Source organism: Thunnus albacares, chromosome 1, assembly GCF_914725855.1.
Source record: "Thunnus albacares chromosome 1, fThuAlb1.1, whole genome shotgun sequence".
Taxonomy (NCBI): Eukaryota; Metazoa; Chordata; class Actinopteri; order Scombriformes; family Scombridae; genus Thunnus; species Thunnus albacares.
In genome coordinates this window covers 27,638,053-27,710,141 of record NC_058106.1, presented here as the reverse complement: position 1 = coordinate 27,710,141, position 72,089 = coordinate 27,638,053, and the positions used below count along the sequence as shown (strand labels likewise).

The following is a 72,089-nucleotide window of genomic DNA, read 5'->3' as shown; positions in this document are numbered from 1 at the left end:
CAAACAGCTTTCTCCCTCCTGATTATGATCTCGGCCTTATATGTCCTCTATTTCCCCTTCCATTCCAGAGGAAGGCCCTAGCTTGCCGTCTTCCAACGCCGCAGGGCATGGAGCTAGCCGGCGGTGAGTTTCCATCAATTAGTGCACCCCCGCGGCCTCATGGCAGAACCCACCTTTGACTGCAGAGAGATATTGATTAGTTCAGCTGCACTGTCAGGTCTGGAGTGAGCAGGGCCGGGTGATCCAAGGCCTTCACCGGAGACAAGATCATGTTGAGTTTTTGACACATGTAAGCACACACGTATACACACAGGCACATGCATGCAGGCAAGCATGTACACACACACACACACACACGCACACACACACACATTCACACATACTAATGCAGTGAAATGTGCTCTCTCAGATGACTGCAAGGTGAGAGAGAGGGAAGATAAGAGGAGAAGTCCACAAGAGTAGCTTGTCAGGAGAGTGATGGCTGAGAACTGACAAGCGCTTGTTAGTTTTTTTCTCATCCTGGTACTAGAGCTGCTATGAAAACAACGAGCTGGAGAGCCCCTAGACTCACAGAAAGATGGAATATCACAAGTAAAGACTATAGATATTCAGAAAAGCAGTTGAATATAAGGCCAGCATCCCTACAAAAAACAGCAGAAACAACACAGCATGTATTTTATGTTAGCTGTAACTGCTGTTAGAAAACAAAAAGACTCTAAACAATGTATGACAACAAATAAAAGCCAGCAAACACACGTCTCTAATGCAATGAAACAATTTGCACCTGAATAAACGAATAGCGACACAGTGGCAACAACACACAGAAGGAAAGTGCATAAAGACCCAGATTATAAACTAGCAGTGACTAATAGTCATTAAAAGAAAACTACCTGTTTGACAAATGGAGGCTGTATTTTCTGAGGAGTCTTTGCAATGTTGCAATCACTGGCAGGTGCTCACCTTTACAGAAATATATATTTTACTTTTTGGTGAATATCTTTCAGAATACCTCTAGAATACCTGTAGCTTTGTTGTTAAATATTAAGCTGTATTTATTTGACCGATCACATGATTCTTAGTCAACAGCCAAGACAGATCTATACAGTAATGTATAATACTAAAATAATGATAAAATTAGTCCTACAAACAGAACTTAGACTACAAATTCATACGTTGTCTGTTCCTCTCCCTCCTTCTGTCTCCCTCAACCCAACCGGTCAGAGCAGATGTCCGCCCACCTAGAGCCCGGTTCTACTTGAGGTTTCTTCCCGTTAAAGGGAAGTTTTTCCTTGCTGCTGTCGCCAAGTGCTTGCTCATGGGAGAATGTCGGGTGTCTATAAATTAAAGAGTACAGTCTCAAGCTGCTCTATGTGATAAGTGCCCTGAGATAACTTCTGTTGTGATTTGACGCTATGTAAATAAAATTGACTTGACTTGACTTGAACTCTAACAGTGAGAAAACAATAGAGCCAAAATATACAACAGATGTGAAATAGGCACCTAAAGCAAACACAAGTGGTGAATTGTTTCCATGTTATCTCATTGTCGTTCACTTCCACAGAAGCCAACACATTCATATAGAAAAAAACCCATCTAAATATGTGGAAGGTTCTGGCTACAAAAGTGTGTTTTATTGAGAACTCATATAGATCAAAAATACAAGTTTACATTTGTTCCCATTTCCAGAACTGTAATATGATGTCCATGGAGGGAAGAAAAACAGTGAATCTATGTCTCAGAATAAACAATACACTTCACTCTGCACTGCTGACATCATGGAATTGATTGACGACAGCGTCTGTTAACAGATGCAGATGATAGTTCAGTGGGTTCAAATAAAGACTTTCAGAAATCTCTTCTGCCAGTAAGTTGGCTGCCATAAAAGCAAAGCTTCTAGTATTTGCTCGGTCATTTCAAGACCTTTGCTAAGAAAATATTCCAGTCGTTAAGAATGGATGAGGGACCCTTTGTCTGTGAAATACCAGTATTGATCAGTGAGTGTCCGGTAAATATTTATGTAAGCATTTAAAATTGTGTTTAGAAATGAAACGTCTCATATGATGATGATAAAAAACAAAAAGTACAAAGCTGAACAAAATAACACTTATCAAGGCCTGAAGCATGGTATGACGCTGTTACATGACGTTCAGCAAAAAAGTGAATTAAATCAGGAGTAAATGATATGCTGCATCAGCGGTTTGTGTGTCTCAGAGCTTAATCATTGCGAAAACCAAAGGAGATGCACAGCCTTCATATGTAGCCTGCCTGCTGTGTGCCCTATACCACACTGCTCTGTTTGGAGCTAAAGGGGGGAGCACAAGACTTCCTGTCTTCCTCTTTACTTTATCCAAGCAGAACAAAGTTGCTGATGGAGAACTGAACCCCCCCGCAGGTTCTTGCTCTCTGTTGGTTAAAAAGCCATTTCACCTTCTTTTCATCCCCCCTCGCTCTGCTCACATGAGCTGTCATCCTAATATACTGAGATGTTGAACGCCGGAGCTTCACGCATAGAGATTACAGTGGTTTATCTGAGGAGTGTTGTTGTGCTTTATGTTGTTAAAGTATTGCACAACAGATTTAAAGGAAATTTTCCAATACACTAGGAAATCTTTAATGTTCTTCTTCTTTGCAATAAGAATGATTGAATATGCAATAATATACTATTATGCCAATTCACTATCATCATATATAATAATATTGCCAATTCAATGCCAAGTTATCAACTGTGTTTTGTTCCCCAAAGTCATACACAACGTGACCAGGAAAAGAAAAAACACTGTAAATGCTACCTTAGTTAGATCCTCTCCAGATATGTTGTAAGATATATGGTGACATCATTTGCAAATATGGTATTAATTTTCATTGCTACGCTGACGATACACAGCTATATGTACTTGAAAAGCCAAATGACCCTTCCCAACTAAATTTAGAGGCATGTCCATAAGAAAGAAAAAAATGGATGGGTCAAATATGGGCATTTGTATGAGAATTTGAGTGCCACAAAAACCATCAAAAACGTTGATTTTTGATTCTTGTCTAACATTCAAGTCCCACATGAAGGCTATTACCAAGACAGCATTTTTTTCATCTTGGTAATATTGCCATAATCCAACCTATTCTATCATTGTGTGATGCTGAAACCTTAATCTATGCATTTGTATCCTCTAGACCTGAGTGCTTGAGTTGTGCTACCAGAAGCCTTGCTTGTTCAAAATGCTGCAGCTAGAATCTTGACAAAAACTAGAACACTTGACCATATAACACTCATTCTGGCCTCTCATCACTGGTTACCAGTGTAAGCTAGAGCTGTTTTTAACGTTCTTCTTTTAACTTATAAAGCCTTGCATGGCCTTCCATTATCTGTTAAAGAAGAATGTTCAGCTGAAATCTTTAAATCAAGACTGAAAACCTACTAGCACTCACTTTTATTTGCTCGTTGTATGTTTTGTCATATGTATTTTCTTTAATTGTAAAGTGTATTGGGACCATGCTGCATGGTGTTTCTGCACTTTAAATAAAATTGATTGATAATGATTGATATATAAAAATACTCTTCTTGGAATAATAATATGTGTCTGATATGTCTGTTTTCCCACAAAGAAAGGTCAATTACCTCATTAAAATCCTCAAAATTACATCTCCTCCTTCTCCCTCAGTGACAAATCCAGAATCTATGAATATGTAAATATTGTTTGTTTCAAAACTTTAACTGCTGGACACATGATGTCTCCTATTTCACTGTGAAGTCCATTCTCAGTATATGTACAGTAAATTGCATACTGGACCATGGCTGAATTCATAGATCAACCCCCCCCCGCCAACTCACAGAGAAACTTTCCACTTTCTCCGAAGACGGATGTGAAAACAGCCTCCAGTGTGTCAAACTCTGCACATAGTTCATTCTTCACAGTGAAGCTCTAACATCCAACTGACGTAAAGAAAAGAAACAAACAAACAAACACATTTTTTGAGTGGAGGGGGACTTTGAATTATTACTGACCCTGTGTAAACTCTGTGGATGGAGTGTTTTTGAGGTGGAAGTTTGTGATGCTGTTGTATTGGGTTACATACTGAAACTCCTCTGGATATAGTAAACTACAGCCTCAAAATATACCATAAAACAGACTCAACACTAGGGCTCCATTATCCATTAATCTGCTAATTATTAAATTGTTTTTTTTTGTCTGACACTCAAAACCCCCAAAGTGATCAATTTACAATCACATAATACAAAGACAGCCAATACTTGTATTAAGAATCTTTTTTTGTTTTGTTTGAAAAATGACTTACACAACTCAATCAAACAGCAACAAAGCAAATTGATCATCCAAATAGTGATGATTAATTTTCTGTTCATGGACACACAAACAAAGAAAGAAGTAGCCCTAAAAAATACTGAACATTTTAAATAAGCCATTATCTATCGCAGGGCTGTTGCACTGGATTGAAGGTGTTTCTGTTTTTCTGCTTATGGTGTCATTTTGGATCAGTCAGAAAGAGATTTATATTTCTTCCAGGATTTAAATAAACTAAAATAATATACTTTTTCCTTCCTAAATTTTTGTTACTTTTTGTGAGTTTTCATACCACGTCCATCCCCCTGACTGACAATGATACGATCATGTTTGTAAGTTGACACGAATGGGGATCATCTGGGCTATCTGCCTCTGATTTGCAGCATCCGGATGGTGTCATTTCCCTGCCAAAAAATGTATACCCTAGCTCAAATTGATTGTGTCGCCTCATTGCTTCCAAGGCCAACGGGGCAAAGGAATGGTCATAATTGAGAGGAGAATTAGCAAAACCTTAAATATATGGCAGGTGATATATCATTACCCATAGACTTGACCCTCCCTGACCCCTCCCTACTCCCATGAGAGCTCCTGCCCGGGCTGGCGTGCGGTAGACGGAGGGCCTGCTGCCTCTCAAACAGCTAAATCAACAGCGTCTCGCCACAGCTCATGTTGGAGCGTTTTGCTTGAATGGTTTCATGAAAAACTAATCATCTGTTCATCATGGAGATCAAACATACGCAGGGTGCAATGATTAGGAAAAGCAATCTGATAAACCTTGAAGAGTCAGTAGTCCAGATATAATAATTTCGAGATTAAAAATGCCCCCTCCTCCTCCTCCTCCTCCTCCTCAATATCATTCTCATCCCCAGTCCTCCTGTCAGCTCTTACACCTTCCTCAAAGTTCAAGCATGGAAGCAAAATTGTTATCTTGTTTGTAATTGCTGCTCAATTGGCTTCTGTGCAGCCACAGTCTATCTCCATTTCCTGAGCATTTGTCAAAGGGAGATAACCCAGCCTTATCAAGACTAATTTCTATTCTGTATTCCGCTGAAAAGACACAACTCAAAAGACCGAATTTTCCAATTGTTCTTGTTCAATTTCACCCCACCTATCACATTCTTTTATACCAACGCCACATAAAATTTACCTGATGCCTTTAAAACTCTGTCATAAATTATATAGAACAAAGACAAACACTGTTTCCCCGAGGACGACTATTTAAATTTATAATATCGATATGCTGTCTTTAATCTTGCATAGCGCCATTTTCCTGTTTCAAATGAAGAATGCATCCAGTAATTAGAACAGACCCTGTCGACAGGCAGGCCATTCAGTTATCTATTTCCACTTTTGAAGCAAACATGTAAAGTAAGTACAGAGGTCAAAGCAATCTCGCCGCTTCTCTAATAGCCTGCTCCAACAAAAAAAAATAATTAGGATGAGAAAGTTTTACAAAGTGACTGGAGAAAAAGTGGAGTTGTTCCAAGGAAACCATTTAAAGTTGGCCAGTGTCAAGGTTCCCAGGAGATCAGAGGAGAAAAAGATGATTTATTATGTACAGAGACTCTCTCAAGCTTAAAACAATTACCTGCAGATGCCCCTGTGTTACTTAAGCAAATAAAGTGAAAATAAATATTGGCTATGTAATGTTTGATACACCCGCTGAACGTAATAACATTTTGTCGTTTCCACAAAGTGGACTGGAATGAAATTAGAGGTCCCTGTAGCCTGTAATGAAATGTGGTGCCTCCCGACTGTAATGCATTTTGTCATCATGAGGACATATTAATGCTCTTCTCTAACTTTCTCTTGATTGATGTGCGCTTTGGAAATAAAGACAAGCACAAACATTAACATCAAGGGACTCTGGCTGGATAGGCTGTACAATTCAGTTTAAGATTTTTAAGAGATGAAATATATGAACAGCTAAAATGAAATTTGTAAGATTTATACACGCGCTTGATGTTTTCTTATTAGATGGTGAACAACTAAAATGGACTTGGCAACATATATTATTTGTATTCTTTTGAACTTGAATTAACAATAACTTGTTGACTACATTTTTTGACAGCAATAACCAGAGGATTTGTGTCTTTCACTTGTCATCAGGTTGTCAGAGAGTCATATTCTAAAGATTAAAGACAGATTCTCAATGTTACCGCTGTCCAATAATGTGGAAGAGATTATGAGAATTAAGACTTACAATGGAAAAACTGTCAGGTACGGAGCCAGATCTGAATTGTATATTCTTCTTTATTCTTTATTATTCTTATTTATTTCAAGAATCTAGAAAAAAAGGCTTTACAAAACAACTAAAGAGGTTATTTTTGAATACAAGCCTCAGTATTCTTTAGCTTTTATTGCATTAAAATGAATATTTTCTTGTGAATTTTTCTAATTGTTTGTATTTCATATGGTTTATTTTATCAGGTGTTATGATGATATTGTAACTGTTTTATTGTATGTAGTGTAAGTGTAAACATTATTTTGATATGCAGGAAGAGTAGTTGTTGTCAAGGTAACAACTAAATAAACAATAAACTTACAGATTCTAGCTTTGGGTGAGTTATCCTGCTCATACCAAAAGAATCCAGACAATATTAATGACACGATTGTCGGTAGATTTAACATTTATTTTGGCAGTTGTCGCAGATATAATTCACCACAGAGTGATATGGCCTTTAACGTGCGTGGGCGCAGCTGACTGAGGCTGACTCCTCACCAGAGATGGTGCTCAAATGGACCGCTGGACATCCCACTGGGACCAGGAAAGATGAAATACAGTGGGACCACAATAGAGTCCACAACTACAAATCCCCAAGGCTGCAGTATCACTCACACCTTCTATTGCATTACCACTCATTACAAAACCCCACCTTAGGGCAAAACTAGCTAATGCACATTGTAAACTTTGTCCATGGCTATGGATTATTTTATGTAATAGTTTGAATTAGCTCATCCTCTGGTGGTATTAGGCTCATTTATTGCTACTGTGAGGCTTAGAAATCACAAATAAAGCTTAGTGTGTCTAATTTTACTGTCACCCTCTAAAGCTAGATTAGGAGAGAGAGAGAGAGGTCATTATCGGGTGACAGGGAGGCCTTGGTTAATCTGTGAATAATGTCAGGGGTGGGGGGGTGGAGTGATGTGTGAGGGAGGGGTTTTTGGGTGGAGGGTTGCATAGATTGTGTTGTCTGGCAGCTCATCTATATTTTATGCTGCCACTCAGACAAATGAAACAGGAGCCACCCGGAACAAGGGGGGACCCTCTGACACTTCAAAGGGAAGTCCTATGGGTGGTTTCTTATTGAAGCTAGGCCTGTACCAACCCCGACCCACATACATAACCCCCCAACCCATGCTGAGAAGCTGCTGGGGCCTCATTAACCCTTAAACAGGCTTGCGAGGGGTGCGACGTACGGGAGACTAATTACTCCACCAACACTACTGGAAGAAATGCTCCTGCTGCAACACACAAACACACACACACACACACACACACACACACACACACAGTGCCGGTAGTGGTGATGATAACAGTGATAGTGCTGCAGAGTGTACGCCCTAATTGAAAACCCAGATCCCTGTTTTTTTTTTGTCATGATTAGCAGTTTCAGAGCCTTGTTATCTCCCCTCCCCTCTCCATGCCCCATCTTTGCTGTCATACAATAGCGGTATTTCATGATTAGCGAAATCTGACAGTGATAATGAGGAGAATGGAAAGATGAAAGGGGAGGAAAGAGAAGGGACATAGAATGAGAGAAAAAGAGGCAGATATCAAAGAAGGGCCTAATTGAGGTAACACGGCCAGCCAAATCCACAGCCTCATTTGCATAAAACAGTGCAGCTTCATTTGGCCATCTCTAACGACGCTAATGTCTTAACAAATTAATTTTACTAATTAGGCACGCCCAGTGGAGCTCACCAGCAGATTAAGCAGATTAAACAAACAGATGCTGATTACCCCTGGGCGGCAGAGAGGTGTGTTTCTGCGGGTATGTTCGCCATGTTGCCATGTGACTCCTGCAGTGCCACGCTTAGTATTACAGGTCTTATCATGTGACATGTAGCCTATAATACACCAGCAGTTTTTAAGTACGGGGAATAGGTTCAGATGCAAACATACTAGGTGAACTGTCAGGTACTGCACACCTGTCGAAACCTGTCGAGGTTATGCCAGACTCATAGTCAGAAAAAGAAAAGAAAGTGACTCATGTTCACAACTGCAAGCAGCTAAAATTCATACAAAGAATTCATTCAGATTCCTCCCGTGAGGAGATATAAACATGGACATAGGAGCATTTTTACATATAAATATTTGATATGCAATGCAAAGGAGAGACAGAAATAAAACAAGTGTGTGTGTGTGTGTGTGATTGTGTGGGGGGCATTTTGAATGCAATAGTGGTGCAGTTATCTATGCTCTCCTATTAACTGAGCATTATTGGACAGCAAACTAACACACAGCAGTTCCTCTGCTGAACAGATACCAGCAGCAAGGAATGCAAAACATCCAAATCTTTATCAATCTACTAACACAGACTTCACAGACTTTTTTTGATCTGCAAATATAATCAGTCATTCCATATTTTACTGCACCAGCTGTGAGTAGAGATGGGATCCTAAACACCTACTATAGCTCCACGAAAATCCAACCTTATGCCGTCACACACCCTAAATCATTGACATCAATGCATTCCAGGGCTTATTTTGTCATGAAAAGTGTTGCAGCTTTTGCCCTCCATATTTTACTAATGATTTCATATGTCTCCCAGAATGTCTCTTGTCAACCCCCAGATAAGGGTTGTGAACTTGTTACATAAGAGCAGGAGCACAGATGGCGAGGAAATGATCTCTAATGCTGCTAAGATACATTTCTACCTGTATGTACCGTTAATAATTTACATACCAGATTTAATGTAATGTTAGAACTTTTCCTGTTACATATACTTTTGTAAAACAAGAAACTTTGGTACATTTTTGTTATGTTTTCACATTATTGGTTTCCTATAATGTTAACAGCAAATAAACTGTAAGATTAAAGGGACCCACTAATACAGACTGCTTCCAAATTAAATGTTGCAGAAATAAATAGAATAAATTCACTCAGTGTTCACTATAGTACATGCACAAAGCCAAAAACTATGCATATGACTGAAACTCCTGCGCAGGGCCAGACCCAGAGTGTGTTTGCCCTTTTGCCTCTAACTGCCAAAACAACAGACTTTACCTTTACCAGTGTAATTCTACACAGTGGCAGCTTGAGACTTGGAGTGCAAAAAAACATCTCCATCACACATCAAATCGGACTATTTTCTAAGAAATTTGAGCAAAACATGTTCAGCGTGAAGCCTTCTGAGGAGCGATTGTTGTCACTGCTGCCTTCAAGCCGTCAGTCTTCCCTCCAAGTTTTAATCCTTACCCTCATCCCAGTTTCCAGCCCCAGTGTCCCTCCTCCAGTCCCCTGGTGGTGTGTTGTGTGACAGCTGCTGCCCTCTTTGGCGGTGGTGAAATGAATAGATTATGAGCAGTAATTAGGTATACAGCAGAATCAATGTGCTCTGGGGCAAGGCCTGGGGGCGGGGTAGGAGGTGGGTATAGGGTAGAGGGGTGTGTGCGTCTGTGTGTTTGCGAGAGAGACAGACAGGGAGGGAGCTAGAGCGAGAGGGGAAGGAACAGCAGGGGGAATCAGGAAGAAACCATAGGGAGGCAGGTGGAGTGCAGTTTACAAACTGAAAGGAAAGTGTCTTGGCATTGGCCATACCCAGGGTTACTGCTTATTGAGGGCTGGCTAAAGAGGAAGTCTGGTCTATTGGGTCTTATTATCGTAGTTTTTGTCATCATTCTTCTCAGTTATGATGTGAACATTGCGCTCACTAAAGTAATGGCTGAGATCTGGGAATAAAAAAAAAGCAAGAAACACAAGCAGTCATACAAGTTTTAAAGATATTCCCACCCAGGTTATAAAACTTACAAAACAAAAGGTAAAATTATTACCCAAACTTCAGACTTCCTGATTCAACTTCGACTTACCATATGTGCACAAAGTTTTCCGGCACAATGAAGGATTGTAACTGACATTTTGGTTTGGTTTCCTCCTAATAAAGTGGTTTAATAATCAGACTAAATGCTTGCTTTTTTCCGACAAAAGATGATGAGTGATCATCTAATAATCAATTTGGTGAGTATGTTGTTAAAATTGAACATTCTAACCGATACAAACAATAGCTAAAACTATGAAAATAAGACTTTTATATTAGAGGAAGGCAGTGAAAATCACTGATAAAATAAACACTTTGAAGCAGCCAAAGATTTTATTTTTGAGGAAGTTTTTAAATGACAACAAATGAGAAGCAGGATGATGAGGGGAGTGATGCTGAGTCTAGGAGGAGGCTGGAGAGACAGAGAGAGAGAGAGAGAGAGAGCGAGGGATGTGGTGGTGTAGGATGGTGTTATACCCATCCCCAGCCCTGGATATGCCCTCCAGTAATGCATCTTACTCCTTTTTTAGTGGCAGAGTGCTGGATGACCTGCCTGTGATCTCCTCCATAATTAACATATGCTTGTTAGTCAAGGTTGGTTGGAAGCTCTGCGACCCAGAGTACATGCACACACACACACACACACACACACACACAGACGACACACTCAGCGACAAAAAAATGAAGATCCGCTTCTCACACTGCTACTTAGAGAGGAATGAGGCAGACGCTCTGAGTTATATAACACGAAGCACAAGCGGTGCAGCCATACCGACTGGGTTTAACATGAAAATCACTGTGTGTGTGTGTCTGTCACTTTCAGCACAATACGTGTTAATTTTTACAAGCTCTTTCATTTTGTCCGAGTACAAATAATGCTTATCAGTGTCAATGCCTTGGGTAGATCTGATCAAATTTGCTCTGAAAATGACTCCAGACTACTTTAATAGGGTCATGAATATGAAGCGCTGAACGCACACGTGTCGTATTTGTCCAATCTCTCCCAACCTCATTTGGACATAATGAAGACATGGACCCACTTCTGAGTATTCCCTCCATTTCCCAGGGCTCTTGACCTCTCTGCGAGAAGATAAATAGAATCTCCTTAACCTATCAGGATAACAGATGAGAATCAGTGTGTGTCTAAGCTGAATTATGCCCATTTATTCTCCACAAGGAAATACAAAACTGTGATGAAGTGTTTTATCACAATTACTATATGTCTTCTGTACATTATCAACTGTCAGTGGTGGTCATATGCCTTTTGTTCAAACCTTAGATTACATCTTCTTCATTATAAAGGCACAGATGAAGGGGGAAGCAAAATCATGGGTCAGTAAGAGGCAGAAATGGAGACAGAAAGTGTGAACATCAATGGTGTGGTGCTGCAGCCTCAAACACATCTGTACTGTATGCATGTTTATATATGTGTGTATGAGAAGGGGGGAGAATGCTGTCTGGTTATGTGGAGGTGTCTAGCGAGTGTGTGTGTGTCTGTATGTGTGTGTGTGTGTGTGTGTTTGCACTCGCAGCATCTCAATGACATCAAAGCGCTGTGCAAACTGAGCCCCTGGCAGCTCTTTAGAATCCCATCTCCCCTCTGTTTTAAGCGGGCAAGAGAGAAAAGCCCCGAATTAATAAAAGAGGTGTTATTCAAAAGAGGAATAGACTGCTCAAATGTGTGTCATGTTTGTGTGTGTGTGTGTGTGCATGTGTGTCAGAGCGAGGAGAAAGAAATATAAGGAAGAAAAGAGAGGAAAATGGGTGAGAGAAGACGGAAAGATAATAGAGAAAGATAGTAGGAGTGAGGGAGATGGAGAGGGGAGAAAAAAAAAGAGGGCATGGGGAGCAAATAGGGGAGCGAAGCAAAAAAGGGAGGAAGTCGATGTTTCCCCAAAGCTTAGCTCTTTTCACACGACTCTTCATCGCTCATCTCTCCTTGTGATGCTGACACAAAAGGTGAAGCGATTGTTTGTATAATCAAACAAAGCACAGGCCAGAAATCTTGCATTTTATCTGCTTTGTTCTGTGCCAAAGGTTGTACTGCACGCTGTCAGTGACGGTTTTATGCTTTAACAGAGCAGGAATGAAAGAAAAGAAGGTTATCATGAGTAATTTGGGTTTCGACCAGTCAAACACTAACCTGCATGGGAAACAATCATAGTTTCTTGTTATTTTGTTTTATTTTAGCCTCTTAGAATAGGAGTAAAACCCAACAAGTGCATTCCTCTTTCTAGTAGTCATTATCACTAGTTATAATTCATTGTTTGTGTCTCCATTCTGTGATTTTTTCCCTCGTTTCCTTTTTTGAAGGCTGCCAATCATTTGCATAACCTGACAAGAGTTTCCTGAAAAAATGAGCAGAGCGTGTTTGAAAAGCTTCTTCTTCTTCTTCTTCTTCTTCTTCTTCTTCTTCTTCTTCTAACGGCTCTCTGACTTGAGAGGCAGCGAGCGAGAAATCGAAAGCGAGAGAGACAGAGAGAAAGGAGTGCAGAGAGAGAGAGAGAGAAGCCCAGTTCAATTGACGTTGTAAAATAAAATACTTTGTAAAAGGGAAATAAATGCTGCAGTGAGTGGAAGATTCATGCGCTCAAATAAACTGGGGCTTTTGAATTTTTAATTGAAGAGGCCCTAATTATGGCCATCAGACAGCACTTCTAAACACACTCGCTGCACTTTCTCCCCATTGCTCTTTCCCCCAGCCTCTCCAGTTTGGCTGTGGACGAGGCCTCAGTCCGGGTGTATTTTTCCATGCCATTAATATTTGATGAAAATGGGCCAGGCTGCATCAGCTGCTCATCGCCACTAAGAACATGGCCTCCATTATGAGCCCTGTGCTTCCTCTCAGCCGTGTACATTAGCAAGATGACAGAACGCAACAGCGCGCACGGATGGGCGGGAGGTGCGAACACACACGTGCATGCACGGATTCGAGTATTGGTTGTGTGTGTGTGAATATGCACGTGTATATGTGTGTGTGTCTGTGTATGTGTGTGCGAGCGCTGGCTCATCAACCATCCCTGTCGATTGATGCTATTAGATGTTGAGAAACAGTTGGGTGTGAGCTATAATTGAGCTGACACTAATAATGAAAGCAGATACTGTCTGGAAGCCCTTGGCAATATGCTAAAGATATTGATGCCCCTAATAATTCAGGGGCTCGACAGAGTGGAGGAGAAATCTTTTTTTTTTTTTTTTTTCTCCTTCAGATCTTGCCCAGGAAGCAGGGAAATAAGATTTAAAATGGCTCTAAAATGCAGTGAAGCTCCATCTTTTAAAGCTTTTTCTGGTCTGGTGTTCAGTCATTATGTATCACTGACAAACGCTCAAGGAAGTTCAGACAGTGTAGATTACAGCATGATGTAGTTTTGTAGGAAATTGCTTCCTGTTTTATTGAAGTTGCATTGTAGTTAGTAACAAGAACAACATGCCGGTGATATTTGATTTGGCAGGGCAGGTAGTTGCCCTCTCACCGTCTCGCTCTCTGCCTCACCTCCCCCACCTCCAACACACACACACACACACATGCACACACACACACATACACACACACATGTTTTGTTTCCATGTATGACTCACTGGGGAATGTAGGAGGCCTATGTTAGGCATCGTAAGTTTGTGTTGAGCTTTAGTCAAGGACCTCCATAATGACCAACTCAACCTTGTGACTCCTGTCTGAGAGCTATGTCCCTTGGGGTGAAATGAGTGTGTGTGTGTGTGGTTGTGTGTGTGGACAAGGGGGGTTGACCCCATAATCTGAAGATAAGGGAAAAGACACGGTGGATCAGAGGAATATAGAGTCTGAAAAAAGAGAGGGTAAGTAGGTTTCATATATGTCATAATGTCTATGATGTATCTTCTACATGTATGTCGCTGTCATGTCTACATAAATCACAAACAGGAGGCATGTAGATATTTGGTGGCTACATGCAGTTTAAATGATCTAACACACTAACTACACCCGACTGCAACAAATTGAACATTTTCCATGTCACTAACTCAAAAAAATCCACAGCTTGCATTTTTTTTTTTTCTTACAGCTTTTCTCATCAATCAGTTAAATAATTCACAGGGCCAGAATCAGTCACAGTCACGCACTTTGGTCAAAAACCATAAATGCTGCTAAAACATGAAATGACTGATTGGCAAGTTCCATTTGACGGGGCTAAAAAGGGCAACTTTGAGTCGAGGCTCGGCAGTGATGCCAAATGGAAAGAGACTGGGCTAAGTAGAGTAGAAAGCACCTGTCATTTCCAGCTCTCAGTCTGCTTGATTAACATCAAATTTTAATTTTTCTCTCAGAGTTGTGTGCTGAAAGGTTGCTGCACAGTTCTCTTCTCCCTGAGTTTGTAGGTTATAAGGCTAATGCAAACCAGGGAAAGCAATATGAAATGACATGTGTGTGTGTGTGTGTGCGTGTGTGTTTGCGTTATTATATATATAAGACAGAAGAGGATGTAAAAATGTTCCTATATTTAAACTTTACGCCGTACATTCCTATATATTCTAATGCTATTTAAATGAATTGTGCATTTGTGAATACAATATCCATCTGTTACATACTAATAGACCCCGACTTCATTAAAATAAATTCCCACCCTCTCCTGAATTATTGTCTAGTGAGTTAAACTGTATCTCACCATGTAAAAATAAAAACCCCATCTAGGGAAATATAGAACACAATTACTTCAAAGGCTTCCCCAAAAGCACAACACAAAGCTACATGAATGCAGGACCCAAAACAACTCTAAATGGTTGCAGTCCCAACATGGTGGCTGTAATATTTCTTAATTGGATGATGGAAATCACACGGGCCTTTTGTTTAGCTCCATGCACCAGGAACACGCCACACTCCTTCCTCTCTGACTCTCACTCTCGCTCTCTCTGTTCTCATTTGCATATTCATTGAGATATCAATTATTTATCCCTCACCACAATGACTTGCTGGATTACTATGTGCCCCCATACAGTATAACATAGCAAGGATATACATTTTACTGAATAATACATAGAATAAGTGGAATAAATCAATAGATAATAACACCAAATAACAACACCAGAATGTTGTAAAAATACAGAGATATATAGAAATATAAAATTGGAGAAATGGAAAAAAAAGAAAGAGAAGCAGTCATTTGCATTTATCCTTTAGATTTTGTTCTGTCTGTATTCTGTAGTTCATTTGATATGTTTAGTTGCAGGAATTAGTATAAATATATAATTTTGATTAAACCAAAAATAGATTTACTGTTTTATTTTTTCATTATATTTAAATGTTGCCTATAAAAGACATTTGTTTTTGAATAAATGTATTAGATTGAGAGTAGTAAGAACATTAAAAGAAAAAAGTATATTAAATTTCACAGAGGAAGACCTTTTCTGATCACTTTCACCAGATGTAAATATAATGTTTGTTTGCTCATCTGTGCACACACACACACACACACACACTTACACACACCTTTACAACTGAATTACTCCTCTAACTTACACCCCTCGTATCTAATATATGTATGTTTAGATTAGGAGGCATTAGAGCGCATGCAAAGGTAAGAATAGGACACAATATCTGCAAACCTCTCGCACAATAACCCCATTACCTCCTAGACACATTCCCATTTACATGCTGTTGCCCCTGTGAGCTGTTTTCTCGTCACATTATTATTATTGTAGGGAAACAATGAGATGACTAATCAAAATATCATTTCAGCAGCGCGGAGCAACTCTCACTATTACAGCTGCACCTCAACCAACTATGACCTGAGGAAAAAAAAAATGGCCTCACCAGCCAATACTCTTACTCCTTCAAGCCAGCTCCAACACACACACACACACACACACACACATACACACACACACACACACACACACACACATATATACACACCACACACACACACACACACACACACACACACACACGATCGCCGGTTGCCGTACCACAGAATAGATGACCGCACTTACTTTAAATGTCCCGTGAAGGAAAAGTTTTCAGATTTTTTTTTTCTTCTCTCCTCCGCCTCCCCTAGACCAACTCCGCTCTTTAGTGCGTCGGGAAAGAGAGGAGAGAGGAGCTCAGAGAAAAGTGTACCCGCCATAGGCACCCAGCTGTTCACCTCTCTTATCAGATATCTATAGCTAAAAAAAGCAGGTGGCTCCATATCATTTTATACATTTCCCCCCCTGTATGGTCTTCTTTGCACGGATGCAGACTGTGCTCTCTGCATCTGGTTGCACAAGCACAATCAATATGGAAGGAGAGAGCTATTTTATGATTGGAGAAGTTGTTGTGTTTTTGGTGGTGAAATTCATTATTTAGTATCTGAACCTTCAGCAATTCAGTATCATTTATTCATAAAGTCCCTTTTTGCCAGGAGGAAATGGATACAGCTGCAGCAACCGAGAGAGAGAGAGGGAGAGAGAGAGAGAGAGAGAGAGAGAGAGGGAGGAGGAAGAGAGAGAGAGAGAGAGAAGTAAAGAAAGAAAGGGGGGGGGGGGGGGGGAGTGAAGAGAAAGAACATGTGGGGGGTGTACGAGCAGGGGAGGTGGATGGATTGATGATATTGATCAGGCACCTCTTGAAATAAAGGCATTGGGGCTTTATTTTTTCATGCTGCCGTGATTGACAGATAAAGAGAGGAGATGGCTGGGAGGAGGAGCGGGGCCTTGAACATCACATACCGACACTGAGCGATTAAAGGAGCTCTTCTGACAAGCAGAGCGAGGCAGGCTCAAGCACACTACAGAGGCAGAGGGATGGATTGTGAGGAATCACTCGAAATGATGTTTGTTTACTTTGCAGAAAAAAACACAGGAGAAAGAAAGCAGAGAAGGGGGAGAGTTGTTAAGTGGAGGAGCTCTGTGTGTGTGTATGTGTGTGTGTGTGTGTGTGTGTGTGTGTGTGTGTGTGAGACAGCTTGCTTTGTAAATTTGCTCCTCAGAAGCTGCAGCTATGGACCGTACAAATGCTGACTAATGTCGAAGCTGCAGTGAGGTTCTTTGAAATCGAAAAAAAAAATACAACAGCTGCAATAAGGCGCAGCTTTAAAAAAAAATGGCACTGCATTCTGTGAAAATCTACAGTATGCAGTATATTACAGAAATAAGAAGAGATGTATGAAATCATTTACCACGCAATGTTTTTTTCCCATGCTTTTCCTTGACAAGCAAATCTTTCTGCACTCACAGAAAAAAAAGGGGAAAAAAGTGTTTTTTTTTTCATTGTCTGTTTTGTAGTCTGCTCAAAATAAAAGCAATTTGAAAATCGTTTCAGGTCTTGAATTATTTAGATTCAACTTAGTGCAACGCTAGTCGCCAGAAATTGCTGAGATCCATCTCAGTCAGGCAGTAAAGAATGAGGTGCACCTGTAGCTGCCGTGGCCTTTGGCTTTTGAGCTGTCATTGGCTGCCCTGACTTCCTGTTTTGTGTGTGTGTATGTGTGAGTGTTGTATGCTCATGTTTGTGCTTGTGTGTTGCTATGTTTCTGGCATTGTATAATCATCATATAATATAAAAAAAACTGTATTATTTTTTCTCTTCCAGGATTTGAGGCTATAGAGAGATGATGATGTTATTACAACAGCAGACAATGTCATTGGTTTCATTTCTTCTTCTTGGGTTCTCTGTTTCAATTAAGCTGTGCTGCTAATTCTACAGCCAGCAGGTCAAATGTCCTGTTGTAGAATTGGATACTTTTACAAAACATTTATTTATTTATTTATTTATTTATTCACTCACCGTCATAAAACCTCATACGGCGCCTGCCTATACAGTGTGTTCTGCTTTCCAATGTGGCTCAGCTGTGAGTTTTAAAGCACAGAGTGGATAGATGAGGCTGCAGGCTACACAAGAAATGCAGAAACCTTTAGCAGAATGCTTTTAATGTTCTAAATTGCCATAATTCGAAAGGAAAGTAAATTAATATTAGGTTTTTGTTAAGTTTAGGAATAAAGGTGAAGGCAAACATACAGGAAATCAGCACTGCTTCTTGAATGCTGGAAAAAGCATCAGCAAAACTAAATAAATTCTTGGTCAAAGGGTCACATGCAGCTATATAACCACTTAATGCTATTTCCCAAAACCATTTCTAATGGAGTCTGCTCAGTCTGCAAATGTGTGAAATGCTGCCATGTTTGGAAGAAAAGGAATTTGTGAGTATACCTACAGGGTGTTATAAAAACCTGAGAAGAGTTGAATGAATTTATATGCTGTAAGCCGTCACCTTAATACCTGGAAGTCTGTTAGAACCTGAGACTTATTGTATGGCTTTTATTTTTCCTATAATGACTTCACATTTAGAGTCCTGTGACCCAGACTCTGGAAAAATATTAGACAGTAATGGACAAGATGTCTGAGTGAGACTGAGCCACATTCCCATTTCAAGCCATATGAAAAAGTTCTAAACGATTGAAAATAAAAGGTGAATTACATGAAAAAAAAAATCAAATATAAAATGTCAGAAAGAAGGGGGGCAAAGCTGTTAAACAAAGCACAATTTGCAAACCAAATATAAGACAACAATAGCTTACTACCTTTCTGCATATAAAACTGAGACTCTTCAACCATGTCTGTTAATATATATTTATTTCATATGGTCTCAAAAATGACTTATTAGTCTTTTAGGTCTTTTAAACAGGATTAAAACCAGGATAGGTGAAAAAAAACCTTTCCTATTTACTCTCAACAGACACGCCTCAGGGTTTCATTTGGTCTTTGTCCTTGTCTAATAGCGTTGCAACTTGCACCTGACAGGTGAACAGATGATTCAGTTAAAGGACACACCTTCAGGAATTTAAACAGACTTTTTCAAACGTCAAGAATATGGTCAGGAGGATGTTTCCTCTCTTACTTTTTTGGCACGGCATAAAGATGTTTGGGATGCACTTTTACATTTATGTTTGCTAAATTTCAGTCATAATGGAAAATTATAGAAGTGTTACCCAGTGGATGGTTCAACAAAAAGATTCAGGTTTGTTTCCCCCGGAGCTAAATTTGCCATAACTGCATCTAATACATTACATCCAAATTGTTTAACAATAGGGCGTCACTGTCGGTTAGAATTATAGGTAACGCCTTAAAGTGTATTTAACTGATGTATATAAATGTTTTAAAAAGCTGCATATTAAACATGATTCTTGACATCTTAAAAGGTTATCCTTTGCAGAGTGAGTGAGCTTGACTTGATAAATGGTTATTGTTGAACAAGAACAAAATATATATTGATCAAGCACCATAATTAGTAGATTAATACAGCGGTCATGTGATTTTTTTTCCAGGCTGTCTGCATTTTGATGCTCAGGGGAGTCTGCTGCCTTCTCTCTGATGTCATGGATGCAATATAGAAGTAAGTTTAGACAATGCTTATAAGAGGGGGTTGTATTATACCATCTCTTACCTCATGAGGCTGAGATGATTTATTGCATTCAACCTCATGTAAGAGCTCTCTTAGTGTCACATACAGTATTTAAATAAATAATGTAAGGTTGTCCAATAACTGAGCAGCATTGTAGAGAAGCAGGAATCTGGGCACCAGTTTCTCTCGCTTGTAAAATTAGCAAAGAATAGTCCTACATTGTAAAGTTGCTTCTCTTGAACTTCCATAGTGTCCAGAGGTTACAGAGCTGATCACTCCGAGACAGAAAGAAGACAACAATACTATACAGAAAGGGAAAAAAAAAATCTTTTGAAGTTTTTCTTGATCTGAAGACACTTGCATTGGGGCTACTTTCAGTTATGGATTGACTGGCAACTCCGGAGCCAGTCCTGTCAGCTGTCGATCAAACTGTCAAAGCACAAAAGTCTGGCTCCCGAGCCTCCATCAGTGTGCGCGGTTAGCAGCACAGGGCTACCGGGGCCAACCACAGTAAAGCTCTCGCTTCTCCTTCATTACCAGAGGGACATAATATCTCTGCCTGACAAAACCCCTGTGAATTCAAACTCTGTTTTAAATTACATGTATCTGCAACCCAATGTGATACAATTAGGAGTTGATTATGTGTAAATCAGATGATGACAGCCTGACCGTGTAGCTGTCTGGCATATTGTCATTCCCAGGTAGCCAATCCACTGCCTCGGGAAAGTGGTAATTGATTCCCAGGCTCCCCGTGGGAATGCTGCTCCCCTCATCCTGCACAGGGCAGAGTTGCACAAGTATCCCCAACATGAGAGATTTCAACCAGTGTATACATCCACATCGTTATCTCTCCGCGAACTTTGACTCGCAACACTTTGGAGCCCCAAATGAAAGGATTTCATATCCTGTTGCACACTGAGAGAGGAATATAGGAGATGGTGTCATATATCCAGCATGTATATGTATGTGCATTTACCTTTTGGGACATTTATTGATACAAAAAAGTGTTGTGTGTATATTTGTGTGTATTTGTGGCTGGTGCCAAATCACTGACTTCTTTCTGAAGCCTCTTTGAAAAATGTATGAGATGTTGAACTGTGTTTGTGTGCACACATCCTGATGTGTGTGTGTTTGTGTACTTCAAAGCATAAGTGTGCATGTTAACCTTTACTGTTCTGCTTTCTACCTGAGGCCCTGACACTCACTGTCATGTGACTTGTAGCTTATTATTTGCTTATTATGTATGCTATCAAACTGCACTGAATTTCAAATTGTAGATCTACAACATCAAATATTCTCAACTGAGTATTGAAAAGAAAAAACAAAACATAGCAGTGTGCTTTATTAAATGTAATGACCAATAATTTGGGTTAATCTGAAACAATTTCCAAATATTGATATCAGTTAACTCTCCAAATATCTGTAAATTGGGGCTGTTTGACACACAGCTGCACACCACAGCAGGAAAAGAGAAGTTAGCTTAGGAAAGTTGTGTGATTGGAAGTTTTGATACAAATTGTTTAGTGTTTAACATGTCTATAAATTTAAAAACATAAAAAATGTTGGTGATATGATTGAAAAATTTGAAATAGCAGAAAACTTTTTACCCTGTTGCTCAACTATACCTCCACATCACGATGCCTACATAAACTATAACAAACAAAAATAAACAAAAATATAATTTACTGGAACAACATCTGCTCCTGAGAAACTAAGAGGTGCAATATAAACAGAAACAGACCAAGAGAAAGAAGAATAAGTGAGGGATTACACAGAGAAAGGTGTGAATATACACACAATATGACCTGTGAGTCGATCAAAAAAAAAAAAAAAAAAAAAAAAAAAAGCCGTCTTGTGAGAGCACTCCAGTTACCAGTGTGAGAGCTGTGAGTGTGCTTCATTGAGGATTAGGTCTTTCAGAATCACTCGTCCACAGATCTCTGCCAGTATTCCCAGTGAGACTGATTATCCAGGCCTGTCACAGACACAGAGGATAATTACAGGGTCTCCTTTAGGTCACTGCTCTCTCCATGCCCCATGAATGGAAATGCACTGCTGAGCGAGATGCCAAAGATGACTGGGAGGGAACACAGGTTACTCCCTCACGCCGCCATGTACAAAAACCACAGACAGACAAACAATTTTTCTTAGTCTCTGTTTATTGTTTCTATACAGTATTTTTTTTATTTTTATTTTTTTTTTTACATTTTTACACAACAGTTTCCTCACATTTCTCTTTTTCACTCCTAATCTTCTGTATCAGATCCTCTACTCTCTCTCTCTCTGATGTGCTCTCACTCTGTTAAACTGCATACCCCTTTCTCTCTTTCAGGTGCTCTGCTTCTCCATATTGCTCCCATTTCTCTTATTCATCCTCCACTTTGTTTCATGTCTACTGTGTCAGCAGCTCTACCTCTCCCCCTAGTGGCACATATATAAACTACATGGCAGAAAAACTCAATAAAAGCATCCAACTCATCTTCCATGCAGTCCACAGAGGTAATTGCCATTCCAGTTGGTGGGCGATTGAGACATACTAAACATAGGGGAGGGGAGAAATGAGCTAGGGATAGAAAACTCTACAAGGACAAAGTGACGCTGGAAGAAATCCTAGACCTCCACTTGTCCCAGAGCCCCTACAGGAACATAACACCAAAGCCCCTTTTCTTTCTAAAATAAAACTGCCTGCAGACTGAATCCTCTTAGAGGACTCATCACAATAACACCACACATGTGTGTGCTGGTGAGAAAAGGACTAAACAAATAAACTTTTCAGCCCATCCTTGCTAGATTCTGTTGATTGTGTGAAGCGTTAAAAAAAAAAAAAAACAGAGCTTGATTTTTGTGATTGTATTCTTGAGATAGATTTTTTACCTCTAATTTTTAAGTTTTTAATTATTATGGCTAAATATGACGACTAAAAGGATTGTATCATTCAGTCAACACACTGAAAGAAATGAAAGCAGTGACATCAGTGTTGTTTTGTTCAGCATTGCACAGATAGTGGCTCTCATAAATAAATGATAAGGCTCAGACTGTGGCAGGTTGGGTCATGGGGTGTGCTCGTTCATAGGATAGATTTGACCCAATACGTCTAGTCGTCTGAGAGAAATCTATGAAGACTGGTAGCAAATGGAAACAAGAGAAACAGAGACAAGTGTGAGAAAGAGGGGGAGTCGGAGGGACAGAAAGAAAGATGATAAAAGTACAGTAAAGGAGAAGGCACTCCAGTGCATCATAGTTGTGCCATTTAGTTAAAAGAAAAAGCTCAATTTTGTCCTCTGTGACACCTTCAGAGACTTTCGCAGTATTTAGGATCACTTCAGAGCCAACCTTGTGCACCATTCAGGACCCCTCCCTCCCTTTGCCCTCTCACTCTGTGTGTGGCTGCTTAATTATTGATGCTTATGTATTGCTGATTTTGGTCTTTGTGTTGTCCCCGGTGAATGCTCTTGTAAGGCGGATGGAGGTATTTATCTAACTCAGAAAGTAGTGCTCTATTCCTCATCCTGTCCACACACACCGCCGGGCCATCCCAATGGATATGACCTCAGCACTGCCGCACCGAGAGGACACTCTCACACACGCTGTAGTATATGTTTTCATTTACCACTGAAATTATATACAGGACAGTCCTGAGGGCTATTGCCTCAGTCTACGGTTATTCATGAGCCAGCACTGTAAGAAAGTGGCAATAAAATAGGCTGTAATGGTGGTGATCCATTATAAAATTATAGAGTGTTCACTAATCTGTCAAATCAGATGTTTTTGCTCTTTTTCCTCCCATGCACTTTTAAAATGTTTGACACTCTTACAAAGTCATATTTGAAGTTTCCTAATTGACGAGTGATTTAAATTTCATTTATTCCTCATTAAGAGTCTTCACAGATGTTGTGTACAACACATCTTAGGTAAAGTAATGTTTACTGTATGTTAGGTTGTATGATATATGATACATAATGTTCAATTAAGTACAATGAAGGCACATAATCGCTTGGATTTCTGCTCTTGTGTTCTAAGAAAGTGCAATGGTGCTCTCTTGTGGTGAAAAGGCATCATTGCTGTTTTGTAATTTCTATTCCAGTGTATTTAAATTGTACTCATAGATATTTCACTATTTTACAGAAATACTTGAATAGTACAATTGTTTCACATATCTATAATTCAACATCATTAGTGATTTTTTCCCCCCAATCATATCAGACCAGTAGTATCGACATGCATTATGAATCAAGATTCTGCAAGCTCAAACAGTCTTAGTAGAGTTGCTTTGAGGAAAAATACTTTTATCCCGCAGTCTTTGATTCTCAAATAGAAGATAAGACTCATAGGTCTTCTACTGCCAGTCTCAGAGCTGTTCAATAGATCTTATCAAACAGATCTGGTTACACAAGCTGTAGCTCTAGGGTGGTGGAGGACCTCCAAAAACAATATTAGCAGTATTGACATCTTTAATGTGTGGCAAAGGTCTAATCCCACAGGCCACCGCACTAATGGGGAAATATTGAGTGTTGCCAGAACAGAGGGTTTCTTCTAATCTGTCCATTATGTGCTTTGGACAACCACTTTCACCAGAGATGAATGTACGGAGATGGATGGTGGATAATGTGATCAATTTTGATACAATAAAAGGGGTGATAACTCAAAGTCAGTCACACTCTCCGATGATTAGCTCGTGCCTTTCTGAAAGAATACTATTAAACTAAGATCTCTGAGCCATTTCCTCTCCGTCTCTCTTTCTATGGTTTGCTGAGTGATCAGTCAATGCAACCCTTTTGAGCTTTCCCTATTTCATCCCTGACTTATTGCACCCTTAAAAACCTTTTCTGTGTCACTAAGTTTCAAACTTTTTCTCTTGAACCTTACTGGCAGTCAACCATTTTCACATTCCTCCAGCCACCAGTCCATTAGGTCGACCTTTTCACGTTGGGTTACCTGAAAGAGAGCAGGATCAGTCATAGGTTGTAGGATAGCAATGACTTGTCTGCACTATTCAAGCATGTACACATACAGTAGCTCTGCATGTTTGACTGGATAAGGGAACTGGCAGGATGTGAGAGATAGCAAGGGAATTGGGGAGCTGAAATTGGGCGATTTAAGAAGGCGCATCCAGTTCTCTGATGCATAACTAAGACAACACTGTGGGTCTGTGGTTTAGCAACACACAATGCTCTTCTTTAGCCCTGGGCTCTATCAGACCGTCCTATCTCCCTTCCACATCCAGCTATGCTGGGTCCACGCATCAGCTGTGCCAGCCAGCGGATGGCACTGTAGCTTGTGATAACACATTGCATTGTCTGTGAGTTTGGAGCATATTTGGCAACAGTCTTGTGCTGCAACTCCAACTGAAGCTGGCGTTGGGTGGGGAGAGGTGGGTGGAGGATATGGGAAAAGGATAACTGTGGAGTTCAAATTAAAATGGCATTTAGAAGCTGTTTGTACAGCTTTACACTAAAGATTTAATAAAATCACATTGCTTTGTGCTCAGTGCTAAGTTTGAAAATCATATTTTATATTTCCTGTGGGAAGGTGTAACAAAGTGGGTGAGACCACACCATTTGTCCCAATTAAACTTTGCTATATTCCTTGCCATGCTTGTCATTTGTTAAGCTAGTATAATATCCCTATTTGTAGCATTGCTTTTGCACACTATACTGGGCTGTTTGTGTTGAGCATTGTTTTGTTACATTTACATCTGCTTTTCTGGTTTAATCAAGACAGACAAGTATTTAAGTTCAGCTATTATTAACTGGTTTAGTCTTGAGGTATATATTAACTTGATTTGTTACTTACCATACTCATCATGCTTTCTAGGAGATAAAGAGGAGATGCACTCAACCACTTCCTGCTTTTATGCTCTTGCTGACATCACTAATGGTGTCATGGGTTGGACCAAGTATGGGGGGATTTATTATATTTAGCTACATTTTTTCTTTACTGTTTGTGTGATTTACACTCAGTCTTTTGGCTTATGGGGAGGAGTATTGTTTAGATGTAAACAATGTTAACTGATACAAGTAACATTGTCATTTACCTGTTATAGGTGGGGAACACTGAAACATCCCTGAGAGAAATATGGTTCTGCCTAACAGATTGGAGGGTCTATTTAAGGGGAGAGTTGTTGCTTTGAGGAGAGATCAGAAAAGGAAGAAGGAAGGGTGTCTGCGTAGCTGAGTACATATGAACATGACTAAGATTGAGTTAAACTGAATTAAGGTGTGATTGATTTGTTTGCTTATCCATTTCATATTTTTAGTGACACTTGGTTTCATGGGTCTGAATTAGTGATGGGGGAAACAAAGCTTTCTGAAACACTGAATCAGTATGAAGCAATTACATTGAAAATGGTTCATTTTTTCGAAGCCATAGACTGTATATGTTTGAAGTATTTGATAAAGTCAAAATGGCGACATCTGCTGGGCAGTAAGACGTATCGCTCATATGTCTGAATTAAATCTCTGACTTTGATGAAACAGTCAGAATCTAAGTGGTTTTACTGTCTTTATCGTTATTTTGTTCAATAAAGGCTATAACATTAAAACGGATCACTTTTAAACTGAGTCTACAGCTCTGTTTCAAGATATTGTGGCAGATTGAGAAACACATCCATATTCAAAACCAGTGCAACACCTCCCAGATACGAGTGTGACTTAACGAGGTCTTGTTTGGGGTGGTCATGTGATTTTTTTTTTTTTTTTTTTTGTGTGGTGAAGTGAGGCATTGAAACATCTTGCAGTGATACTTTTGGTTTGAAAGGTTGATACTGTGTCGAGTAGTCTGCTTCAAGAGTAACGTCACTAGTCTGAATAAATCCCTTATTTCTTTTTTTTAAGTCATTCAACACTCTGAGTCTGCTTCCTATCATCGTTCTAGCTACTCTAGCTTTCTCACAGACAGTTTGTGTAAAAACCTCTCGGTCTCTTTTTCTGACTGTATTGTCAACCTGACCCCTTTAACTTCTGACAGACCTGATATCAACTGTAAAAATTAAAACTTTTGAACACCTAAAGCCTTATTTAAACTCAACACAAAATCTCATTTTAGAATCCAAGGCTCTCCCCATGTACACTTGAAAAGTGCTTTTAAAAAGCTTGAGGTTTCCTTGTTGAGAGTTCATCAGCTGTGATTCAGCTTGAATTCAGTTAGTTATAATTAATGGTGGCCCATTTCACTCCAGGAAAAAAAATGGCTTATGTGGACAATTGACATCTAACCAGATCATTTGCACAGCGTACAGTACATATTGTTTCCATATCAATGACTACACAAATGCATTTATTTTCCATTAATATTGAACTGTTTTGTGCATTCATGTTTTACTGTTTGGAAGATTGCAGATGATGACTGAAGACATCAGTCATTCGTGGTCTCCAGAGGATGAATCCTGCAACAGGAAGATATAAAATGCAGATACAGTAGCTTGTTTCATAAATTGTTTGTCTTGGTGGCTTTCTTGGTGTCAAGTATGGAAAGCATTAAATGCCACAAATGGTAGATTGTATCTCATTCCTCTTTGTTGAAAATTTGTGGTTTCTGTCAGTCAAAATGACACCCATAGAAAGCTCTTAAACCACTGGTGCAGCCGTATTTATTTTTCTGTTGTCCATATGAATAATTCTTAACTAATATTTGGCAAATATGAAACATTGGTCTCTGACTCATACAGTCCGTAAAGGTACAAGAGACGGAGAGATTTATAAATGAATACAGCATTTTCAGTGACTTTGTGTTCCTGCCCTTCATTGTTACCCACTGTCATAGTATTCTGCTTTTTTCCCTACTGAGCTGCATGCTGAGACCTCTCTACCCCTGCCTGTGACCTTTACAGATTTTGCCCTTTGCTGCTGCTTTGTGTAATCTGACCTTATTAAACTTTATTTTATACCATGTGGTCACAAGTGAGACTCAATTCCTCATCCGAACGCCACGTCAGTGCCATTCTTCAAATACAAAGATGCACAGGCACGGAAGACACTCATTAAAGTAAAACTCAAGCCTAATTAAAGTATAAACACACATAGAGAGACACAATATAAAGAGAGCCTGAGAGAGACACAGAAAAAGAGAGAAGGTGAGAGAGAGAGAGAGAGGAGAGGGGGGAGTGAGTGAGAGGGACGCAGGCTTTTGACAAAATTCCAGTACACAATGACTCATTACTCTACATCTGTGTGTCTGGCAGGATGGCACATCTTTACACCACAGCAGCTGCCCAGTGCAGTCTCGCCAACCTTTGATATGCTTTACCACCCTGCCGGGTGGAGACACCATGCATAATCTCTGTCTCACTCTGTTTGTATCTGAGTCTCTCTCTCACTAGTGATTTCCATTTTTCCACACATCATAAAAACAGAGATGGAGGTAAGTAATAAGGAGTGACAAGTGAATAGTTATCATGGGGAGATGTAAGCATGTGAGTTTTTAGCCATGCTAGCGGCATGGCTACGGGTGGCAACGTCGGTCTGTGCAATACTGTAGCCCAGACTGAAATAATCTTGGCAACATTTGGATAGATCTCTATTAAATTTTGCACAGACATTCATGGTCTCCAGAGAATGAATCCTCATGAGTTTGGCTACCATAATGAAAAAGCAAACAATAGCTTGTACAGTATGACAATATAAATTTGTCAGCTGTCAGAGATTTTGCCATACTGTTTGTACTATGGCAGCTATTCTGATCTCTAGGTGTATTATGCTATTGTGGGCAGTTCTGAAAATATATGAGCAAGACTTCTTTTATACTATTTTTGCATTAATATGATGAAGTACCTGGATTTGTCTAGCATTTAATTTGCTGGATCACCCAAAAATATACATTCTTGTCTGGTTATTTTTCCCACATAGACTCTCAGTTGATTTTCCAGAAAATCTACCATACTGCAATATGATGAAAAATAATTAAAACAGTCATAAACTAACTATCTATCACTAGATCTAGCACTAGATCAATAGCAGTGGGCTATGGTGAACCTCTCTATTCCAGAAAATACGATCTAAAAACATGCATAACCACTTAAGCACATAAAAGTATGAGTTGAGGCGATGAAAAAAAAATGACAGGATGATATTCACACTTTTTCTTAAAGGTCTCCCAGAAAAAGATATATTTAAACTACACATTAAAGAAGCCATTAGATACCCCTCTTCCTCTTTACACGGACGGAAACCCCCACTAGGCTTTCAAGAAGGATCAAGGCAAAATTAACCAACTTCCTTCCTCATTACTTGAAGTAAAAATAGATCTGCCAGTGTTGGATTGGTAATGACAACAGGGCGGGTAACATTTTTTCCCCTTTTATCCAATCATGGTCCTCATGTCCTGGAGGACGGCTGACAGAAAGATGGATGAATCTTTTGAGGGTTTGATGGCTAATCCTATCAAGGATGTAGTCACTGTCTTTAAATGCAATTAAAAATTCCAGCTAAAATGACTTACTGTGTCTTTAAAAATGTTCTGGCCCTGTTAATGAACTGAAACCAGTCTGCAGCACCATTGCATTAATTTCATTTAATCATTTAGATTTATATTCTTGTTTTGGAAATGATTTTATTCAAAGTAGAATTGCAATTTAAAGCATCATTGAAATATCTGTTATAACTAAAACTTTTAAGTGTTGTGGGCCTAAATATTAACCATTTTGATACAGAGATTCCCAAATGTGTATGAGCTTGTTCTCAATCTCTTAGATTAAACAACATGGGTTGCTGTTTAAAAAAATTAAATACTTAACTCATCAGAAAGAAATTAAAACCCGGCCTATGGCACTCCCACCCAGGAGAGTTTTTGAGAAATATCAGAAAAAGCCTTTTATATAACCACTTATGTCAAATTCCCAGCTCATGTAGTTAGTTCTTAGTTTAAATGCTAAATAATCTATAGCAGGTGTATTACAGTTTTACTTAATTATTGTCTCCAATCTGAAATCACTCTCCTGTAAAATTAATGGATTTGAAATGAACCTCCGTTCACGGTGGTGAGCCACATTTAGAGTTGTGTAGGCCATGTGGGATTCAGACTGGAGGCAATGTTGCACTCAGTTCTGCTAAATTTCTACTCAGATGAAAGTGCAAGACTGTGTGGAGTGTGTGTTCTTCTGGTATTAATATCAACTCAATCAAATTTGTAGACAGTCCTGACATAGGAATTAAGGTTTAGAGTCTGCAGAAAAATAAATTGACACATTACACATGTGACTCTTTACTTCTATGACAAAGACTTAACAAAGTCGTTCAACAGCTTTTCAGTGTCAACTAATAGCACAGCGCTGACAAACAGGACTCCTCACAGGAGCAGCACAGTTGCTCTTTCTCAGATGAATGGCATTTGTTTAAAGAAATCCTTCAAATTCTAGCACATTTCCCAATCTGCCATTCCAACAAACAAAGATCTCACCTGGTGCCTGACAATGCAAAATGCAGCGTACTGTTAGTGTCTGGCAGAGGCTGCCAGTCAACTACACAATGGTGTTTCAAAATTACTGTTGCCCCAAAGATCAATGTGGTATTATTTAATTGGTGTTGAAAGACTTCATGTATCACCATTCAGGTGTGTACTGTAGATTAGATGAGTTTTAATTAAGAGAGACAAATGTAAAATTTGTCCAAACTGTCTTATATCCCTTAGCTCTCGGTAATAAAAAGAAATATGGTTTGAAAGACATCTACACATTGAGGAAAAATGCAATGGAGTTTTCAAATATGTTGAAAAGGGTTTAAAGGAAATATTATCCTTGTTTGAAATGAAACTTTACTGATACCCATGGGGAATGCAAGATGTGGCAGCAGCAAAAGTAATAGGATTTAGTTGGAAAAAGAAAACAGATAGGAGCACAGATACAATACAAACAGGTGTAGGAGTCTGTATGAGCATAAGCATAATGTGAGTTTTGGGTACAAATTTTGCAAGATCATGGTTGCTTACTTAAAATGGGGACAAAAACACAACAGTAATATATGCCCATATATTTGAATTAAGGCATCTCAAACTGATAGACAACAAACAACAGTTTCTGGTATCAGGAGGAAATGTTCCCATATGACTATATCTTTCTAGTGTACATTGTGTAGTGCAGTCATTCACTTCACTTCTTATCTCACCATTGTCTGGACCAACTGAGCATGTTGTTTATCTGCAAAACTCTCAAAACTATCAAAGTTAACAAAGCACCAGTGATGTTGGAAGCTTCGGATGTGATCAGTCACATGGTTTTCTTCATTTGACAAAAACGTCTGACAAGACCAATGTGACTGAAACTGTGCACTTCACAGGAGTGAAACAAGCTTCGGAGCCTCATAGTCATTAATATTCATTTGTTGTATTTTGACTTTTGTTTTGTTTGATCTGTTGGCACGGTGTAAATGAATAACCTTTTTCAGTCAATGAACATGTCTCTGAGTCTGCCTCTGAACACCTTCCTAGTCATTTGGCCAGACTTCCCAAACATATTCCAATGTTTCTTGTTTTTGAATATGATACAGTACACAAAAGTTTATCTGAAAGTTTATGATGATTCCCATATGAAGAGTCTTTCTGTTGGAATAAGACATACACACACATATATGTATGTAGAGATATATAGCAGCATAATATGTGCTTAAAACATGTATCATTATGTATTCTGTATAGAGAAACAATGAAAACATCCCTAATAGAGAAACCAAAGACTGAGTGGTAAAAGAAAGTGGTTTGAAAAATTTAATATAATTTACATTCAGAAGAACAAGTGTGCTAAAATGGTTAATGGACTGCACTTTTATAGTGCTTTTCTACCTTAACAGACAAAGCACTTTACAATTTGTGACTCTCATTCACCCATTCACACACACATACTCACACATTGATGGTGACAGAGCTGCCATGCAAGGTGCTAGCCTGACCATCGTGGGGCAACTTCGGGTTCAGTGTCTTGCTCAAGGACACGTTGACACACGGACAGGAAGACCCAGGGATTGAGCTGCCAGATCTGTGGTTAGTGGACGGCCCGCTCTACCTCCTGAGCAACAGCCGTCAAAAGCCATATCATATGAATGGAAGTGTCAGAGCATGTAGACGAGTTTAAAACTAAACTTCATACTCATGTCCACAGATGCTAATAGATAGATACAGATTGGATTTGAGTATTGGCAACTGTCGCCTTCACAAAAGCTCTAAGATAGAGGTATCACACATACAAAGCCGTTATAATGCAAATTGTTAACTGTTCATAGTGCAATATCATAATCAGAGCATGATGCAAAACATAATTTATTCTGTATTGTATGCAGAAATAAGATCTGGATATAATATACACGTATGAATAGTAAATGATTATAAATATATTGATTAGTCCAGAGCCTGGTTAGAACAGACAGCCTGCTTTAACACCCTCCCAGTTTGCACAGACTATAGGGCCATTCAGAAACGAAGCAGTCTGTTGGTGGATGGAACAAATGAGCACCTGGAGAACTTCATGCTGCATCTTGGGGTGCGGAAGCAGATGCCAAGTATCACCATAGAGGACGTGGGAAATGTTATTGAGGATGGAATTTGGTTTATTCTCTCCTCCGGGTCATTCAGATTCAGACTATAGAAACATCTTTTTTTCCTGAGAGTTGGTGGAGATCCTGCCTGCATCCTTCACTTTGCTGTTTTCTACCTTACACACTGCTTTAAAGTGTGTGTCCATTACTGAGAGAAGTGATAGCTTTGAAGAACAGCATCATGACACCTCTTGTACGATGTATTTTATTAGTCCTGTCCAGCCTGTTGATGATATGCTCCCCCCAGGTACTTGTAGAACTGCACCATGTCCAGCTCCTCACCCTGTATTTTGACAGGCATCACTGACATCCCGTTCAGTAATAAGCAGTAAAACCATTGTAAATGACAACCTTCATTCCATGAGGACACATTCTCTCTTGATGATGGGTCACTTCAAAGGTGACAACAGCCCGAGAGAATGAATTGTCACTGGATTGTTTGAGGAACATAAGAGTGACAGCCCATATGTGGTGGCTGTTTCAGTTGCCATCTCAGCCCAAATGAAAACTTTCAGCACACACTTGGCTGTGGATTTCTAAATTGTTTTCCACCACCACATAGCATCAAATATAATAATAGCTGTGGAAAACTGGGGTTACATCTTTGAGGCAGACTTCCAGATATCTGTAATTCAGAGCAAGCTGCATTAAAACTGCTCTGGTGGTTGGTAAAAGCTTGGGTGAATTGGTAATGTTGTTTTTAATATTGCATTGCTTCTATATTTGATATCATTAAAAGCTATGGAAGCTGAGAATGGCCGTGCTTGCAATTATTATCAAGATCACAAGTTAATTATTTCGTTATCACGAGAAAACAAGCTTTATTATCTCGACATCACAAGATAATTAACTTGTGATCTGGAGATAACGGCATTAAAAAAATAATGGCCATTTTTGGCTTCCGTAAAAAGCTAAACTCTACTCTAAATAAACTCTGAATTGTAAATTTATATATATTTTACACCAGCAGTGGCAAACACAAAATTAGATTAAACAAAATTAAACCTCAAACCTAAAGAATTTAAAAAACATAAACTGTATAACTTTGTTATCAAGCAAGTTAGTAAGAGTGCTGGTGTCTTTCAGATGGTTGGTTCAGTTGGTTGATTCAGTTGCCATAAACCTTTGGATATATTCACACTTGGCTTGTTTGGGTTGAGTGAAAGCCACCTTAGTGTTATTTCTCCAATTATGTGGTTTGTTTGTACAGTGAAGGCCGCCATTTGAACTTTATTGTACTGACAAAGCAGGATAGTCAAGAAAATGGTCCAATTAACTAGTTACCTGTCAGTCCATTTGACTTTATGTTTATTCTTACGGGTCATTTAAGGCAATGTGAATCCTAAACAGACCACATAATAAGTGAACTGAAATGTGAAGCAGACGTAATTTTGCCTTTCAACTTAAACTTGCTATAATTACATTTTTGGGCACTTTGGGGCTTTGCAACAAGCTGTAAACGCAACATTGACATGCAGTGTTATCACCTAATAAAACTGATACGATTTTATGTTAGCAAACAATTTCCTACACATCCAGGCATCCAGCAGATACAAGGCAACATTAGCAACATTTGGAGCTGTGTTGCCTGCTGCAGCTTTAAATGACGCTGATGAGAGTAGATCAAACAGTCAAGCTGTCTGCTAGAAAACCAAAACAATTACCCTAAAGTAGCCATAAAGGACCAAGAAGCTGAGGCGAACTGAGAATTTTTTGTGGGTTTGTCACTAGGGAAGAATTGTAATATGGAAATATGCATATTTTTGAGATATTCATTTATTAAGATAAAAGTCAAAATACAAATATATTATCCTTCAACTGTTCATATGTGGCAGGAGATTGAATTGACTGAACACTAAATTTAGAAGTGGTATCTCAAAACAACAAGCATAATGGATAACTATGGTTATGAAAAGACAACATGTTAAGGATGGTAGTACATGAACAACAGGGAGCGCTGATCGCTTGAATAATGAGCAATGACCAACGGCAGTTCATGAATAAAACACAGTGGAATGTGTGTGTGTGTAAGTTATAACGAACTATCATACAGTACAGCACACTACGCTAGACAGCCTCAAAAGACTTCAAACTAGATGCCACTACACGCATACAGATTATGTTTCCATATTGCAGAGCTGACGTGAATGTTGGCTGGTCCATTAATTATCTGTGTTCATAAAAGAAACATGTTTCATTCTAGTAGAAGAATCCTAATTTATTCATTTAATCTTACACACACAGATTTAAATGACAGAGCAGCCACAATAGCCTTTTTTTTTTTTAAATAAAAATGTTTTCATATTTTATGCAGACACTTTTTTATATAATAAATTTGAATTTCTCCAGATCTGTCCTTTCATGTATCTTTGATAGACTTATTATAGAGATATATATTATAACACAATCCAAAACATTTGAAGACTGGATGCAATATTATGATAAGCTAATGCTCAAGTTATGTTACGTACAGTATGTTATTTCTATTATTTAGGACATCTGTATTTCTGCATGTGATAACTGAAACTTTCCAAAACCCAGAATAGTAGCTTCAAAATGAAAATTCAAGTTGAAATAAACAGTAAAGATGCTAAAAAAGTTATTTTAAAAACACAGAGGCTTGTACATGTTTTAATTCATATGATTGCTATAGAATAGTGATTAGTCAAAAATCCATTGGGTAGGCAAAATCACTGGTTCATACTAGATATGCAAAGTGATGCAAATCAGTAGCTCCAGGCTTTAAATGCTGACAGTATCACAGGTTTTCAGATCTCTGGTTGTTGGATTATGGAAACATTCATGCTAACAAATACAGACTGGACTTTAACAGACCCGGGAGATGAAAACAAATGAGATCTCTATGCCAGCTCATTCTGAGTGTAAAGATTTTATTAGTTAACTCATCTAATCTATTAACTAGAATCCACTTCTGTCTATGTAGATGTGACAATGTCGACTTGAAATTGAACTATTTTCTGAATTTTTGTGGAGCTAAAGACCCTTTTTGGCACATCTAACAACCTTCATCATTTAGGTGAGGAGACCTTTGCAGGTTGTTCACACCTTATGTCACATGAGGGTCATTGAGGCCATAAGGTTAAATGATTCAAGGTTAATGCATTTTGTTTTAGTCATTTATAAATTCAGGTCATTCATGTGACTGTAACAACTCACCTGACTGCTATGTGGCTTAAACAACCATCACCATTCATCATCATCATTGTAGCGTAAATGACCCGGAGAGGTTTAAAGCCTCAACAAGTCTCTAAAGAAGACGCTTGGAAGAGTAGTGAAAAATCTTCATTTCTAAAACGGTCCAGAGGAAGGTTTATTTTCAACTTGACAACATGCTAATTCATCATCTCAAAATTGCTTGTTTGAAAGAACGCTAACAATGCAAATAACTCTTTTTGGACTGAACAAAGATTCATCCTCGCTAAATGAGCAACAAATGATTTTCATCCACAAATTTATATGACATTTCTGTCTCTGCATTTCTCTGCATTCATAATCCTTAAGCACACACTAATGAGACATACTAATCATGTAGAATGGATGTAAGGTTGAGGAGAATACTAAACTTCCACTACAAAGTTCCCATCACCCCAGTTTAAAACCCAGTCACAGCTCCTACACAGCCATAATCTACTTGTTGAAAATCTACAACAACATCCTTTTTATTCAATAACTAAGATGATTGACATCCCTTTCCCTCGCTACTGACAACATAAAAGCCAGCCTGCCAGTAAATCGGCCAACACTCCTAATTCCTTGAGAAAAAAACACAACAAACATCCCTCCACATTGCCCTTCTAAATGCCCGCCGTCCATCCCCCGGGATTTAAGCGGCCCTAATAAGAAGCAAACCAAGGCCATGAGCCCCCCGATTATTCTATCCATTAATTAGAATTCTCATTATTTACAGAGTGAAGGGAAAGACTCTGCAGTCACATTCACATCAAAGGCGTCATCCGAAGGCAAAGATGATAATTAGATAGTCTAATCTGTTCTCTGAAGTGTCTGTTCCAAATCAACATTTCTGGAGTGTTTGTTTTCCTTCCCCCTCTGCCTTTGCTTTGCTAAGAGACTGATCAATTAAAAAAGATTCACTGGTGACTCATTTTCATTCTGCCATATGCAGCTCTTTTTCTTTGCTCCATTATAGCTGACGAATGTGATTTTTATGTATTTCTCTCAAATTGTTTTCAGAGAGGAGGCCTGAGAATAAATGAGCCTCAGTTGTGATTTTTTTTTTTTTTCATAAATTGATAAGTGTGCTTCAGATATACACATGCATAAAAGTTGTCCTGTAATTCGTGTGTCTTTTATGCATTGTATCTTTCCCCATCAGTATCAACAGATGGCACTGTTTCCCTGCTAAGTGACTCCAGCGGGCTACATTTGTCACCACTCTCTCTTCCTTTTTTTTTTTTTTTTTTTCTCAGTGTCTCTGCCTCTTTGTCTGTCTCATTCCCCTTTTCCCATTTACTTAAGCAGAATGAGGGCACCGGAGAATCATTAAGTGTAACCGCTACCTGAGATTAGTGAGAGGGGCTCAAATGAAGTGTCACTAATATGAGGATTACAACAGCAAAGCCACCTGAAGTTCTCTCGGATAGCTTCTAAACATGAGACAGAGAATGTGGTGGCGAGAGACGTGGGGAAAACAATATTTACAACACTTTTATCTACTGAAGAGATAACATTTGTTTCCTGTTCGTTTCCATATCTTCTTGTAGACACACATGATGTAATAACATCATATAATCAGTGTTGGGTTACGGTAAGGCGTTACAGTAATGTGATTACTTTTTCAGTAACGAGAACTGTAAGGGATTACAATTAGGAAATTCAGAATTACATTACAGTTATTAATCCCAGTAATGCTCTGTTACTTTGACAATTTGGGGGTAGACTTGTTTTTACATGTGTTGAACATAGAAGGTGCACAAGGCAACTTTGACGGAGCTTGCTCTTTCTTCGGACTTATAGTGACACAACCATACACTTGTTTCGGAGCTGTCCTTAAACTGATAATTTTTGGAAAGAATTTGCCCAGTATATTTGTTGTAACATTTCTGATAAATTTGTATTACTATACAAAGATGCACTGTTTGGTTTTCATGGTGTCTGCAGTGCAGAACAAAAACAGTATTATATTCTAAATCTTTTTGTTAGCAAAATTTCACATTCACAAAAGCAAATTTTGTAACAGAAAACCTTTATTTAATTTTTTTATAAATTAAATGCAACAAATACAAACTATTCATTCATTGATATTTGCTTTATAAGTATTGCAATTGTGTGTGCAGCAGCAAGGACACACAGATAAGTACATCTTTTATAGTGGTGGAAAAGTTTTCAGATGTTCCACCACTGCAGTTTATTGTTGGGAAGCCAGTGAGGGATGATGCCCTGTTTTTTTGTGCAGCCATAAATTTTATTTTTTTTTTGGTTTGAACCCAAAACCAGGGCACCATCCTTTGCTGGGTTCCCACCAGTAAACACTCCCAGTTTTGTTGGTTGGAATGTCTTTTACAATAAATTATAACCTAGCCTGATGCGCCAGATGGTTTGTTACACAGAATCATCTGAAAAGTTGTCCATGGAAACTGTTTGGACAAGGGCAGGCACTTCCAAAAAATACTTGGCAGGTGATTGGATGAACCATCTGTCTATCACTGTTTATCACGTCTTACTTTATGAGGCAGTTGCATTCACGATGCTGATTGGTCCAAACCACCGGTGGTTCGGACACAAGTGCATAACTTGAAGTCTGACAAGATGGATTCTGTCGTGATCTCGCAAATCCAGCTGCCTTGCAAGATAAATTATAACCAGCAAAAAATGTAATAATTTATTTTATTTCATGTGAAAATCTACTATTTTATGTATTCAACATGTTTAATACATTATGTGTTATTACATTATGAGTTTCTACAATTCTGCACCTACAACATGTTTAAATATGATATTTTCCATTGTTTGGGCCATCATTCTGGTTATCAGTAATGATACTGTTTGTTATCAGTAATCATAACATCTTAATCATTGAGTTAATTGCTGTAAAAACTTCAGCATCACTAAAAGGAAGTCCAATACATGAGGAAACACGTCTGAGCAAATTAATCCCCAGTTGGGTGCAGATGCAAGACAAAAAACACCATACAAAGTAAAAAAAACATGTCCTCACACTGAAATTTGCAAACTACCAAAATCTACATTAATACTGACATTGATGAATAAAAATTTGGGGAGCTTGCACATTTCGATGCGTGGAGTACCACTCCTTTTTCTTAGCTAAATTTTTCTGGAAAAGAGCAGAACGCAAATGATAAAATTAAATTACCCAAACTGTCAACATCCAACACTGTTTGTGTGTGTACACTGTCATAATCACTGATAAAAATGATGGCTATGAAAGTAAGACGTATTAAACTGGAATGATCCTTTAAAAGAACTAATATGTTTAGGCCTATGTGCACTATTACAACTGACCCGCAGCGTGTTACGATTATTCCGCATTGGTGTTACAGTAATAACACGGTGCACCATTTAATTTTTACATAATTATATGGTGTCTGTTTACTCAATGATTTAACTTGCACTTTAGGACAAGAGTAGACATGTCCACTGTACTACACGTGAAATATTTTCCCTGTAAGTGACACAGTCTCTGAGTAATTTAGCGGAAATAAAAAAGTTTTAACACTTTTTTGTGCCACTTCTCCCCTACACTGTCTACAATGTGTATCTTCAGTTCTACATGTTTCTCATCTCCAAGGCACAGGGGTTGACCTGTTTTCTTTCTTTTATTTACTTCCCTATTCATGAATCAGCAGGTCTTACAGATGCGTTACCTGTTTGCTATGTGTGCACAGACAGCCATCGCATAGGTATCTAACTAAATCAGTCAGTGACAGTACTTTTCTGAGTACTGGGAAAATAAAGAAACTATGTTCTTATTCTTAAATCACGAGCTCTTGTCCTTGCTGTGCCACGAGAAGGAATGCTTTGTGAGATGATCAATAATTGTAGGCTGCATCAGCTGGAAAGCACTAGAAAGGGAGAGACAGAGACTTGAGGATCTTCAAAAACTAACCGAACACAATGTTTTATTTGCAAAGGATATTAAAAGAGAATTTTTGATGGCTCCACTCACACATCAGGCTACTGAGAGTCTAGATCCTTAGTTACCACAGTCCACATAACAGTGTACCAAGGGCTGGGAACTGCTTTCAAGTAAATAAAGCTTTGCAGGCTCAAGATTTCATCAAAACTGAGAAATATTTCTGAATAATGATCTTCACTGTGGACCGGGAATTGTCTTGTTTTTATTTTTATCACTTTATTTTTGCTGCATTTTGCCTTCATTAGATAGAACACAGAGGAGAGAGACGGGACAAAGAGGGAAAATGTCATTTAACCATGGCTAGATTTTAAAAAAGGATGTTGTGGTTAAGTGGTATGTAGTGGTATGTCCTGTAGCAAGAAGAGCTACTGCTGCGCTCCTCTACTGGGAAATATCATGCTGTGAGATTTATATTGCATGTCTTGAGGTCAGTCCAGATTACAGGTGTATAACCATATGTAGTATATACAACATACATTAAAATGATATCTCATTAGTTCAGTGTTGAGATTGATTTATCTGGTTGAACATTAAATGACTGACAAGGTCCAGGTTGCAGGGTATCTCAGCAGGGATCAAAGTGAACACACACACTGTTTCATAGAGGAGATTTTTTCCATTTGCCTGCACAGCCACCATCATCCAAACAGAATTTAGGGCTGCCCATTTTCTTGCTCTTTTAATACTGTCTTTCCCAATCTTTCCTTGGGTAGAACGTGTTCAAGTGCTCATTGATTGGTTCTATCAAAGGGAATTCTTCACATAAGGGAACATAAATATTGGAAAGGTGTGCAACGAATGGCTGGAAGGAATGTGAACTTTTCCCTGTGTCCAATTAATGTTTTAGCTGACTTCAGCTAGGGGCAGGTTCACACAATCAAGATAACAAGGTGTTCAACTGAAAAAGGGACAGCTGCGTCGCACAGGGGGAAGCAGTCACAGTAACAATAGGCAATGGTAATATGGATCTGCTCTAGTGTATGGCCATGGAGCTGAACAATCAATTAAATGATAGATTTCTATGAATGCGGCATTTATTAGATTTTGTGCAGTAAATTAATATGTCAACAGGGGTATAAAAGAATAGAGATTAATTTTCCAGTGTATGTTTTAACATAAAATATGAAACGGTTCATCAGATCACTTGCAAAAATGAACAGACTGCGATTAGCTTTCACTGCAGTCCACTGTAGAAAACAGAGCACTATATGTCATTAGAACCACAGCTGTGAACATGAACAGCAATAAGACACATTTGCATAAAGTACATAATTTACATAAGCCATTGTACCAGCTACGCATTTGAAGACACATACTGCGCAATCTAAATCTAACCTACTTTTGTTCACTTACCCATAAGTTTGGTGTGTTTTGTTTATTTTAATTTGCAGGCACATTAGAGAGGTTATGACAACATAATATAGCAGTGCCATTATAGAAACTCTAATTGGGCAGTAAAAGACTTCAGCAGTTGGGTTACTTTAGACGTACATCACATAAAATAAGAATTACAAAGTAGGGAAAGTAAAAACAACAACAAAACTCATGGAATGGTGTATAAGTAGCATGCCACTTTTGAGGACATTTTGCGTGTCATGTCTATGCATTTTAAGCTTTTTGTGTGTTATTTAACTCTGCATTTTAAGCTTTTCGTGTTTCATTTACGCCATTGGTTAGATTTAGGCACAAAAACTTGCTTAGGGAAAAATCATCATTTGGGTTAAAATGATCAGTACAATACGGTAAAAATATCCTATGTGATGGTAAAAAAAATCTGGTTTACTTTTTGCCAACTAACTATCTAGCCATCCACCCAACCTGCCCCCTCCTAATAAGAAAATCACCGTAAGAAAAGAAAGTCACATTATATTGATGTCATCTGAAATGTGTCATTTCCTGTTTTTGGCGACTGAATTTACTACCTAAATGGCGTGAAATGACACGCGAAAAGCAAAAAATGTGTAGTCATAACAGAAAGTAATAACAGAAAAATGTAATCCCCACATAGAAGTGCCACTTCAGCATAGTAACCAATGCAATGTTGTTGTTTTTTTTATCTTTTATGGTGGATGACTATGAACTAAACATGAAGTGACACACTACCACCAAGGCTTTGTTACACCTTGTTGCTTGGGAACACGCAAGCGAGAGCACATTTCTGTACTAGCCTCCATACACTGGCTCTCTGTGCATTTTAGGATTGATTTTATGATTTTATTGTTTGCCTACAAATCATTAAATGGGCTAGCTCCAACCTGTCTCTCTGACCTTTTACAACCACATGTCCCATCAAGGTCAATCAGGTCTGCTGACCAGTTGTTTCTGGTTGTTCCCATATCAAGGTTGAAGCACAGGGGAGATTGTGCTTTTGCAGTTGTTGCCCCCAAACCCTGGAACGAGTTGCCTCTGCATGTTAGGCTGGCCCCCACACTGCCTGTTTTTAAATCCTGTCTTAAAATACATCTTTATTTGTTGGCTCTCAGTATGAGAATTTCATTGCTTTGTTTTTTTTGTCTGTTAAACTGTTTTGGTTTTTCTTGTGTTGTTTATGCCTTTTGTCGTTTTGATTGTACAGCACTTTGGTCAACTGTTGTTGTTTTTAAATGTGCTTCATGAATAAATTTGAGTTGAGTTGAGATGAGAACACAGACTTTAGAAAATTAGGCTGTAGTTGCCAAAAATCTGAGTTGGATGGAAGTGGTGCATCATTTTTTCTTGCTTAGACATGTAACTTTTGTTTTTCACCTGAAAGAATGTACTTTTTGCATATTTAAAAGTGATATACTGTTGTTTAGCTTGAAAAGAAATTTGACACTAAAGATCCAAGTTTCCCTTCCTCTATATTTGTGGCGCACCACTAATAAAATATGTGGTATTGCTTCCATAGAATTTAAGAAGCATAAGAAACATGAGCTTTGATAATATAATAATATAATGAAGACTTTAAATGTTAAAATTGTATTAAGTAATTTTATTGTACTTGCAAGAAAAATGACCCTTAGTGCCCAGTGGAGATCCAAACAACAGTAATACACAACAAGCTCCACTTTCTGAGTTGCAAGTGAGTAGAGATATTATATATAGATGCTGTAAAAATACTGTAAGTCACATCCCATAGAAATGCATTTGACTGTAATGCAATTAAGCCAAGCGAGATCGACTCAACTAATTTCATGTTCAGTTACATTTATTGCATTTTCTAATGGTTTTGAGTACTGTCCTTCCTCTTCATATTATCCATTTTTTATTGCACCACATTCTGTAATAACACTGACTTGATACATGCACAAGCACTCAGCACTTCATACATATATGTTCTCATTTTCATGTGCATGTATTGATACATTGCAACGTCAAGTGTGGTAAATTCTACAAACTTATGCATGGAGATAGCCATCTCGGTTTTTATTTTTATCTATATATTTTTTCAAACACAGGCTTTATAAATTAGGTCTCATGAGACACTACCATTGCTCGGACAGGCAAAGACGTACATGCACATGCAAATATACACATGCAGATGAATTGCACATGTAAAATGATTAATCATTAATGAAGCAATTTGAGTGCGTATTTCTGCTCACGTTTGTATGGATCAGTGTTTTGACAAACTCATAACCTTCATGAATCAATATGTAATTGCTTATTGCTGCTTACAGGAAAAACAAACTCAGCGCTCAGATGATTAGATGAAAGTTAATGTTGACACTCTCTGCTTGAGTGTGATGATGTGTCTGTCACGTTTTCTCATATGCCGCAGATGTAACTACGCCCTCAGTTTGAGGATTAAAACTTTGCAAAAGTAAACAAGTCAACGAGCTGAATTAAACAGTGCTCTGGAACACAACTTCACATTTCTCATACTTCCTACAAAGCAAAACAAAAGAAAAAGTTTGACTGGTTCCAGCAGAAGAATCTCTGGTTCCAGCACTGTTACCACATTCGCTTAACTTCCAAATAGTTGTCAAGGAAACCAAATGACTTTAGTTTATAATCCTGAAGCTAGTGTGCCCCAGTGATTCAAACCATGTCACTCTTCAGCAGCATGAATACACACGAGGCAGGAGTGCAGTTAGGCTGCAAAGAGCAAGTCAAATGATCACATTATGGCTGATGCTGGCCACCTGATTCATAACATGTATTCATCTCTGACAAGTAGTAATTTATGGGCTTTTTCAGAACCTAAAAAAGTGAATTTCACCTTTATACTTTTCTACTGCCAGCACTTCTTGTGCTGCCATTAAACAACAACACTAAAAAAGAGGGCTGGCAGTTGTCACTTCTTCAAGCATGTCTGTGTAACGAGGTACAGATCAATGTTCTCATCAAATGGGCGCCACAGTCTTATAAAAGTCTTACTGCTTCTCCCTCTTTCATCCCTCAGTAGGTCACACATGGACGTGCTGTCAACTAAACAGATTTTCAGTGATTTAATATTTACTGCTCCAAACATCAGTCTGAGAATGTGGCTGTAATCCCTCTGTCTGAATATATAGTTGTGGTGGTGTTGACAAAGTAATTCCTTGTTTTAAGATTATCTTACAGTTATCATCCTAGGTTTGAAGGGCGCTTAAGTATATTTGAAAATGGGAACAGTACAACATCTGTGAAAATAAATTTCCCTTGAGTAGTGCTTCTCTGTATCTATTTTCAATGGAACAATCAGGAGATGCTTAGCTTAGAAGTCAATGTTTGACATATTTATCATAAGACAAAGTGAAACAAAGTGTGATCGATGTAATCAGATCACTCACTCAGTGCACCAACATCATATTATATTCCTCAGATGTTCTCCTGCATTTTATGGAAATTGCCAGTGGATAGTCAACCTGATGTGCACCGCCTCTAAAGCTATGATGCTTTACAATGCTACACCGAGAATTTATGTTTGAATGTTCTGAGGAAGTGTAACAAATCTTTGCTTTTCCATGTGTGACAACTTAAGGGGCACAATCATTATCTAAGACATTGCCTTTAACTGACAAAGAATCTTTAGCTGCCCTGCATATAATGGAAATCAGTTTTAGGGATGGTGATGATGGTGGTGGGGTGCTGCCTGATGGAAAATAAATAAATAAATTCCAAGTTCATCATGCAAATTCGTCCTCCCAACCGTGGCACATTCTTCAAACAGACACCTCCTCTGGAGAGAGGGAGACACAGTCTGATAAAGAGACAAATGAGCTCGTGATCTCCATACCAGCCTCTTTCTTTGTGTGCTCTCCTTATGTGAGTACGTGTGTTTGTATGTGTGTGTGTGAGAGAGAGAGAGAGAGAAAGAGAGAGTTTGTGAGTGAGCGACTGACAGAGGGGCGGTGTGGGGGGATGGCTGGGTGGGGGCTTCAATGACCTTTGCAATGATGACAAGCATGTCCAGGAACAAGACTGTGCATGTGGGCTTTATTTATCTCAAGCAGTTGATTACTGATCGCTGCTGTATAGGAAAGAGAACTCATAAATAGTTGTATCCCTTCAAGAAATTCTGCGTCTATCCTGTGTTATTGCAGCAGGGACTGTAATTATACAATTACACAATAATTATACATAATTATATGACGGTATACTGCACAACAGACCAGATTCTGTTATTGTGCCTCTGAAATCATTTGTCACGAGACCAATCTGCCATCTGAAGTCTGACAATTAAAAAAGAAAACTATTAAGGTTGCAACTAATTATTATTTTCATTATCAATTAAGATATTGATTTTATTTGATTAATTGATTAGTCAAGTAGCAAATAAAATGTGAGAAAACAGTGACAAATTACAATTTCAAGATCTATCTATCTATCTATCTATCTATCTATCTATCTATCTATCTATCTATCTATCTATCTATCTATCTATCTATCTATCTATCTATCTATCTATCTATCTCATAAAGATTCTCCCTTTCTCTCTCTGCCCATTAAACTCCAACAATCTTATATCTAACATGTTTCTTCCTCTCCTCTCCTCTCCTCTCCTCTCCTCTCCTCTCCTCTCCTCTCCTCTCCTCTCCTCTCCTCTCCTCTCCTCTCCTCTCTTCTCCTCTCCTCTCCTCTCCTCTCCTCTCCTCTCCTCTCCTCTCCTCTCCTCTCCTCTCCTCTCCTCTCAGCAGATAATGTATTCAGATATTCCAACAAGGTGATAACAAAATTGCCTGACATTTCCAGATTTATTGCTGTATTTTCTTATTATCGCCAAAGAAATATACAGAGATTCTGTCCCATAAATCATATTGAGAGAGCAATGCAGACACTATTGTGTTTAGCCCATTGCTACCATTTTTGGATTAGAAATAAATTGCTGGCTCATTTTCACAAATGGAAACGAAAAACCACTGCTGGAGCCACAGCGTGACTTTCTCAAGAAAGTGTTTATCAATGGATGGATTTCCTGAGCGTTGCTGCTACATGAGGATCAATTCCGATTAGCTCTTACTGGTTTTGACAATGGACTTAGATGGTTCTGCATTTTGTAATATTTGTTTCCTCTCTTCTCTCTCCCTGCATTTGCCTGATTGTTTCGCGCTGGTGTTAGATTAGAATACACACATTTCTTGACATAAAATACACTTTAATGTAATATAAAAGAGGGGGATTTATGTATATGTGTCATGACAACATATGACATACATTTGTGATTTATGGGCCAGCCTTGCAATATATATTTCCATGGCCATACAGTAGATACTCTAAGAGGGACTCCCTGCTCTCTTTCCCTCCTTCTCCCTAGTATACATAATGCATATTATGCAAAAAAACCCAAACATGAATAGAATTTAATATGATAAGTTTTAAATAAACAGTATTCAATATTTATTTTATACTATTTTATAAATAACACTTTTGCTAGTTTTATAATACAGCTGGGTGGCCTGGGTCGTAGTGATACAGATTTATTTTGCACATAATAATGATGATAATGTTGCTCAAGCTGAGACGTTACACACCATACACAAGTTGTCATTTTTGGTTTTAGAAAACAGATTTAGACTCGATCAGGCTGTGACCTTTCCCAGCACTGTTGAGGGCAAAGGATCCGACAAAGGCTTTTTTAATATTTATGGGCTTTTTTGATGCCACACAAGGTCAAAGCAGATGTTCTTCCTACACTTCCTAGATAGTTCTACTCTTTGAATCTGAGAAGATGTTTTTCTGTTTAGAAATCACTTTTTCATGCTCAAAGTCAGCACATCAGTGGGAAGGGTATTGAAAGGATTTTAGGCAGTTTACTTTCAACTCAGGGATAAGAATGTTAGCCCTAAGTTTAGGATGTGCCTGCCTGGTTGCTCTGCTATCCATGGCTTACATCTTATATTACCATTTCTGCAAGGTTAAAAGCTTTTGTGCTCTGTAGACCAGGGGCTTGGTGATAGACTGATGAACAGATCATGCTGGAAATTCATTCTTTTAAAACGTACAAGACACTGAGCACATACAGGTGCAAAAATGATGCTCAAGCATTAATCTTCTGCTTCATACTGAGAATAAAAACACTTCTCTCTGTTGTAAGGACTATAGAGCTTGATATCCCTCATAGTAAAGCCTCACATTAGATCCAAAATATACAGTGTTTTCACTGAAGTAACTAAACAGATGTTAAACAGTTTATTAAATGTTATTGTGGTTGTGCTTGCTTTGTGAGTGATTTACAACTATTATGTTAATGGTAATAGTAATAATATTGTGTTTCTCTGAGGAGGATAAGCCCAAAATGACATGCGGAATAGATGACAGTGCACATTGTGAATTATTTTTTTTACACTGTAACATGCCAACATTAAGTATTCTACAGTAGCATGTTGCATTTGAGAAAAGAGAAATTATATGGGAAACAGAGACAGGAAAATTGCAGAGGACTTACAGATGCATCCATGTTCAAGGTTAAAGTCTGTGCTGCCACTGCTCATAAAGCAGTAAAGCAACAGAGGTCTGTAGTGACAACTATAAAAATGGATTTGGTTTCATCATTTGGAAAGCCACAAAAAGACCTGCTCAGGGCTCAGTGTGTAGACACAATAATGTTACATATAAATAAACACAATAAACATATACAGTAAGGTTGCACATAAAATAAACATCTCCAGGTTGTGAAAAAATATGGGCTGTACTTATAGTATACAGCTATAGTGCCTATTGAACCAAGATATTACCTGCAGTAGCACTTGAATGAGTCCCTTGGCAAACATAAACCAGTAAATTTCATTTCCTTTCATTTCCTTAGATTTAGTTTTAAATGTATTCTTTCAAATAATGTTATGGCTACCTTGCCTTGACCTAATAACATAAAGGCAACATAGCCAAAGGGAACAGTTTTAGACATATATCCAGATTTGCCCACTTCCTACACTATCTATGAGTAAAATTGGAGCCCAAAATTTCTGTCCTCTTATCTAAGCTAAATTTCAATTGCGTGGGAAAGCCTCATACTTTGTAAGGCAATGAAACATTTTATATGACGCTCTGCCTGAATGGAAAATTGAAAAAAAAAGGTTTCATTAATGCAGATGTTGCTGGTGGCAGCAATGTCTTGGCTACAGAGGTAGAAATACAGATTTTGTCAAAACTCAAATTCTTCCCATCTATCTCTTGGGTTTTATCAAGACTGGAGCTTATTCTAGTCAGTGAAAGTGTCATATATGAATAGAATAGAGAACTTTATGGTAACACAACCACAAACTGTAGACAAAGTAAAGTGCTGTGTAAGATGTTTAATGCATTAGTCTCATAATAGCCTTGCTTGGTATTTTTTTTTCACTGCAAACATTTCCCTCATTAAATGAAGTTCTTTCTGTCAAGCTGGCAGCTGGGTAATACCTGATCTTACAAATTGTATCAACCATCTATTCACTTTAGTGTGCAGCAAACAATATCACCTGTCCATCTGCTTCTTACTTCACTCTGATAAGTGTACATTCTCCATATGGCTGCAACGGTGAACCTGCTGAGTTTGTCAACGAGCCAAATTGATCTACTTAACTCTTAAACTCATTGTCTTCTACGCTGAAAAAACACTGGTGGTCTACTTTTTCCCAGGAAGATAAAATTGGACATTTCTTGAATCCCATTTGCAACAGCTAAGGGGATTTAGTGTTCCAGGGTCCATATCAGATTTTGAGAGTGTTTAGTGGTCACAGGTCAATGGTTAACGGCAAGGTGGTGTGGCAAAAAGTTTAATATGAGATATCAATTCAAACAAGGTACAGATGTACTTGTTCCAGTTTTTGAAAAGATGGAGACACCAATTTAGCATGAAGATAACCTGCAGTGAGTTACAGCAAAGTAACAGTTGACATCCAGAGTCCCTGTTGGATGCAGTAGAAATTAAACTGGCAGCAGTGTCATGCAATAAAAATATGTAACTGATGTAAAAAAAAAAAGTGATGGAGAGAAGTGTATCTTTCCAACCATAAAAGGATTAAATGGAAGCATAACTAAAAACAGGTTCTAATCTAACATAGAAAGTATGGGTGTCGTGGTTGGATGTGTGTATTTGCAGTCAGCTCTGACAATCTTGATTAAATTCTAGTGTTTTCATTATTTACCAGAGACCAAAGCGTTTACCAACTCTTAGCCAAAAAAGGTTGTTGAGTCAAATTTATTTTATGCTGCAATTTACCATAACCTAGTTGCTTTAGAGGTGTTAACTTAACTAGAGCAACAAAAACCTTTTCAGGTGACAATATCAAATTTATAATCAAATTCTGGGTGAAAGAAATTCACAGTGTCAAATTTTCAGAGGTTTTTAATCTGCACCATAATAGTCCTGAAAATAACAAACAAACTTGTGACTAAATAAAAGTAGATAATTCTTTAAAAAAATAAAATTTGTTAAATCCGTGATTCACAGTTCAAAGGAAATGATCACACCCGAAACTGAGAAGAGCTTCAACACCAAATGTGTGAGTACAAATTCTTGTTTTTATGAAGCAAACTAGCAAACTAATGATAGTCGCGCAGCATGCATACTGTACCATATACTGTTCCATATGAAGGTCGAGCGTCTCTCTAAGAGAGCAGCCCTGTCTAGAGAGATAAAGTCTAATTATGTTTGATTAATGCTGCCTTGCTTAGCAGCAAACGTGCAAACTCTATAGAGAAGAAATAACACCTTGTTCAAAGGATGCTGAAGGAATCTGTGCTCAAATGTAGGAAATTATGTGGGAGCAGAGGACAGAGGTTGCCAGGATTTGTACACCCAAAAGAGAAAAAATATATCACTACACAAGTAAACAAACCCTCCTAAACTGACTACTACTCCTGACTATCACAAATTGGCGCTATGAAATAGTGCTGGAGTTAGCATTCATGGTTGGTTTCTTTCTTTAAAATCCAAATTGCTCCGCTGTTATTCAGATGATGGTTGACGTAACACAAGTTGAGAGGTATTTGTTTGTGTCTGAGGGAATTTTACAGTTACCACCGCTTTTTTATAAGACACGACAGGCATTTGCAAGTCTTGTTTCCTGGATTTATGTGTTATTGAAGCAAAACTGGCCTCATCTGCCTCTCTGATATTCAGTCTTTTGTCTTTGCTTGTGTTTTAAAACAATGGAATATTAAGGGAGTATCATTGCAGATCAGGATTTACATCCTCAGTTCAGAGAGGCACTTATCGTAAATTCACCTTTCTTCCATCAGTCTCTGTCTGACTGTCTCTCTCTGTCTCTCTGCTTCTTAAGTTTCTCTGACAATTCCTTCCCCCCCATCCCCCACACCCACACCCTCCACCGCTGTCTTTCCCCCCACAACTCTGCTCATCTCTCTGCTAAAACCACATCAGAAGGAGACCCAAGAACTGCAGTCATGCTACATCTGTCTTCATTAAAACAATAACTGGAAATAATAGAATATTGTGGCCATTACAAAAGGTTACCAAATTGTAGTGCTGATTACACTATTACTTCAGGTAGAAAATGCATTAGCTGCCAGTGTGCTGTCAAATGCATCTAATCTAAACACCTGGGGATTAGAATTCATTGATCCTTCCTAATTCCAGTCTGTTCTCCATTTCCCTGAGTAAATGTGCATTAAATGTAAAGATGCATTCAAATACAGTCATCAATCAATGATAAATGAAACACACAAAATAGCAAATTACTGATACAACAGGGTATTTACAGGACGGTTTGTAATTATTATGTGTTACTCAGGGTTTGTTCATAATCTGGCACCCTGAGAGCTCATGCATGCCAAGATGGACTGCGTAAATTCAGCCATAAACCCATTTGTTCACTCTGAAAATCAGATCGCCTAGAGCGATTATTCAATCAAGTCACTGTATAATTAAAAAAAAACAGTCCACTCAAAAAACTTGGCCACACTACTGAGAGTCTGCTTCCTCGTTACTGAACTGGTTGAAATGCAGCTGAATCAAGTTTTTCAGTCAAGTAATGGTGTACATAATGTAGGGAAAATGATTGATTTTGGATGCTGGTTATCCCAGTAGCAACGCTTATGAGGAGTAGAAGTCCTCTACTCACACATCACTAGCTGAGGCTGTTGGAGCTTTAAACAGAGACGACAATTTATGTAAGTTTCACTGGAGTCGAGGAGTCGGATCTGTTGTCAGCTCCCACAGTGTGAGATATATTAACTCCCTTCTATGCACTGAGAAAATTATGAATGATCAAAATGTAGCCATACTGTACTTGTATTATGGTAAGCTTAATACACGGTACAGTAAAGTGCACATTTTCAGGAAACAAGAACAATGTGTGTTTGTTAAGTGGGAAACTGAACATGTGGCTGCTGATAAATTCAAGGAGCTAACCAAATGTTTTATTTATTCACAGCATCACCCTCTATGATGATTTGCATGTAAAGCACACTCGGGGCATTCTGGATAAGAAAAAGGTGAAGCTGAATATTTGTATGTTTACAGTGGCAGACAGAAATTAATAAACATTTGTCTCATTACAAAATCACGAAAATCAATCAGACTGCCAGCTTTTACTTTGGATTCTGTCAGCTTAAATGTGTGACTGGCAGCTATTGGTTTATTTTTATTTTTCATATCATGAATCTGTCTCATGTAGTGATCACTGGCCCATTGAAAAGCAAATTCTCTCTTTTTAAATGCACTGGCTGGTACTGTATTTACAAAACTTGACAACCTTGGGCACTCGTTACAGTGTTATTTTCATCTTTTGAAAACAATTTAATGCTGTTGAGCATGTCGTAGAGCAAGATCAATCTGATCAACATCTCAAGCATTATGACTAATAGCTAGTCTGATCTCATGAGGAGGAAAAAAATGAACCAAAAAAGGAAGTTATATTCATTAGTCCTCAGAGCATACTGTAATTGCTTTAGAGATACATTAGTGGCAGCATTTTAGGTCCTAGTGATGAAGTCCGGAGCTGCATAGGACATAAATGAGAGGCTGAAATAGCATTATCGTGCCTGTTTCTCTAAAATAACTACAACAACACATCCATTTTCATGATGTCAGACCACATTTAAATCAGTGCAAATGTAAAAGTGACCTAATCCATATTTCTTGAAAGCCACGGGTCATTTTGCTTGAGAGTCTTAGTATATGTAGAATGTGTTTGGGAGAGCAACAAAATGAAATGAGCATGGTTTACAAGGCAATGTTGAATAAGTGATTTCATCTTTAGTTGAATTACGTCTGAACTTGTCTTAACACAAAAACATTCATACATGTTTGTCATACTTGCTGTGATATATATGTATATTTCACAGAACTGGTGTTGGGCATTGTGTACTGCAAATCTTAAATTAAAATACTTCCAACAGCAAGCTGAATTGTCAGTGTCCTCCCTTGTGTACAGAAAAATAAAATAAAATCTATAAAGTACTGGCAACATCTGAACAAAGCAGACCAGGAGTCTATTAAATGCAAAGCTCTATTAAGTAGTGCCATGAACCTTGCTATTGACCCACTTGAGGAGCTCCCTCTGCAGTCAACAATAATAATGGAAAGCGTGAATCAGCCCACATCAATACAGTAAATTACTTAAATACTGCAGTTACAAAATTACACTTCAGATGAAAAGATGCATGCTTTGCAAGCAAAAAGACAACAATGCATTTCACAGAAAATCGAACAATACATATTCAAAATCCGTAAGGCAAGAAAATACAAATGGAGACTCAGTAATTACACCCTCAAATTTAACAGAAGACATACAATAAAACGTCTTGAATGTTTAGACAGGTAAGATTGTGTCATAACTGAGAACTGTCTGAGACAGAACCATTATAATAATATTATAATAATCTTGTTTCTTTTCTTCTTGTTTGAATGACAAAATATGCGGCAATAATGGATAAATGTTACTCTGTATTCAAAAATATATTTAATTACACTCCTCTCTTTTAATGAAACCTCCTATAATGCTTTGAAGAGAGAAATACTGCACCACTTGACAGCTTGTTTTTCATGCGTCAAAGTAAAAATGTTTATTTTCCCTACGTCATATTAGATTGTGTCAGTATAGAACAGAAACATGTAACTAATCTCTTTCATCTGTACTTCAGATCCTGTCTTTCATTAATTTTTCATGCTTTTATTCTCTACTTCTAAGTAATTAAGTAATGTACTTAATGGTGATGCACTGCATACCATACACTGTATAGGTTCTCTTTACTTAACACCAACATGGGTCATTTGAGTTGGACTGAATATAAAGAAATTGTGTAATACTACGCCCTCATACTCTCTGTTGAGCAAAAGGGACAGACACAAGAGTCGCAAGTTAGCAAGAGATTTTGTATTAAAACCCTCAAGCCTTACAACTTGAGGCTACATATCATAACTTTCAAATATTCTCTAAAATATACAGTGAGCCTTTGAATTTACAAGAACTGAGTACCACAAAATAAAAAGGTGTTTGTGCTGCAGGCACATTTGTTTTAGCATTAAGTTTCAACAAAGACATGTGCAGTAAACTGTAGAGATAAAAAAGTATTAATCAGGTAAATTATTTTGCAATACTGTATGCGGACATTCAGTTGACTGAATGAAAAAATGACATTGCATTATCAAGTTTTATCTTGTCATGCATGAAAACTCCTTGACCTGAGTTGAACCAGGCCTCTTTGGGGGATTGAGCAGGATTTGATGACCCGCTAAGTGCTAAGATAAGCACAGAAACCACATTTTATGACAGATCACTCAAAAAAAAACCAAAAAAAACAACCCAAAAACAAAAAAAACAAAAACACTGCTAAAACCTTAACAAGGGGTACTGGTCGCTTAGAGGTTTAAAGTGCTGACCATGAATCCTGTATTTATTATAAGAACTGAACCGGACCCAAAGATGGCACCTGTTCATTTGAATGAAAGGTTGTTTTTTCATGGTTTAAAATTCATAATCCAAGGACTAATAATTGATCTTGTTAGTAGCTTGAGGTTTCCTGTCAACAGTTTTACAGACTCCTATTTTATTATGGGGAAAATGTTTTTTGAGTTGATGTAATACATCCATGCCATGAATACAATGTCCCCGGTTCGAGTCTGGGTAGAGACCTTGTACGTTTCATTTCCTGTCCTCTCTTTGTTGTTGACTCTCATAAAAAAGATAAAACATAAAATGTCCCCCAAAACCCTTAACAATACCTGCTTAGTACAGTGCCATTGTTATGGAAAGTCCAAGTTAAAAGTATATTAAAAAATATTGTACTGTATGCAAGGGAGTAAAAAAGTGTTTTAAGATAACTTTTAAAATATTAACACGTTCAGTCAATCTGATGTTTTCTCTGTTATCAGCCCTTTTTAGATGAGACTCTAGGATCGTTAACAGATCTTGGCTGAAAGGATCTAAGGGGTATGAGGGTACTACAAGGTGTAAATAGATCTGTAATACCTGTAGGTGCAAGACCATGCAGGGCTTCAAAAACAAATAGTAAAACTTTGAATTTAATATAATATTCTGAAGGGAGCCAGTATATGGATGGAAGGATTGGGGTAATTTGTCTTTTTTATGTCTACAAAATAATTTACCAGCAGCAAAAAGTTGCAAACAGGAAATATCTGTATGGCAAAATCCAAATTATGAAATGCAATAGTCAAGTCTGGAGGATATGTGTGCATGTACAAATTTTCCAGGCCAGATGGGAAGAGCCAAATTTTAGACAGATATTTTAAAGGGGGAAAAAATTAAAAACTGAACGTAAACGTTTAGTGCATGATAATTGAGATTCATGATGTAGGATCTGATTTATGAAGACATGATCCAGGTTTTGAGTTACACTGTATAGTGTCTTTGGAAGAGGTGTTTTTTTCATTAGGTTTCAGAAAGTTTTGTGTTATCCTGAAGACATTCAATCACCACGGTCAGCTCAGCTTGGGCGCAACATTTTAGTAGGAAATATGTTTAAGCATCATTTGCATAGCACTGATTCTGGTATTGTCACTAATTTTTCCAGGTGCTAGCATGTATGTACGAAGAGAATGGTAAGGGACCCAAAATTGAACCTAGGGGGACCCCACATGATATAATAGCTGGGAAAGAGTTAATGGAGACTGTGAAACTTTCTGAAACAAAGTTTAAAGCTTTGCCAGAAACACAATTGCCCAAATGCTCAAGGACAATAGTATCAACATTATCTAAGGCTGCAGGGAGACTCAGGGAGAGTGTGAATTATACAATCACAGCATCAGCTGCATGGGAGAAGGTCATTAAATAGATTGCGTTGTAATTTTCATGAAACTACACTGAAATTTTAAAAAATTGTTTTTTTTTGGTACTAAAACCTTGGACAAAAATTAAATAAATTAGAATAGTGAGGTTGAGTCCAGGATTACTAATAAGTGGCTGAGCTATGGCTTGTTTAAAACAAGGAACAGTACAAGACCCCTTGTACTTGATGTAGTGCCCCCAAAATTTGTTATTTACTATGATCCTAAAATTTGTTATAGCACTCCCAAGTCCAAGAATATCTTCCCAGTTCACTCCTAACTTGTTGAAATCTAAAAAAATGAAACAAACAAAGAAAAAAAAAACTTTGAAAAAAAGAATAGAACAGAGGAAGCCATAGAGAGTTCACATTTTCAGTTAATTTGGGAGGTGGGCAGTGGTTATTTGCTTATGTCTCATGCTTGTTCTCAATTCCAAACTTCACATACTGATCTGTCAGGTGGTGATATTGTTTCCATGGAAAAAGTACAGGGAATTCTGCACATAAATGCATTTCATCTGCAGAAATTTAATGTAGGGACTGGTATGCCCATTAATGGTAATGAGCATATATACGTGTAATGGGCATGATGTGGAGTTCTCCCCGGTGATGGCTACAGATGACTAAGATGACTATAGCAAGAGAGGGAAGAGGAGAGAATGGAGGAAAGTAAAGTTGTAGCATGCTGTGCTATTGGGTATTGCATTAAATGGTCCCTAATTCCTCTTTCTCTCAGCGTGGGTGGGCACTAAACTGCAATTTCCAAGTAAGCCATATGTGGTTGTTAGTCTTCAGGGAAGTGGAGGCATTAATAGAACTCCTGACCTGCATGGATTTCTATGTCTTAATGAAATATAATGTACACACAGTAGGGGATGCACTCAGAGTGAAGTGCACCCTTCAAAGTACAGAGCATGCTTTGGCCAGAGCTAAACTTTTTTCCATTTAGAGAGCAACAGTGGCAATTCTGCAAGAATAAAAAAAAAATGTATTATTTATTTTATTGAGATGTTCAAGAAGGTTGTGAATAGTGACTTTTTCCCGTCTCTGAATAATGGCAGGATTAAAAGTGTGCTGTCAGTGTACAGTTTGTGTAGTTATATGCTGACTGCATGTCCATCTGAAGAATACAGGTTAATCTGGTTTACTTGCTCCTCTGTAAAATTAAGTAAACAAACAATAACATGTCATGAAACTACTGGTGGTTATTCCTCACACTGACCTAGAATGTCCACTGGATGAGGCTTTGTTGTGTTGCAGCTGCCTCACATCGCCATCGTAGTTACAATCTGTTTCAACATTGAGTCTTTGAGGACCCTGTTCTTCTGTTCCTCACCCTCTCTCTCTTATAAGCAGTAATATAAACATAACACAAAAAGTAAGGAAATTTGTGTTTGGTAGATTATTTCTTTGTTGTAACAATGCTTCTTGGCAATAAATCTTATACCGTTGGAAAGCCTGTTTATTTCCCTTTTAAATGGTGCCACATTTGTAAGGAACATGCATTTGTGGGATGAGCAGCAGAGCTGAGTATGTGGGTTGTGCTGGTGAAAAATTTCCCAAATCTTCTCTGCCAATGCCAAAAAGCTTATTTTGCTGTTGCTATTGACTCTTGTTTTGAGCTTCTGGTACCCCCAGGTGCTGCCAGGAGGCCTGCCATGACTGCCCTTCAGCATCAGGCCCATTTGCGCTGATGTCAACAACACATGCACTGGAACCTGAACATGTAGAGGAACGTTATATTCAGTGATGAGTCCAGATTGTGCCTCTGGCAGTTGGATCATAGGGTCAAAGTGTGGAGGAGATGCGGAGAACGCTATGCTGATTGCTGCACCGGAGGCAGTGTGATGGTGTAGGGTGGCATCTCCCTCACTGGAAAAATGAGGCTTGTCATCATTGGAGGCAATCTCAATGCAGAGAGATATCGAGATGAGATTCTGCAAACAGTGGCAATCTCATATCTCCACAGTCTGGGACAGAACTCTATCCTCCAAGATGCTCGCCCCCACAGAGCAGGGTTTATCAGAGACTACCTCCTGAATTTGGGAGTGGAGAGGATGGAATGGCCTGCCAGCAGTCCTGACCTCAACCCCATTGAACACTTGTGGGATCAGCTTGGGTTTGTTGTTCGTGCCAGAGTGACCAACACAACCACGTTGGCTGACATGTGACAAATGCTGGTTGAAGAATGAGATGCCATCCCACAGCAGTGTGTGACAAGGCTGGTGACCAGCATGAGGAGGAGGTGCCAGGCTGTTGTAGCTATGTATGGTTCTTCCATACACTACTGAGGCTCCTGTTTGTTAAATGAATAAATTGTTATATTGTTTCTTCAAACTTCAAATCCACCAAACACCAAACAAGAGTCAATGGCAGAATAAGCTGTTTGGCATTGGCAGAGAAGATTTGGCAAATTTTTCATCGGTACAACCCACATACTCAGCTCTACTGCTCATCCCAAATGCATGTTCCTTACAAATGTGGCACCATTTAAAAGGGAAATAAACAAGCTTTCCAACGGTATAAGATTTATTGCCAAGAAGCATTGGTACAACAAAGAAATAATCTACCAAACATAAATTTCCTTACTTTTGTGCTATGTTTACTCCTTTCAAAACACCCACTTGTTACTTTTTTATAGTTATAATGATATTAGCACAAATAAAGATAATATAGGCTAGATGATGTATTTTGCTTTTATATAGGCATTTTACCTATATTTGCACATCAGAATAACCTTCTGCATGAATGAAATAAAAACTTTGAGTATATGTATTTTAAAACCATGACTTCCTTTGCTGTAATTAATACATGCAACATATAATTAAACAACTTTTATGTCAATCAATTATGCCACTGAAGTAGGCACACTCTGCACCGATGACAACCATTTTCAAGCTGAAAGCCAGTGCCTTATTATCTACTTTGACTTTCACGTTTCTCTTAAAGTTCTACAACACAACAGGTGTCACGATACCCCACTGGCACATTTTTCTGGCCTCTTCAAGTGTAGTTGTACTGCTCCAGCACCATGCCTGCAGGAGAAATTAAGCAGTTATTCAGGGTGGTGTGTAGCTCCTTAACTTAAAAGACGGTGGTCATCTATGCATCACACTTAGTCCCTTTCTTCTTTACGTTAATTAGAGGATACTGTATTGTCCCAGTCTGATAGCTCTCAATGCAGGAATACTTTCCTTAATCAGGAAGCACCTGGACCTCCATCTATGTTTTCTGTTGAGTTTTGGTTGAGCACAGTCTTGTCATGTTCTGCTTTGATTTATAACTGTCTATTGTCATCTACTGCACTACTGCACTTCTTTTAAAATTTTGTATTTTACTCGATTTTATACATTTTATGTTTTACCTTTGTTTTCATTTTTATATTATTATTATTATTATTATTATTATTATTATGTATTCTATTATAACCTTATTTTGTCTTTTATCAAAATGTTTTATTTTACCTCTTATGTACATTTACATGTTTTTATGTCTTTTCTGTCCTTGATGTGAAGCACTTTGAGCTGCATTTTTTTTGTATGAAAGGTGCTATATAAATAAAGTTATTATGATTATGATTATTATTATTATTATCTAGATTTTGAACTACTTAAGTACAAACATGAAAGCACACTGTCCTGTGGTTAGTCAGTATCACTGGAATCTGTGTGGGCACAGTAAAACCTGTGTCCACCACTGTCACACTGACTGTGAGGAATCTCAGACTCCCTATCAATTGTCTTTCATCATGTCACACTACATAGGATAAAACACCCGATTATTATCCCCGATGCTCATTTCTGTTCTCGACACCCCACATCTGTGAGATTACTGCACTGATATTATGTAGGCTGGAGGCCACACCAATGAAACAGGAAGGTCACCTTGACTGATGTTTGAACAAAAAAAATAAATAAATGAAAATAATGTACTCCATGCTGCGTGAGATAATGGACTGCTACTGGCCTAATTTCATCCTTAAAAAATCTAGTGCTATGGAACAGCATGCTACTCTATTCAGTCATTTAGTATGAAATCATTATACATGAATATTACACTTTACTTTCTATGGGGGTACTATTGTAGCAGGAGAGTTGTATAACTGTATCTCAATCCCTGCATGTGTAGATTTGTAAATGTGTAAAAGAATCTCAAAATGCACACTTAAATTTGTAAATGTGTACAGGAATCTGCAAATCTGTATTCAGATTTGCAAATGCATAGAGATCTATGAATGTGTAGACAAATCTGTAAATATGCATTTGATATTATAGCTGAAATATTTTGCTTCAAGTCCTCAGTTACAAATAAGACACGCCTCTCAAATGGCTGTCTTTTTAAACTTGATTTTTGCTTCACTTCTGCCATGACAAAGATCTGTAAATGCGTGTGGATATTTGTCTGTAACTCGAGGTTTTCTTCACCCTCAGCTCAGGCTCTCAGTCTCATGCTGCCAGTCTAACGCTCCTCAATAAGAACTTCAGCTGCCAACATGAACATCTGAAGGAGGCTCCCACAGCTGAGCGACCCAAACAACATGGCGGGATGCCATGCAGCTGCAAAAGTCGCTGTACTGCTCCCCACTGCTTTAACAAGCAAAAAACAGGTGCACCTACGTTTCCATGACTTTCCATCTCAGTTAATGAGTGACTGGTTGCTCTTCAACATTGGTAACGCTGCAAGCATAGGACCTGTAATGTTTTAGTCTTGCAATAAACTGCTAGCACGGGCTAATGTTAGCTAACAGACAGAGCAGTATTGCCGCAGTGGGCCCTAAGAAACTATGAAAGAAGGAAGGTTTATTACGTCACTGTGTAGCGTGTGAACGCACATTGGTGCCACAATTGAACACTCTCGGCGCAGTTAGCATGGTGATGAATGGGGAGACCCCTCCTTCATCTCTCCCCTCCCAGTTTCATGGATTATCAATCTGGGTGATGGAAGCACCACTATTTTGGTGTGTTGTTAATTAACTAATGTTTCATGGGTTTTTAAGGTACAATTTTTTTGATTTGTATATAACTTATTTGTATGCAAGATGCATTCATGTTATATGTGATTGAGGTTAGTAACAGATTAATGTTAGTAAGTTAGCTAAACTGTGATATTAGCTAAAGCAGCCTCTGGATCAAAATAAAAGGAAGAGAGAAGGAATGAAGAAAATAGATTTTGTCGACAATGTTTATTTATCTGTTTAGTTTTTTATTTGCCATAGTGAGCATTTTAATTTGACTCACCATGAGCCCTGTAAAGTATGCCTATATTCATAGTATACTTTGGATACTATTTGGAGACCAAATAAGTGACTGCAAACATTTGGAAAAATCAGTCACTATTCTCTGAAGTTTGTTCTTTCATTTGGTAGAGGCATTTCTTCATCAAAGGTCAGATATGTTGGGTTTTAGTGTGCTTTTCCATGCATCTCCCATAGGCTCCAATAGAACTGGCATCAAAGTCTGGCATCAAGCTGAGCATTAGAACGTTGATATGACGTAATGACCCTTCCTTCTTTTATAGTTTCTTTGAGTGGGCCCGAGACAACTTCAACCGTAAGTAAACACTAATGTCCTATATAAGATATTCTGTTTGTGGCTAGCATGTTTCTGTAAACAGATGTAGCTTATGTGATGTAACATGAGAGTCAGCAGGGAACAAACACGTTATCATCAACAGGCTGTACAGATCTTTATGCTAGTGACAGCAGCCTGCATGTTAAATATATATATATATTTCAGTCAGCAACCTGCACCAGACTGCATGCTGTGTCAGTCACAGTCAGCCAACACATCAGGTGAATGATACCAGGTAATATGACTTTTAGTATAGTAAAGTTGGATTTTGAGGTTGATAGGTACAACTTACACCACTTACTTTTGCTAGTGGTTGTATGAATTTAGGACCGGAAAAGTTCAGTGAACTGATCACCAAAGCTTTTTCTGTGTTGTATTTAGAGTGAACACATCTGATCATCTGCGCTGAACAGATCCCTTCATCTGCTATAGTGAGAGACACCAGTATCTAACCAGTATCAGCAGGTAAGAATGTTGTTCTGACAAACAACACCACAGAAAGCTAGTTAAGTTTTGCAGAGGTGACAACATCCATCTCTTGACACAAAATCTGTAGAATGTTTGTCTATAAGTTAACATGGCAAAGAATTCTATATTGGTTAATATTGGTTAACATTTTATTAAATAAGCTATCAAAATTACAAGACGTGATTATTACATGATTTTAAGCTCAGCCACTCAGTGTATCATAAGACATAGATTTGAACACTGCCTCAATTTCTTGCAACTTTGATGAAGTAGTAAAAACTTAAACCTGCAGTGTGGAACTTTTACATATAAGTGAACGCCCGTTACATTCAAGACCTTACCAAATGAGTTCACACAATGCTGATTAAGCTTATCTTCGCCAGATAAATCTCTCTGTGTTTCACAGTACATGGAGTTTTTAAATTTCATGTTGGGGGTGACATGCCTGTGCTGGCTTTTAAACGTGTCGCTCTAGACTTTCCAGACTTTTGTGGGGGTGGTGTGACACTCAAAACAATGTAACCATCGTTTTACAGCTGCAACAGTAGGTTATGGCCAGTGGGGTATGGCATACTGGGAACCATGAAAGCGTGCCGCATGCCTGCAATCACAGCCGAGTGCCCCCCTTTACTCCCACTGCCAGAAGGGGGAGACAAAAATCCCGCACTCCAGCTTTAAAACCAATTTAATTTTTTTTTTTTTAAGTACAAATTTCTGTACTGCTTGTAACACTGTCTGATATTCTTATTTGTTAGACAAACTTTGCAGAATGTGGCATGAACTGCAGCCTACATTTGTACATCCTGGTTTTGCAGGATGTGCACAAATCAATCAATGACCACAGGTATTAAAGTCTGTTCCTACCTTTAAAACGTCTTCCTCACAGTTTTACGTGTGGCATAAAATCCAGGGATCTAACAATGTCACTTTCTGATGACATGTTAAGTCAAGCATAATTCCATTTTAATTTAACTTGTTTTGATTGTCAGTCCCAGCATGCTAACCTCAGCTAGCTGCTTTTAACTTCTCGCTGCGGTGTCACATGCTGACAAACAGCCACTGGACTGTTTCCATTTTGGAGCAGAGATACTAGACAGAAGGACACTTTGCTCTAAATCCAGACACCACAGATGGACAAAAATGTACAAACAAGGCAGGAGTTCTTTTTTTCCTCCCTGTAAATTTTATGTTATCTTTTTTCCCTGAGCCCTGTGGACCCTTTCACATTGTCAGGCCCGGGGCTTCAGCCCCGGTAAGCCTGTGCATTATAATGATTTTGATGCTGATTTCCTCTCTAGGAGGGTCAAATTCCTGGATGGGTGGGCATGGCCCCTTGGCCCCCGCCCATAACCCTGGTCTGCACTAGATGTCACTGTATGGCTGAGTTTATTGACTACAAATAACTCTTATTTCAGTACAAACGGAAACAAATGAAGGAATTTATGCATATTCTGTATATAGTCAAATGACCAGTGACACTATAATCATCTAGTCATATTCACATGTTTGTATTCTGAGCCCACTGAGATATTTGAGCATTGAAAATGTCAAAAAAATAAAACTAAAACAAAACAAAAAAACAAAACAAAACACACCCACACACAAAAAACCCATATAGATTGGGTTATCACAATAATAAGCTTTTGCTGCAAGAAACTTATTAGATCTACTCCCCCAACACCTTGTCCCCTCATTGCTTAAATTGGGTTTTGACTTTGATATTAAATGAAAGATAAGTGATAGATGATTGTAGTGTCACTGGGCATTTGACTATCTATCTATCTATCTATCTATCTATCTATATATATATATATATATATATATATATCAGTGGAGGCTGGTCCGTAGAGGCAGAAGAGGTTGATCCTCCTCTATTTTTTGTGAGGCAAAAGGGAGATCAAAATTTAAAAAAGAATATTTGGTTGAAATAAACCATTACCAAATCTCAGTGTTATTTATAAAGTATTTTTCTCTCCTCTTTGGAAAAAATCCATTACTGAAGTGCCTGCTGACCTCCGCAGGGTGGGATCTCTTACATTGGACTTAATGTATTTCTTTTTTTTTTCATGCTAATCTGTGATTGGCCATGACACCTAAAATGACACTCCAAGGGAGGCTGTCCTCCCTTACCAATCAACAACCAGAATGCAATATTGACATCGAATTGGTCCAATGATAGTTTCCAGATTTCATCTTCAATTCTCTCCACTGTAAAGCAGAGTAGCAGCAGTAGATAGCTCCTTGCGTTAGCCAATGCAACAGCTGGCTTGTTGTAGCAGCCTGAAGGACTCTTTATACATCCATGGAAGGACTGTTAAGGACTGTTGTTAAGCTAACGGGAGAAATTATCTGGACTGGGCAGCGCAGCAGCAGCAAGACACTGCCGGGGAGGCTGGAGAGAGAAGCAACCGGAGAAACAACCAGGAGAGTTAGCTTGTTTGTCATTGTTGCTAATGATATCAGACTGGTTAAGCAGCAGCCATAAAGTTCTGTTAACTAACATACAAGATGACCAACAGCTACAAATGGACGTTATGACATGAATACTTCATCCCCATGATAGAAAGAAGAAGATGTCAGATAACCTGAGTCAGATACAGCTTCTCTCTCTCTGTCTCTTTGGTCGCTAATTTCATCTCTGATGTTTAAATGTCTCTGTGTGGCTTTTTTGTGTTTTTTATCTCCTTAACAAGAATTCAGCAGAGATCATATAATGTGTTGTGGGTAGTTTGCTTGTTGAAGTTACAGTGAGCTGTCTTTTTAATTGAGTGGTTGTTCAGTCACCTGTTGATGTTGTGTGATTAGTGAATGAGTGTGCAGGAGGTCTGGCTGCTTGCTTCTGACAGTTTGTTAGTTTGTTTTTAAGCTGAGCCGTATATTGAGTAAGAAGTAGCTAGAATAACAAGTGTTAACTAGTGGTGTAACGGATTGTAGTTGATCCGTGATCTGTGAGGATCGCCCCCCCACGGTTCGGCAGGCATATGAACTGCGGATTAATTGCAAAATTTAATGTCTCATTTAAGACAAAGTAAACAAAAAGCTGTAAGTACAAGTCATGGGCAGACAGCGTGTCGCTAACAGGGATTTTAAAGAGTAATGATCAAACCAGCATCTAACGGTCTGACGTGACATTTGAGTCATGTTTACTTGCTGTTTAATGTGCTGCAGCTGAGCAGCTAATTAGCTATCTAGCTGCTAACTGACGTTAGTGGTGAATGTTTGTTATCATCAAGTTTTGATGATGTGGACAAAGGCTGTTTTATTCACTATTTAAAAGAGGAAGGTATCATGCCTCACATTGCAATAACTGAGCATTAAATATTTTATGTATTTTATTTTATTTTATTTTATTTAAATATTGGACATCTTAAATGTTGTTTTCATTTAAGACCATGGGCAAAAGTTCCCTGCTGTTTCTTGCTGTAAGTGTGTTATAGAATAAATGGAAAACAAAGTTTTATTTGTCTCCCCCTTTTTTTCGCTGATCCTAATAATGATCTGATCCGTGACTCAAATCCGTGATACGATCCGAACCGTGAGTTTTGTGTTCATGTTAACACCCCTAGTGTTAACATGTCAGCTTGGTAGACTATATTTTGTATGTGGTGCATATAGATAAGAGTGTGTAAGTCATGTATTTGAAACATGCATTAATGCTTTCTGATGTGAACCTACACTTTGTGAATGTTTTTAATGTTCAATCTTTCTTGTATTCAGTACTGATCTGAACCTGTATCAGATTATAAGCTTTGTGCTACCTTATATAGGCTATTTCTGTAAAAAAAAAAACAAAAACAAAAAACCCATAGGAAACACCTATAAATCATGTGTATGTTGTCTGTTTTTGATGAGAACATAAATTTGTTGTCACAATAGAACAATACTATAAATTTGAATTTCACTTTGTTGGTAAAATGACACATTTGAACCACTCCATGGCTAAAATGAGCACTTCTTTGTTTAGAGACAATGTGTATATGCTAAATGTCTTTAAAGAAGCAGCCTTTTCACCACTCAAGCAAATTGTTTTATTGGCATATAAAATTGCCCCCCACCCAATTTTTTGAGTCACCAGCCGCCACTGATATATATATGCTCATTTCCTCCCTATTTGCCAGAGGAAAACCTGTAGTTGGTCAAAATGTCACAAAAAAGAAAAGGGAGCTCTGATTCAGTGTGGTACTACTCATATCTAGTTAAATTGTTTTGGTTTTTTTGTATTCAGCACCTACCCCATTGAGATTTTGTGGATGTGCACACAAATATTTTGTTTCAGTAATGAAACACTATAACAGATCAAATTGCTGCTTCACAGTTCTCTCAGTGGTTCCTTTCAGGGGTCTATTCCAGAAAACAGGCTTAACAAACTCTGGGCCTAACCCTGAACTATGAGTTGATTATTTATTGTATTCATGTTATTTTATAATTTTATTTTATCTTTTATTATTATTAATATGATTATATTCTTTTCCTCTTATTATATTATTTTACTCTTAATGATTTTATTTCTCTTTGTTTTTTGTATCTATTTTGTCTACTTTCTTTAATCCATTGTTTATTTGACTCTATTTTATTATTATTATAGCTTTTAAATCTATTTTTATTACAATTTCATCATTTATATTCCTTGTGTGCATTTGTCTCAAATTGTTTTTACTGTTTACCGTCTCCACATGTTCTGTCTTATTATTGGCTTGTCAGTAACCTGTGAAGCACTTTGAATTGCACAACCCTGTATGAAAGGTGCTATACAAATAAAGTTTGCCTGATTGAGCTTCCCAAACTCCGAGTTTTCACTTAACTCACTTTCTGGAATACACACCAGGTTTTGGACTCAGTGCAAGTAAAACTTAACTAGCTTTTCTGTGGTGTTGTGTGTCAGAATAACATTCATACCTGCTGATACTGGTTAGATACTGGTGCCTCTCACTGTAGCAGATGAAGGAATCTATTCAGCACAGATGATCAAATGTGATCAGATGGCAGCAGACAAACACACCGCGGCTTTTTGTTGCTCACTTTTATACAACACAGAAAAAGCTTTAGTGATCAGTTCACTGTTTCAGGTCCTAAATTCATACAACCATTATAGCAAAAGTAACTGGTGTAGGTTTTGCTTGTCACCCTCAAAATACAACTTTACTAACAGCCTGGTATCATTCACCTAGTGTGTTGGTTGACTGTGACTGACATAGCATGCAGTCTGGTGCAGGTTGCTAACTGAAAATATAGTTTAATATGCAGGCTGCTGTCACTAGCATAAAGATCTGTACAGCCTGTTGATAATAACATGTTTGTTCCCTGCTGACTCTCATGTTACATCACATATGCTACATCTGTTTACAGAAACCCCAGCAATAAAACACAGATGAAATCGCACGCATCCATTGTAATAATGTTAGTCACAAACAGAATATCTTATACAAGATATTAGTGTTTACTCACGGTTGAAGTTGTCTTGAGGGAAATACTTTGGCAATACTGTTCCGTTTGTTAGCTAACATTAGTCTGTGCTAGCAGTTAGTATCAAGGCTAAACCATAGACTGTAGGGCTAAACATTGCTGCTTGCAATGTTAGCAATGCTGAAGAGCGACTAGTCACTCGTTAACCGAGATAGAAAGTCATGGAAACGTAGGTGTGCCTGTTTCTGCTTGTTGTTAAAGCAGTAGGGAACAGTACAGTGATCACATTTATAAGTCTAGAAGAGCCACATGACTGAATTGTTTTATCCCCATTCAAGTTAGCTGGAGGGCTAAACCAGTAGCTGGCTTGGCCGGTGAAATAAACCAGTGCGTTTGCTCTATGGGTCCCACAGATTCAGAGGCAATGCGGAAGAACTTTTTTGGCTTCATGCACCACTGAGCAACTTTCATAGGAATGAATGGGGCCCTGCTTCTGAAGCTATGTACATCCATTATCTCTGCCCAAGTGGGTGGCTCCCGGTCTGAAACGTGAAGCCAATGTGCAACCTGCATTCTTTCTAAGGGCCAGCAAGGGGTGATTCAACTGGCTCTGAAAAGAAGTTTGATTGTATGGTAGTCTATGAGAAAATGACCCTACTTCTCACTTGATTAATTACCTCAGTAAACCTAATGAGTTTATGGTCTCAATCACCAGTTTCAAGTCTTTTTCAATACAGTATGATGTTCATTTTGTAAAATATGGTCCCATTTAAAGCAGTGTATGCTGTAGGGCGACAAGGGCTACCTTGTCATTGACAAGTCACTACCACCGCAACAACATTGATTATGAAACCATGGTGTAGCCCCAGATTCACAGAGTATAGGTGTAGCTGCTGCTATTTCACAGTGTGTTTTCAGTTCTTTAAAGCTAATTGTAACATTTTGGTAGTCTAAAATAGTTTTGTTCAGTGTTTGGTTGTACTAAAAGACCCTCTAAGGAGTTGGCTGTTTGGTTTTTCTGGAAAGTACATTTAGTTTTAATGGTTTTAGGCCTGTTTTTCGCTAGTAAAAATGAGCATTAGCATTATCACAGTTAACGTAAATGCACTGTGCTAACCAACCTAGCAGCTAGCGCTAGGGTCAGCTCCACCCTCTTGTCAAAATATGGTCACTTCTGGCTACAGAATAAAACATGGCGATGGTCAAATCCAAGATGGCGACGGTCAAATCTTGAGGCTTCAAAACGGCAGTCCACAAACCAATGGGTGACATCATGGTGACTACGTCCATATTTTTTTACAGTCTGTTTCTCTGCTACGACAGAAGTGTAGCAAAATTCTTGGAGCAAAATACTTGAGCCATTAATATCTAATGCATATTTACAGATTTGTCTACATATTCACACATCTATGTATCCATTTACAGATCTGTGCATGCATTTATAGATTTATGTACTAGGGTTGGGCCTGAATACAAGTACATTATTCAGCAAAGCACAATTTTTTTTTTTTATGAACATTTATTTTGTAGAAATATTTTAAAAAATGATTTGTTTTTGGGAAGAGAAAAAAACCCATGTTACACGCTGTACTGTCTCTGTGTTATGGGTGTATAAATAAGTAGAGGTCTGGCTGCACATTTGCGATGCACTTGGTTTTAACTTAGTAGTCAGCGCTGGGAGACTCGAGTTCGCGACCTGGTGTGGGCACCTCCTTTGTAAGATAGTTTATTCATAAACACTTATTTTAACACTTAAATATCCTAAAACAATGTGTAATAAAAACAAAACCTGTATTTTTACACCTATTTCCACTTTTATTTGAATACAAATACAAATATAAATAATTTTGTTGCCTCAACAAATATAGATACAAACACAAATACTGGGCTCTCTACACATCCCTACTATGTAAGCATTTACAGATTTGTCTACACATTCACAAATCTCTATACATTTGCAGATCTGAATACAGATTTGGAGATTCTATTACACATTTACAAATCTGATTACGCACACAGGGATTGAGCATTTGGGCACTCTCCACACACATTTGCAAATAATTCTGCTTCTGTTATACCCCCATACTTGGTGTGCTGGCAGCCCACAACTGAATACATGTATCAATTTTCTCAATAATCTAAGATGTTGCTTCAAAGGGACAATAATAAATCTGTACTTGGAAAGAAAAACTTGAGACCATAAAACATCGCAAATACTATACAATGTCACTCAAAATACTTATATTCTCACCTTGTAAATGTCAAGACCTATAAACCTGAAATTAATGTAAACACCTCCAGCTCATATATTTCAACACCCCTAGAGCAGTGCAGGCTGGTGTCACAAGAGTGGATTAATGTAACAAAACTGTATCGTAAAATCGACTATAGCAGTGAAATGTAACCATATTTATCTTGTGGAGTTTGAGCTGCACTGTTGCACCTTAGAGACAGTGCAGCACACAATTAGCTTCTGTACAAGTTTATAGCCATTAAGACTGTGTATTTCATTTCAAGAATGATGAACACTGAAAAAGCTGTCTATGTAGTTATTCTTCCACACCTAAGAGCCAACAGTTGCTAATTTTACCACAAGACATAATTTACCTACATTTCCAAACAGTTCTGAAAGATACAAAGGCATGGACGTGAATCTGTCTTGTTCTGTATAAAGCATATAAATTTGGTCTGGCTGCGTTGACTCTTTTTGACCAAATGGTCAGGAAAAATAGTATAGAAATTCGGGATATCCATCATGACACTACGTGTCACATTCATCCTTTATCACTTGACAGTTATTGACTTCAGATTTATAATGGATTCTCACCCTCATGCACAATGAAACAGGCTTTCCAGAATATTGCAGCATCATACATCCAAACAAGTTGATTAGGTGTAATTTAAATATTTTTATAGATTAAAATGTGATGGTAATATGTTTTAAACTGACAATTACATTTAATTGAGCAATTAAATTCCATTGACGACTCCTTGTTTAACATGTAAATTCAACTGAGGTGAGTGAATGTGCCATTGCATAATATTTTGGTACTCAACTTTTATGTACATTTTTGAAATTAGTATAAAAAAAGGAGCCCATTGTTTTTCATATCTACTCTTGATAACCATTAAACAGGGCTGTGTACTGTTGTTGGGGAAATCAACCATGTGGCTACCAATGGAAAACAGGCTTTAAAATTTAGTGTGGTTTTTAAGGACATTGGTGACAAAGCACAGTTTTTCCCTTTCAAATCATGGTTTTCCTTCTTTCCGCAGGGCTGTGGCCGACAGCTCATTGCTGAGTGTCCAGAGAAATGTCAGAATGCCGACAGGTTGTTATCATCAGTGCCCTTATCTTCCCCTTGCAGGTGCACCAGCACAACGAAAACAGCCTGCACATCCCGCCAGCCAAGGTTTTATGGCTTGCTGCAGCAGCCATGTAACTCTATCAGGTGATCAACTTAAGACACATAAAAGAGCAACGTTTAGCATATTCCAAGGTACATTTAAAATAATAAAAACATTGTTTTATTAAAAAAAGAGGGACTAAGAGGTGGAATTGAATTGGTCAGAATGGTATGGCATGGTGCACTGAGAACATTTTGAACAGTGGTGTAAGTAACTATTATTTTGTTTTGCCACATGATCATCTCACAGTAGGCAGTGAAATGTTTTTCATTATTTTGACTCTACTTCAGAACATTGGATTTTAAAAGAAACAATCACTATTAAACTATCTGCCCAGGTTTTGGGACATTTAACTTTGAGTCTCTGCCTCCACCCCAGTCCAATGGAGGTGAATTGAAATTTGATTGTGATGCTGACACTAGTGAAAAATTAGTTTTCAGAGTCAACAGCAACATCACCTTTCACAATCAGAGGTCTGCCAGTTTTCACATGGTCAAACATAGTCACTATAAAAACTGATAACAGCATGTTCTATAGAATATAGAACGACCTTTTTAAATGTAATTTTCTAATGCTGTGAGAATATCTCAAAATGGGAAAATGAAACTAAAACTACTGCATAGGCTACCATTACAGATAAGATAAAGGGGAGGAATGGTAAAAAAAACCCAAAAAACTTTTCACTTTTATTATCTGTAATGTTTCAAAATATCAGTCTAATTTTAAAAAAGCAGAAATGACAGGCAAGTTTTGAGAGGAGAGAAGAAAAGAAATGTAAAGAACTTCTAGTGAGCCTGCACTGGGCTAAGGGACTCCACTTACATTTTAAGCATCCAAATCAAAGCATCATCATTTGTAAAAGAGATCAAGCAATGTTTCTGCATTAAAATTTTATTCAAACTTAATACAGGAAATGATGGGACCCTTTTTTCTTCTAAAGGTTTGTTTAATCTTCACACACATGCCAAATAAAATCTCTTTGATCCTCTTCTCCCCTTTAATCAGGGTACATGCTCTCATGCCCCCTTCCCTTTTCAGTCTCTCATTCAAACTTGTTCCTCCTCAACCCGTATGTCTCCTTGTACTGGTTTCATTTCTGTTGACAAAGCATTACAGAGCCCCCATGTCTTGTCTTGCCTAATTGGTCCACGTGGATTAATTTAGCATCTAATTACCAAGCTAGTTTTCATGCTTCTGAATTTTCAGGGTCGTGTTTTGCCTTTAGATAACTTTCCTCACTCTCAAGGCTATGTAGTTACTCACATTTCACTGAACCATATGAATAAATGTGCATTGTAATAGATGTAAATAAAAGTGAAAATACAATAACGGCCATGACTTGAGTATGCTTTATGTAGTAGAGGACTTAAACACACCCACAAGCTGTAACATGGAGGTTGCAGAGAACTAAGGCATTTTTAAATCTATAAAAACACAAGTGAACATGTCAAAAGTGAAAGATGGTCATTGAATTGTGACCGCTAATGTGACCACATGCCCACTGAAAACTGTAATGGCTCAGAGAGACAGTGTTATAGTTCATTGAGTAACATTTGATTAGATATGCTAAAGTAATGTTATACATTCATGTAGTTTGAATTGAAAATCTATTTCAGATTGTGAATAATTGGTATTAAATAAAGAAAAACAAAAAACAGACAATACAATATCAATTACCTTCAGCAAAATAGAGGAAAACAATGCAACATTGCATGAAGATTTTCTACAGGCTATAACAATGTAGGCTGAAGCTACAGCTTATTGCGCCTACCCTTTTTGCAAAACAAAACTTATTTGATGTCAGAAAGTAACATCACACAGAATTTTACATTATCCTTAATGCCACCATTCTGATCTTACATTTTTATATTCATTTTTTAAACATACAAAAGTGTGCCAGACATTTTCAGCTCCTCATTACAACTGTGATTCACTCCTTTAAATGAAATACAATGGATATATATTTTTTTTACATTATTTCCTCTCAAGTCATATCGACTTTTTCACACTTTTAAACAACCTTTGGATATTTTCAGGTAGTAATTTGTTTTTGACCTTCCACATGATTTGTGTTGTTTTAAAATCTAACAAGTCTCTTGATTTTAGAGCTGTTAATCAGATGTCAGTCAATAAAGAAATGAAAATTACACAGGAGAGAAGATAACACATCAGGTTTGCAAACCATTTTTATATTCAAAATATTGCAGGGACACGCAACTTTTCATTTTAGCACTTGTACGTACTGTGGTCGTAATTTGGTGGAGAACTTTGTAGAATGAACTTCCTAATATGTTTGGTGTTAAACTGACACACACACACACTCTC

General features: G+C 38.1%; 1 long non-coding RNA gene across 1 annotated transcript; it reads left to right on the top strand.

Moving 5' to 3' along the window:
* The first annotated feature begins 59,195 nt into the window (after positions 1 to 59,195).
* Positions 59,196 to 71,073, top strand: LOC122988584. Its single transcript, XR_006404844.1, has 3 exons — positions 59,196 to 59,521; positions 60,867 to 60,950; positions 69,633 to 71,073. It is a non-coding gene; the product is annotated as an uncharacterized LOC122988584 (long non-coding RNA).
* The last annotated feature ends 1,016 nt before the right edge of the window (positions 71,074 to 72,089 follow it).